General features: G+C 41.9%; 3 protein-coding genes and 1 long non-coding RNA gene across 5 annotated transcripts; 2 read left to right on the top strand and 2 right to left on the bottom strand.

Moving 5' to 3' along the window:
* Positions 1 to 7,099: 7,099 nt before the first annotated feature.
* LOC109462790 (kelch-like protein diablo) lies at positions 7,100 to 11,833 on the bottom strand. Its single transcript, XM_019759398.1, has 7 exons — positions 11,647 to 11,833; positions 11,096 to 11,240; positions 10,568 to 10,756; positions 9,917 to 10,126; positions 9,380 to 9,532; positions 8,449 to 9,084; positions 7,100 to 7,995 (listed from the first exon to the last, which is right to left on the bottom strand). Exons 1-7 carry the CDS (start codon positions 11,796 to 11,798, stop codon positions 7,618 to 7,620), a joined length of 1,863 nt encoding a protein of 620 aa, XP_019614957.1. The 5' UTR covers positions 11,799 to 11,833; the 3' UTR covers positions 7,100 to 7,617.
* Positions 11,834 to 13,489: 1,656 nt separating this feature from the next.
* Positions 13,490 to 34,162, top strand: LOC109462895 (alpha-L-fucosidase). 2 transcript variants are annotated; one of them, XM_019759527.1, is made up of 11 exons: positions 13,490 to 13,652; positions 14,801 to 14,973; positions 15,646 to 15,790; positions 16,767 to 16,908; positions 17,308 to 17,414; positions 17,985 to 18,115; positions 29,195 to 29,328; positions 30,120 to 30,217; positions 30,824 to 30,956; positions 31,454 to 31,624; positions 32,978 to 34,162. In XM_019759527.1, the coding sequence occupies exons 2-11, from the start codon at positions 14,824 to 14,826 to the stop codon at positions 33,216 to 33,218; spliced, it is 1,452 nt and encodes a 483-aa protein (XP_019615086.1). In that variant the 5' UTR covers positions 13,490 to 13,652; positions 14,801 to 14,823; the 3' UTR covers positions 33,219 to 34,162. The 2 variants fall into 2 exon arrangements, with proteins under 2 accessions (XP_019615086.1, XP_019615085.1); XM_019759526.1 differs by having other exon boundaries at positions 15,643 to 15,790.
* On the bottom strand, positions 21,475 to 26,710 carry LOC109462896. Its single transcript, XR_002139786.1, has 4 exons — positions 26,529 to 26,710; positions 24,569 to 24,715; positions 22,891 to 22,957; positions 21,475 to 21,518 (listed from the first exon to the last, which is right to left on the bottom strand). It is a non-coding gene; the product is annotated as an uncharacterized LOC109462896 (long non-coding RNA).
* Positions 34,163 to 34,580: 418 nt separating the features above from the next.
* On the top strand, positions 34,581 to 43,469 carry LOC109462731 (protein ADP-ribosylarginine hydrolase-like). Its single transcript, XM_019759289.1, has 11 exons — positions 34,581 to 34,729; positions 37,259 to 37,423; positions 37,963 to 38,016; positions 38,235 to 38,333; positions 38,877 to 39,009; positions 39,547 to 39,677; positions 40,322 to 40,418; positions 41,302 to 41,475; positions 41,968 to 42,018; positions 42,557 to 42,659; positions 43,286 to 43,469. The coding sequence occupies exons 1-11, from the start codon at positions 34,636 to 34,638 to the stop codon at positions 43,352 to 43,354; spliced, it is 1,170 nt and encodes a 389-aa protein (XP_019614848.1). The 5' UTR covers positions 34,581 to 34,635; the 3' UTR covers positions 43,355 to 43,469.
* The last annotated feature ends 9,144 nt before the right edge of the window (positions 43,470 to 52,613 follow it).

Genomic DNA, 52,613 nt, shown 5'->3' with positions numbered 1-52,613 from the left:
AAACATACCTTTCAAGTGAGTCAGAATAGCTTCAGTTGGCACTTTGTTGGCAAGAACTCGGGCGCAGTTGGTAACAGTTGTTCTTGTAGGGTGTGTTCTCCTTCGGTAGCTGATCCGTTATGCCGCGTAACAAACAACCCTAGATTGGTCCTACGTATATGGTGGAGTTGATTGTCTGAAGCTGGCTATTTGAATAACATTAACAATTATTATTATTATTATTTTTTCTATATCTTTATTCAGTAAATCACATACACAATACATTTTAACACTGCAAATTTAAAACGCGAATTTACATCAATACCTGGTTATATACACTTTACGACTATACAGCAGTAGGTGATCATAAGACATACAGGAGATATTACATAACCTAAACTACATAATTACAGAACAGATGTGGGCGAGTCAAAAGGAAATGTCGATAGTCTGTGTTTTACGGCATGGAACGTGGGGTTGATATTGCTAATGGCGGTGCAGAAAAGGTAAAAAGGTAAAACATTAACAATTATGACCATGATAAAAATCCTAATGATGATGCAGGTCTCGAGATGCATGATTATTGTTTACTTTTTTTTAAATTTTCATACTAAGAAAATAAAAACTAGCAACAGATTTCTAAGATTTGATTGAGAAAGACAAGCATGTTTATAAAATTCTGACATAAAATTAAATGCAACGTAGATTTTAAATAGTTATACATTATGTAATAACATGCGTGTGATTTTTATTATTGTATAAACAACAGAGCGTGGGAGAGTGCCTGGTGTAAGAGGGACCCTGTCAGAATGTGTGTGGGCTGATCTAGGAGATCGCTCGACGAATTTGTTATGAAAATGAAATAATAAAGAAATGTTTTACAAAATCTATCGCATTTTTTTCGTGCTTTCTACAATGTTCATGTAGTGCATTTGTTTCTGCTTTAGACCTGCCAATACTTTGTTTTGGAATTCGTTATGAAGATAAAATAATTAAAAAAAAATATTTTACCAAATCTCTCGGCTTTTTTTCGTGCTTTCTGTAATGCTCATGTAGTGCATTTGTTTCTGCTTTCTGCCAATACTTTGTTTTGAAATAATCCCGACTTAAGTCCTTCTTTAACTACGTTGTTTTGCAGGTGACATGGATGCCATGAAGACTTTTGCTGACTTCACAGACAACGCAGGGTAGGTGGACACGACTCTCTCCTTCTAATGAATAAATCACTGAATGATCTGTATATTCTGTGTTTTTTGTATCAAATCATGGTGTCTCAGGAAAGGGTCTCATGAAGAATTTTTTTTTATTATCAATGTCTTTATCTACACCTCCATAATCACACCCTAGTGTCGCAAACGGTATAACTGTGGTTCAAAATACCAGGTTACCATTATGCTGATTTGTAAAATTAAATTTGATTTTTTAAAATCTTAATTTTGCTAAATTCATTTACGAAATCACCGTGGAAAATGTGGAAAAACACAATACATTTTGTATATAGATAACTTCACCTTTAAAGTGCAAGGTTACAGCCTTAAGATGAAGGTGAAGTGTTTTCTCAATGTTTTTACTTCCTCTTTTAAGGCGCATTCAGAACTTCAACGTTGCTAATTGCTGTTACAGGAATAGATGTTAGCAATTATATAGACGCTACGCAAGGGCTGCGACAACAACTTAACAACAATAGACGTTACATACTGTAAGACTTAATAGATGAAAATAGCAAAAACATTCTATACGTCTAGAATGTATGGATATGACAGCTCAGACACGGAGACAATCGAAGTCTCGTGTCTCGCGAGAGAATGCAACTTTTCAGACGACGAGCGTTGCCTGGCAACGTGACGTCACATCCCTTCCCGTGATCGTGAGGGACGTTTAGAAAGTCGACCGTCTGGTCGCGTGTTTGAACCCCGTGGTCGGATGTAATGTGTACGTAGACGCGCGCGCCTTTATGTCTCTAAATGCATCGCACGTGCGCTGGCTCGAGAGGAAATTAATGACGGGGAAAATCATCGTCCACCGGATGGATTGATGGAGACACAACTATCCGTCTCGACATTGCGACATGGATATTAATGTAGCACCTGTATATTAACGCTAATAGCTGTATTGAGAAGCGAGAAGTTGCATTGGCACGTGGCACTTGACCCTGTGATTGACTCACGGCCCCCGGTCTTACCTTGACATTACGATATGGAAATTATAGCTAATACTTGTAGTACAAAGAATCGAGAAGAAGTCATTATACACTGACACGTGCAACTAAATCTGCTGCTTAAAATATGACCACAAGTCTTGCCTTGACATTAAGATATGACGCTAACACTCGAAGCTTGAAGTTATCATATACTAACACGTGCTACTGAATCTACTGCTTTTAAGATAAAAGATACGACCACAAGTCTTGCCTTGACATTAAGAGATGGGTATTGATGTCGATACTTGTAGTACAAAGAATCCAGAAGAAGTTGTTGACTCTCACACGTGCATCTGAATCTACTTCTTAAGATACGACCAGCAGTCTTGCATTGACATTAATAGTTGGATATTGACGGCAACACTCGTATAAAGAAGCTTGAAGTTACCATATACACTGCCACGTGCAAATGAATCTGGTGCTTAAGATATAACTTGTTGGAAATTGACGCTAATACTTGTAGTACAAAGAAGCTTGAAGTTACCATATACACTGCCACGTGCAAATGAATCTGGTGCTTAAGATATAACTTGTTGGAAATTGACGCTAATACTTGTAGTACAAAGAAGCTTGAAGTTACCGTATACACTGCCACGTGCAACTTAATCTGGTGCTTATAAGATATGAGTTGTTGGAAATTGACGCTAATACTTGTAGTACAAAGAAGCTTGAAGTTACCGTATACACTGCCACGTGCAACTGAATCTGGTGCTTATAAGATATGAGTTGTTGGAAATTGACGCTAATACTTGTAGTACAAAGAAGCTTGAAGTTACCGTATACACTGCCACGCGCAACTGAATCTGGTGCTTAAGATATCAACTGTACGTTATTTTTGCTTTACCTTAACATTACGAGATGGGTATGGACGAAGATACGTGTACAAAAGAAGCGCGAGAAAAATTCCACTCGACTCGGTTGGCTTCGTGCACAACTTTTGTCTACTATGTATTTTTAACTCGTGCGTGTTTTTTGTATATTGCTTTTCCAAAGAACGTTGTTTACGAGTCGTGCTGCCAAGTACCGGTTCTGAACCGGTTGCCATGCTCACTGTGCCGACATTGGCAACGTTTAATTGGATTTATAACTGGCGGCAGAAATCAAGAACTGGAAGAATGATTAGTAAGATTTCATGTTCCCTGACCTCACGTCTGACTATTCGTAGGAACAGTTGCATATCAGTGTAGCTTGTTGTCATATGGGCTTTAAAACAACAATGCTACAAGGCTAAAATATGGTATATTGAAAACCATAAAACATTATCGAAAACAGATGATTGTGATTCCGTGCTGTATAAACACTCTTGTCGGGTAGATTCAGGTGGGTTGAACCCATGTACCCTCTCTGTACCCATCACGTTGGACTATTTTAGGAACTGTTGTATTTCAGGTGTTATCTGGTCTTAAGCTGCAGTAATCTGTCCGAGGTCGAAGGATTTAACCCCTCTCATATTTCACCCCTCAGTCCGTCTAACGTTACGCTTTTTGTACCCAATTTTCCGCTGTCCTTGAGCGGATCAAGAAATGATAACAAACTGCGGTGATGAGAAAATTGCGGATGAAAATGGTTGATCCGCGTTTGAGGCTAAACGCGTCGAAAATTGGTCAATTTCCTGTTCCCTATCCCTATGATAGAAGTGACAAAAATGAGGGATATCATCTACTAGATCTTCCTCAGTTGTGAAGAGATTCGTCTAGTGTGGGGGTGAAATATCCAAGCAGCCCTAAGATGAAGTGTTTTCTCCATAGTTTTTATTCCCTCTTTAAAGGGACATCCAGCACTGAAATGTTACCGATTGCTGTTACAGGAATAGATGTTGGCAATTATATAGACGCTTCAAAAGGGCTACGACAACAGCAATAGACGTTACATACTGTAAGACTTAATTAGTAGATGGAAATAGCAAAAAAATCGATATCTGATGAGAAAATTGCCGGATGAAAATGTTTCATCCACGTTTGAAGCTAAACGCGTCGAAGGTTTCACGAAAATTGCCCAATTTCCTGTCTCCTACCCCAATGATACGCCAGAATAACGAAAATGAAGGATATCATCTACTAGATTTTCCTCAGTTGTGAAGAGATGCGTATAGTGCGTGGGCGAAACATCCTTCCCTCTTGCTAACAGAGTCCGGTGGTTTTAATGATAGTACTGGGGGCATCAACGAATCCACCAGTCATACATAATAACTAATCGAAATAAATAAAAATCCGTAACTGATCCAGTAGTAGAGTTTGAATTTTCTTACGAGTATCGTTTACCTGGATGTCTAACCTTCATCAACGTGTCATACATAACTGGAAATAACAAAATGAGGGATATCAGTGACATCTAGATTTTACTCAGTTGTAAAGAGATGCGTCTAGTGTGTGGGCGAAACATCCTTCGTGGGGCTTCCCACGTGGTTTTAATAATAGGACTGGGGACATCAAAGAAGCCACCAGCGGCACTTAAGAGGTAGCGACCAGCCATTAGCTCCGAACGCAGCTCATTATGACAAAAATAACTGGAAATGGGGAAGTTCAAAATTTGTTTTGAATCAATCTAATTGGCACAATCAAAGGGATGGTTTGACGTACATCTTACAACAGCACGGACCTAATGTGTTGTGTTTGTGAAGATTAAGGTTATAGATGAATACAATTTTGTCTCTAACTTTACCACTGGCTATAACAATTTATTATCAGACGTTTCAAGTGTCTGTCCAAAACTCATCAGCAGCGATGGATATATAAACAATTTTCTTTTCTGATGAACACAATTTTATTTATCTAACGTGTTCTAACACGCCGGAAATGGTACCTTGGTGTGGTTGGACCTTCCTATCAATATGCGTTAACAAAAAGCCCCCATCCTTCTTACTAGTATCACTGTACTGCATTCAAACATCTACGGACACACAGGAAAACACACACAGACACACACATCATGAATGGCTCCATAATTGTAAATGGAATTACAAGCTAGGGGGCGTTGGCGCACGGTGAAAATGTTTCTTTGCTGCTGTAGACGGATGTAAACCATCTTCTCTGTGATCTCTTTTCTTGCCTCATTTCTTACGCAAATTCATTTCAGGAGGCCACAATATCAAAGTATAAACTAAGTAAACGTTTCAATGTCTTCTCATTTTTTTTATTATCTGTCATGTCTGAGAAGCAACATTCACACCGAAGGGACACTGTAAGTATCAAAATTGTGCTACATTTTAAATAAATTTTGTACCACACATGGTACGGTTGCTGAACCTGTGAAATAATTTGACCATTTTAATCTGCTAAAGAATGTTTTTATGCTCCGTCAATTTTATCCTGTTCGTAAATGTTTTTAAATTTGTTTGAGATAATGGTTAAGATATTGTTTTAATGAATCTCATGGAAACAGCTCCCATGCAATTCAGCCTCTGGCTGCTAGGTGGGACTGTCCGTATGTATTGTATATATGTTAATAATTGAATAAACCACTATTATTATTATTATTACTCGTAATGCATAAGCATTGATAGCCACATGCTTTTGATAATTACTTCAAATGAATACCACAAAACACACATGCTCTATATCTAGATAAAAACAACATTTTCACAGCCATACCCACCCACACACAAACCATTTAAATCTTCAACATCGATCTTTTAGCAGTGTAAAATTTCATCAATAATTTTACATTCCTTAATGAATATATATATATATACCCAAACAGCTGCTATATAATACTGTGAAAACACAGGAAGATAAGTAATTTTGTGCTTCTAATCTCTCCTACTACGTCTTTGATAACAGTTGCTTACCAGATTCAAATTCATCAGTAATACTAAATTCTTTCATAAATACATACATCATAATTTCAGTCAGTTGTTGCAAATGACAACAGTGCAGTAACAACCGTGCAGTTTGACTGTAAGCGCTATCAACAAATTCATACTGGCCTTTTGGAAGTTTAAAACTTATATCGAAAATTATATTAGATTCCTTCCACACTATACACATGCCATTCTATTCAACTTCACATTAATTACACTCATATGAATTACACCACCTTGGTTGTCCATCGTTCTGTAACATACAATACTGTGCATTATACAACACACCATAACACAAAAGTATACCAACTACTTGCATAAGAACTTGCAGTTAGTTCTTGCTAACCGAAACGTCTGACCATTTCCAAAATCATATCCAGTTGCTTGAGTAACAGTTGTTTTTTTGCATATCAACTACTAGTACGTGGTTTGGCAGACATTCTAGCAACCACCGCGTTAAGCCTTGCAGCTGATATTGACGCCCGAGGTTGATTCCTCTCCGGTCCTTCCGCTATACACTCCAGCCCCTCGAGATGCAGCCTTCCGGTCGTGCAGGCAAAGTTGTCAAACCTCACAATGTTCCTCTCATTCCCCACTGATGTCCACGTTCAAGATTCAAGGTTCATATCAAATTCCTTCCACAATACTGTATATACATGCCATTCTAATCACATTAATTACATTAACATGTGCAATCATACTTTGATTTACACTTTGATTTTGTGTTAAGTAGTGTTCTACCTGTATGTCCAAACTCCATCGATGTATCAGCTACTGGACGAAGTACTACTTGGTTTGGCAGACATCCTAGCAACTACCGCATTAAGCCGTGCAGCAGATATAGATGCCCTAGGTTGGTTCCTCTGCTATACACTCCAGCCCCTCCAGATGCAGCCTTCCGGTCGTGCAAGCAAAGTTGTCAAAACGGACAATGTTCCTCTCGTTCCCCGTGATGACATTGCTGATGTCCAAGTTCAAGGTTCATATCAAATTCCTTCCACACTATATGCATGCCATTCTAATAACATTAAAATTACATTAACGTGTGCAATCATACTTTGATGTACACTTTGATTTTGTGTTAAGTAGTGTTCAAACTGGATGTCCAAACTCCATCGATGTATCAACTACTAGTACTTGGTTTGGCAGACATTCTAGCGACCACCGCGTTAAGCCGCGCAGCCGATATTGAAGCCCGAGGTTGATTCCTCTCCGGCCCCTCTGCGATACACTCCAGCCCCTCCAGATGCAGCCTTCCGGTCGTGCAGGCAAAGTTGTCAAACCTCACAATGTTCCTCTCATTCCCCACTGATGTCCACGTTCAAGATTCAAGGTTCATATCAAATTCCTTCCACAATACTGTATATACATGCCATTCTAATCACATTAATTACATTAACATGTGCAATCATACTTTGATTTACACTTTGATTTTGCGTTAAGTAGTGTTCAACCTGGCTGTCCAAACTCCATCGATGTATCAACTACTAGTACTTGGTTTGGCAGACATTCTAGCGACGACCGCGTTAAGCCGTGCAGCCGATATGGATGCCCGAGGTTGATTCCTCTCCGGACCCTCCACTATACACTCCAGCCATGTACTTATGTTTTACCTGGATGTCCAAACTCCATAGATGTATCAACTACTAGTACTTGGTTTGGCAGACATTCTAGCGACCACCGCATTAAGCCGCGCAGCCGATATTGAAGCCCGAGGTTGATTCCTCTCCGGCCCCTCTGCGATACACTCCAGCCCCTCCAAATGCAGGCGTCCTGTCGTGCAGGCAAAGTTGTCGAACCTCACAATGTTCCTCTCATTCAGGCACCACTGTCCGAACGGCCAGGGGAGGTCGGTGGGAGAGAAGAAGTAGATGTCTCTCGTGGTGCCCTCCCCCGCCCCGCAAAGGTACAGTCGGTCGTCGAGGGCAACCAGTCCCACCCCGGAGACCACGTTGTACGGGAGGACGACGCCCGGCTCCCATCGCTCCTTCTCCGTGTCAAACATCTCCATGGTAACCTGTTTATAATCATTTGTTTATGTTAATTATAGGATAAACATATGTTAACTTTATTGCACAACATACAGTTGTACAGGGTACAAAGTATGGCGTCTACTAAGTACATCTTAACTACACAAGGCTTAAACTAACTAAATTGAATACTACTGGGTGGTCAATATGGGATAGGTATGAACATATTGTTTTTGCTCTGTTTCCTCTTCTTCTCCAAATCAATAAGGTCAATGACCTGGATCACGTCTGTCACCATGATAACAAATTTTATAGAAGAAGCAGCGAGATTTTTTTGCAATCTATGACACATATTTGTTCCTTTTGCTGCTTTGTAAGATTTACAGTATGGTTGAAAACTTCTTTTTGGAAACGGACGAAAAGTCATGCGCACACAGATGTCATCCATACAATCAAATCAGTATGGCCTTATATATGTGCAAAAGAATAAACAAACTAACCTGTCCCTGCCACGCCCCGACCGTGTAGATTTTCCCGTCGAGCACCGCGACACCAGCCTTCATCCGTGCGATCGACATCGGCGCGAGCTCGGTCCACGTGTCCGTCGCAGGATTGTAGCGAACCGTTGACGTCGTGACCATCCGCCGGGCGTATCCGCCCAGGACGTAGATGAACTCGCCGACCGTCACGGCGGTGTGCCCGCTGAGGGCGCAGGGCAAGGGTCGTTGCGCGTGCCAAACGTTCGCGTCCGGGTCGTATCGCTCCACCGCCGCGATGTGCCCCACGAGGAAGTTCTTCCCGCCCATTGCGTACACGCTCTTCCCGACGGCCGCCATGGCGAAATTCGTGCGAATGTCTCGCATGGACGCCTTCTCTAACCAAACGTTGTGAACCGCGTCATACACGAAAAACAACCGACAGGGCTTACAGTGTCCAATAGCGTTGACGTCTTCAATGTTGCCTCCACCCACGTAAAGCTTCTGATCCTCTGTGACCACAGCGCAGGCGTTGGAGGAACTGTAGGGTAGAGGCAGACGGAACTGCGACTTTGTTTGTGGGTTGTACGCCATGCAGACGCTCCGGTCGGGGAAGTCCTTGTGCGGATCCCCGCCCAGGAACAGGATGGTGTTGCAGCCCTTTAATAATTATAACGGTATATTAACCGTTAATTTAAAATACAGTACAATGGCACATTGTTGGTATAAAACCTAAATTCGAAAGATATTCAAATAAAATTGAAACTCTGCTCCCTATAGGATTAATTACGAAGATACCTTTCAGACATTTTGAGCAATATCACTCTTCTTCAGCATCACAAATGAACTCCAAGCACAAGTTGACATCAATCACATGTGAAGGAACTGGAAAAAACATTTGAACCTGACAAAAACTAAATGTAACTTATGTAATGTTATTCCGTAATTCACACACCTTCATGCCGAAGCGCAGGTCCGTGGTGAGCCCGAGCGACTCGGCATACGCCTCGGTCCCCTCTGCGCTGTCCTCCCAACCCCGTACCTGCACGGCCGCTTCGCACAGCTTCAGCGTTTCTGGGCAGTCCTTCACCAAGCTGTAGGCTCGCACCTGGAATGAATAATTGAATGGATAATGGAATGAACAAACATATTTATCGGTAGGTATTCTTTGCTCTCGTAGAACCATGAAGATTACAACTACACCATGTACATTGTTTGTCTTTTTTTACAAGAAATTTTAACCTTATCCTGAAGGTAGTCCGGGTTAATGAGGTATACGTACTGGTGGTACGCTTCTCCATTGTTTATTTGTGTGGGGAGGCATGTCTTTTGGTTGTCCCTTTCATACTGTGATAAAGTCAAAGAAACAAATAAACTCAAACCTTGTCCTGGGCTAGGGTCGGCAGTTTTTTGTAGGGTCAGTTAGGAAACAAGAAACACAACTTTTTTTCCTAGGCCTTATGGGCTGATCAGGATTACAAGAAACTCAAACCTTGTTCTGTAGATAATCCGGGTCCATGAGGTAGTAGCGGACATGTCTCAGCAGCCTGTCAGCTGGCTCCCCAGCGGTCCCAGTGTGCTCCAGCCACCTCACCGCTGCCTCAAACACGTCAGATTCCACTCTGACCTCCAGCGAGTCGTCAGCCACAAGCTCCACAATCTGGGCCAGCTCCAGACTCAGGAACTCCTCTCCAAAACTCACCTGGGAATAACACAAGTTAACGTGTGTTACACAATTTGTAAATTTATAACTAGTGCACTCTTTTCAACAGCAAACCTTTGGGTTGATACCCTTGATGCCAGGCGGCATAAGATGGCCTACTATTTTGTGACATGCCTCTTTGCGTCTGAAAATTACATAATCCCTCTGCTATGCCACTCCGAGGTTTTCTTGTTAAGCCGGCACTGGTCTCACTACTGTTGGGTAGTTCTTCTGCCAGCACACTTTTATGCTTCATAAACTTATTGTTGTATGTGTGTAGATGGTCTTGTTTTTGACATGGGCCCTGGGCCCTTATCAAAAAGAGTAGGGGTCCTTCCTGGTGTGAGTGGCTCAAACCTTACAATCCAGTCTTACACAGCTTGTACATGTACAAAACTGGTGTGTTACGCCTTAAGAAGGCGGTTTACCAAACAAACAAACCTCAGTGAAGTTTCCGCCCAGCATCCACTTGGCGGCCTGCGTGAGGCGTCGGCAGTTGTGCGCGGAGGCCAGGAAGTAGAGTGAGGTGCAGTTTGTGGGCGTGAGGAACTTGAGTAGCCACTCTTCACAGGCCTGCAGCAGCACTGTGGTCTGGAACAGGTCGGCTGTCTGGAGGAGGGCCTTCACTTCCTGAGGAGGAAAAATCGGATGAAACAGGCAATCAGAGATCTGTATTCTGTATTGCCAGTATATAACCTGCGGCCTTTGGCGTAACACACCAGCTTCTGTATCTGTATAGCTGGTATAACTGCCCTTCCTTGTAACACACCAACACACACACTCACACACACACTCACACACACACACACACAAACACACACTCACACTCACACACACACATACACAAGCACACACACACACACACACACAGACACTCACAGACACCCACACACAAGCACACACACACACACACACACAGGCACACACACACGCACACACACAAACACACACACACACACACAGCTGTACCTGGACCATATCCGGTGTGAGAGAGACCGTTCCTGTATAGATGAAGTCCAGTAGAAGACCCATGACCTCTCCGTCAACCTCGTGGATCCTGATCTCCTTCTGTCCTGCCTCATGCAGACCACCGGTGAACATCGCATAGAAGTACCTGCAACAGACGGTAGGTTTTAATCTTCTTTCTGCTTCCTTACACAGTTAACAAATAGAGAATGCAGGGCTCAAAATACTGGGTGCTTGTGCACCTTAAAGTGCCCAAGTTTCAGGGCCTGTGGACACAATTTTTTTCTATGGGTGCACCTGAGTTCACCCAAAAATTTTCCTAGGTTTATGCATGTAAAGATGTCATTGTCAAATGTTGTGTAGTATACAACATACTCTTAACATCAAGGTGTCTGAAAATTATCCTTGTTATAGTACTTTTTATTAAAATTAAACAAAATACGTTTCCTACGTATTTTATCATATATGGTGGAACAAAAAAATCTTTAATTTTTTTAGGCTGGGTGCACCAGTGAATTTCAAACCCTGAGTTGAAAGTAAGAAGTTAAACTTACGGGCTTGCTGAGGCCAAGACGTTCCTGTGAGCAGAAAAGCGCTGCTCGTCCACGAGGAGTGTCACATCCGTGAGAACATCGGCGGTGCGCATGTCACTCAGGCCCCGCGCAAGGGCTGGCACGTGCACCGAGGACTTGTCAATGTCCGACATCTTTTGTCCGTCTCCTGATGAATGCAACAAGATGTTAGAGTTAGTTCTCACTAGGCTGTAAGACCTATGGTGTGATTTGAACCACCTATGCTGTGATCTAGAACCAGCATAGGGGTGTTTCTTTAGGGTCAGAACTTTTTGACCCTTCATAAATCTGAAGATTAAATGAAGTTATAAGAGAAAACATAAATAAATCCATCAATAAGCAGGAAATAGTGTCTCAGGGCCTGGGGTCTGTCATGTTTTTGGGGACTTGAAGCGTGACGTCCGTCAGAACGTCAGCAGTGCGCATGTCGCTCAGGCCCCGCGCCAGGGCTGGCACGTGTACTGATGACTTGTCTATGTCCGCCATCTTTTGTCTGTCTCCTGTTCAATGCAACAAGTTTATATGTTATTGCATAGATAGTAACAGTGTATATGCGCACGCCCAGACAACTTGTGCAGAGAAATTTTCTGTACATGTAAAAAGACAGTCATCTGTGATGCTTCTCATATTCGGAGCTCAACAGTGTTAAAGTTCTATATGTATAAAAATGTACAAACACATCCTAGGACTTGTCAATGTCCGGCGCCATCTTTTGTCTGTCTCCTGATCAATGTAACAAGATGTTACAGAATGTGAGAATTCCCTACCATTACGCTACATGTACAGGACACCACACTATTGTACATTTACATTGTAGGACTTTACGACCTTAATATGGGTATCAGTGATGAAGTTCTATGTACAAAAACTAAGGACATGTTGATGTCAGTGATCTTTTGTTTGAAGTCTGCAACAACTTGAACCTGACAAGTAGAATCTTTTTTATTTGCAATACACAAAGGATGTGACAATATGACGTACACTCAAGTTGTAAATACTTTGCTACCCCACATACACATGCACAAAAGAAACAATAAACAGTGGTTTGTACAGTACGTGCAGAGTAGAATTTTAAAATCTATTTTGTAGTTGTGTACGTTGTTGACCTTTTTGTTGCATCAAATTATGATATATTCATCATTGTTCATCATCATAGTTTAGTGAGTCCTGAAATACATAACTTTACTGTACATAAACTAGGAAATAAAATAACCTGGGCCTCAACAGTCACGCAAAAGTTACAGTCTAGTTCACAACAAGGAAACATGTTGTTGTGTAACTGTTAAGTTAAACGTTGTCTTAACATTTCCGGACAGAAATTTACCGAAATAAAGGGGGAGGGGGGCATCCATAGAAACCACGTTCTGCACTATTTTCCGCTACTTTATGTTCGCCCAAAAGTCGTGTTTTTCGGCAGACTCACCTTCAAAAGCTTGTACGAACGTTGAGTTACATTAGCTCCGTACCTATCCCTTTTTTAGGCGGTTACAAACGATCTCTAGTCGCCTTCCTCAGCAAACAAAACGTTCGGTAAGTCCCCAAACTGCAAATTGCGTTAGATTACTTCCGGGTTTGGCATAAGTAAGCCCGATTACCCAATTTTCCGGTCAGTCACAATACGTGCGCTGAACCGTTTGCGGATACTAGCAGTTTCTTCCCTCCAGTCTCTTTGAAAGCGAAGCTTGTATAGTTCAGAGCTGTCTATCACACTCGAAGAACGGCAAAAAGCATATTCTACGTTTCAAGAATGAACTTAACGCAACAAACTTTTAGTTCTATAACTCGGGTCGTTGTCCTTATGTAACCTTTGACCCGTCACCTGACTGGGGGCGTAAAGGAAGGAAACAAGAACATTGCTCTGCGGATCAGCTCAAAACAACGACCATTTTAGGCAATTTTAACATTCTAAATCTTCTGGGTTGAAAGCATAGTTTCCTTCAGAGATCTCCAGGACCAAAAGCAGCCTGTTGTCGTGTGACAAACACTTCCGAATCGGTATTGTTGTTTGTTTGTTTTATATTATTCGTATTCACGTGAATCCTGGTCAATAGTTACTATGTGGGGTATATGTTTATACTCTATACCATACCCCCATATAAACATATACATAATGGTCACAACCTCAAGTTGAAAGTTCCTCTAGCAAGATCCAGGGTTAGGGCGCAGGGGTTCAGTGTCAGAACAATCAAAAACTGGAATTCTCTGCCTCAAGAAGTAGTAGCAGCAGAAACTGTTAATCAGTTCAAAAGCAGACATGACAGTCACTGGGAGAAGCGAAGGTATGCAACCGAGTGAGCAGAGATCAGGACATAACAGGCCACGGCCTTCTTTCCTGGAAGACGTATCAAGGTATCAAGGTATAATAAAACATTTGCATTTTTGTACCTCGGCAACCATGAATATACCAGGACTCTATAACTGTATTTTTAAAATGCATGATATTATTGCACCACTGTACATAATTTGCATATTTCACTAAGCATGTATTTTGTAAATTTTAATTAAGGGTTAATGACCCGCCCCGAGGTGAATATGGTGTGATAAAGCCTTGTCAGTTGCTATAACCACAGAATAAAGCCACCAAGTGAGCGCAGCTAGGTACAGATCAAGACTTAACAGACAGACACATAACAGACGTATGTAGAAAAGTGGAGACAAAAGGTACACTACTTGACTAATACTGAGTAGTATACCTCCATGGTAATACGACATAACGTTACATACATAAGGAACATACTGTTACAAGGGTACTATACTAGGCTAATGAGACTGTCCATGTAGTTCAGACAGTATTGGCAGTTCAGTATATAAGAAGTTGTAGAAGTAACAATTATTATATTGTTACTTTTTTTCATACTGTCATTAGCCTAGATTATGGATTGTAAGTATAAGAGATTTCTGTGATTTGTGACTTTATTGTGCTATGATGTGTATATGTTTATGCATGGAGGTAGAAAAAGAGATTTCTACCTCCATGGTTTATGTATGTAATATGTATTTTATACTGTGGGGCCCGACATCAGCTCAGCTGCCAGGGCTTCCACTGTATTGCAGTGTTTGCAATTTAAATAGATAAATAAATAAAATAAATAAATAAGTAACGATCCGTGTGTTGTTTTTTTCCATTCTGCACTCAGCCTGCCAGTTGATATTCAGTTTATGCTTGGAGCTCGAGTGAAACCCCGACTGCTCGCGATGCTGCTGTGTATGACTGCTGTGGTGGGGTTTGTGCTGACGCTGTACGCGCCCTCCCCACTCCTGGCCGCCGACGTGCAGAAAGTACGGCAATGGAGACAGGGAAAGAACCAGGTTTGTTAATTTGTTTGTTTGTTTGTTTAAGGAACCTCCAATTAGTGACAATACAACTACTACTGTTGCTGCAGTCCTCTTACATTGCAAGTAATTAGAAAGGTAATTACATTTGCAAAGAAAAGTAATTACAAAGGTAACATTTGCAAAGAAATGTGTTAACCTTCACATGGTCTAGCCTGAACTGCTTTGTTCATTGCTACTCTAACATGTATGTAATATGTGGTGAGCAGTCCCTGTAGCTCTGTCCTGCTACATAATGCAACCCAACACCACAGGTGCTGTGTCTGCAACAGCACCAGTTACCATGGTGACCGACGTCTGGTCCGGGTCATTGACCCTATTTGTTTGGAGAAGAAGAGGAAGAAACTGAGCAAAAACAATGATATGTTTTCCTTCTGCGAAGATGTGTGAGACATCGTGGATGTACTAATAACCAGTTACTTTGATTAGTTAATGTGTTAGCTAACTAACTTGTCAACCATAACCTATTGATCGACGGCCGCCCCGCTACACTCCGATGTTGGACTCCTTTGGCCACCAGTGACAATGAAGTATGGCATCTTCAGTTAGTTAATGTGTTAGTTAACTAACGGATTGTTGGTTAATAGGATTAGTTAATGTGTTAGTTAACTTATCAACTACAATGTATAACCTATTGATAAACAGCAGCCCCGTTATTCCCCGACGTGGGACTCCCTGGACAAGCGACCGCTACCAGCCTGGTACGACGAAGCAAAGTTCGGAATCTTCATGCACTGGGGAGTGTTCTCTGTCCCCAGCTTTGGCAGCGAATGGTTTTGGTGGGACTGGAAAGGTACAGCTTACTCCAGGATAAGGACACACCGATTTCATTTCTTGGTTTTCACATTTCTAACAACAACAACAAAACTTGACCCATGAAGAGGTTGATATCTCCTGCCAAAATGTGACATTGGCTTATGAAAGTGCACCAATGCTTTCAAAGAAAAAATTGGATTTCAACACAAACTGTACAAAGTTATGACATTAACCCCAAATATTTTCGTTGTCTTCAAAATCTTCAAAAGAAAGATTGCCGCAATTGGTAGTGTTTAAAAAACTTGACTTGAGATTCAAGAACTGTTCTTATTAATAATCATTATAGAAGATCATGATATTGGAATCTTTTTTCAGAGATTGAAGCTTAGTTGAACTGGAAACCAAGGAATGAAACTGGTGTGGTTAGAACTTCCATTTTCACTTATATTATGAAACACTTTTTGTACGTACTCAGGTGCCCTACAAGCCCACATGGGAGTCGATTGACAGCCGTCCTCTCCCAAGTTGGTTTGATGAAGCCAAGTTTGGCATCTTTATAGTGTGGGGCGTGTACTCTGTACCAAGCTACGGCTCAGAGTGGTTCTGGTATGACTGGGAAGGTACATGGTCACCCTTGAAAACTCGCCTCTTGCTTCAATTGCCAAATTTGTACAATTTGTAAAAATTTGCAATCATGAAAAATTGCCATGAAAGCTTGCTTCAAGAACTGGTACAAATTTGCAATGAAAATTTTTCAACGGACAGAATACGCCCTAAACTATCCCTTTATTTCGGCCAATTTCTACTATTTTTCCAGCGATCTGTGGTGCCTGGTAGAGGCTAACTTAAAATTCTAATTTTATCATTATGATTTTGAATTTTTATGCAGTTATGTTACCATAGAATATATCCACTCATTCTCTTTCATTTCCTTCCTTCATTATTCATTCATTCATTCATTTTCATTCCTACATGTATTCTTTCATTTATATTTATTCATTTCTTCATTTCAGGGGCCAAGAATCCAGACTTCATTGACTTCATGAAAAGGAATTATCGACCTGGTTTCAGCTATGCCGACTTCGCCCCCATGTTTACAGCAGAGTGGTATAACCCGCTGCAGTGGGCAGAGATCCTGCAAGCTTCAGGGGCAAAGTATGTGGGCTGTTCCATTTACTGTATAGGGGGTAACTGGGAAGCGTTGGGAAAATTATGATAAACAAAGTTACTTAGTTAAGTTAAAAAGTAGTTAAAGTCCTTCCCACGCCATGTGGTGCATAGGGCAGTGCCTATCTCCAGTTCAGTAGCCCTTGGGCCACACAGTTGTGCAGTCACTACAGCAGGGGGGTAGTAGTGTGTGTTTAACTCCCATACTCTTTCCCAGGTGCTGAGTGCTAAGCAGAGAAAGCAGTATGTACCAGGTACAACAACAATATAATTGAGTGAATTGAATTGAAAACAATAAGTACATATTTTTCAAAACTAGAAGCTTATTGTTTGTAAATTTTGGCAATTACAATGTACATGTACATATTACGTTTGCACTTTTCACAGATACGTGGTATTGACCTCCAAACACCACGAGGGTTTCACCAACTGGCCTTCCAAATACAGCTGGAACTGGAACTCTATGGATACAGGACCTCACAGGGACTTGGTTGGTATGTACCTTGTATAGTCCACTGTGGTTATAGTGATCTTGATGTCTTCTAGTGGACCAAGAGGTTGGGAGTTCAAGTCCTTATCCCAGCTGTTGTGACTCAATGTGTTTGTGTGTGTGTGTGTGTTTGTGTGTGTGTGTGTGTTTGCATGCATGTGTTTTTGTGTGTGTGTATTTATGTGTGTATTTGTTTGTGTGTGTGTGTGCGCGCGCGCACGTAATGTGTATTTTCAAATGTGTGACTGTTTATTTTCATGTGTGACTGTGTATTTGCATGTGTGTGTCTGTGCAGTGTTTGAGAGTTATAGGAGGAGGCAAGAGAGTGGTCAAAACTGAAAAGTTAACAATAGATCAATCGCAAATTTCATTTGACCCCAGGTGAGCTACGTGATGCCATACGGAACCAGACGGACCTGCACTTTGGCCTGTACTACTCCCTGTTTGAGTGGTTTTGTGTGTGTGTGTGTGTGTGTGTGTGTATACAAAAGACTTAAGTTAAGGGAGGAGGTAAATGTCGAGTGATCGAGACTGAAAACAATAGAATCACAAAATAAATTTCTTTTGACCCCAGGTGAGCTCCGTGATGCCATACGGAACCAGACGGACCTGCACTTTGGCCTGTACTACTCCCTGTTCGAGTGGTTTCACCCGCTGTACCTCAAGGACAAACAGAACAAGTGGACCACGCAGGAGTACTCCAAGGTCAGGGGCGGTATCACACCAAAGTTTTGCTAGATCATTGCCTCAGTGTTGATGCCATGCTGATTTTAAAGCTAAAGTTGTGACTTATACCCCCAGGCACAGTCCAGGTTCGATTGCTGGCATGGGAAAAAGAGTTACTTTTTGTTTTTCCACTTAGGCCACACCAATTTAATTTCTTGGTTAATTTTTCTAGAAAAATAATGGAGCGGGCGGGCAAAAAAAATAAAAATAAAAACAGGCCTAGGCATCCTATTATGGCCCAAAATGGTACAATAGGAGCCATGAAGTCAACACACCAGGCTGGTTCAAAATTTAAACAATGAATTTAGAACTTTTAATGATACCAGTTGCATTGAAAGATGGAATAACTGTTATATAGTAACAGCTAGGAAGAAAAAACTGTTTTCAACTGTTCAGGGCAAAATAGGAGCATTTTGCAGTTGATTCTGAATTTTTATTTTTATTTGCAAATCAGAAAAAAATGAAGCGGGTGGATCCGTTAACCAAGAAATTAAACTGGTGTGGCCTTAGATTGCTTTGCTCATGTCTGTTTCTACATTCTCAGATACCACCTGGCGAGTTTAACTTAATGTGCACTTTTCCCGTAAAAGAAGGGCAGTCTCAAACTCCTCAAACCCCTTAATTTTTCTGAATCATGGCATTTATTAGACCGGTGCAATAGCTCAATTGGTAGAGTGCTTGCTTTGTAATCGGGAGGTCGTGAGTTCAAATCCTGGCCGGGTCATACCAAAGACTTTAAAAAAATGGTACACACTTCTTTCTCTGCTTAGCACTCAGCACATATGAGAAAAAGTGTGGGAAGGTCAAGCACACAGCACTACCAGCGGACTAGCCCCCTGCTGTAGTGCATTGCACAACTGTGTGTCGCTCAAGGGCTACAGAAATGGATATGGGCACCACCCTACGCTCTGCATAAGAGCACGGGAGACCTTTCCTTTCTTACCATTTATTGAACTACAGAATGATGCATTGCTTATACTCTTCTTGTTACAACTCCAACGGTTGCGCCGTAATGACAGATCCATGGTCAGATGGATCTGTGGTGTTAAACCTCAGGACATGACACCTTCTGCAACCTTGCTTGCTAAGCTTGGCCTGGAAGACATCAAGTCTGTCGTGCAGTCACGCCGCCTCCGATGGTACGGGCACGTTAAGTGTGCCAGTGGCTGCATCAACACCATCGTGGACTTGCAGCTGCCAGGCAACAGAGGCCGTGGCAGGCCTAGAAAAACTTGGGTGGAGTGTCTCCAGAGGGATATTAAGGAGTGTGGTCTGTCTAGCACAGACCCACAGGACAGAGCCAGCTGGAGGCGAGGTGTCCAGAACAGCCGACTGCTGCCCACCCCTGGGACAGGGAAACCGGCAGCAGAATAATCAAAACCAGGATAGTGAGTGTGAGTGAGTGTTACATCAATGCTGAGACTCAACACACAAGAATAAATGACAAGGATAGGTTTCGTATCATGCATTTTCTTTTAATGTCAGAAATCTTGGTCGCATTATAAGAGCTGCAAAGCTGATCTATGGGTTCCATGGAGTCGCACAATTTGACTGGTGTAAAACATCTCTGTACTAGGTAGAATTTGACGAAGTTGTGAAGACTAGATGAAAAGGAACTGTGTTATGCCAAAGGATGGCATACTGGCTATATATAGATACAGATACAGAACTACAATATTATGATCAGGTGAAAGTCTCTTCCTATAAAGACATGAACGTTTAGGGATGGTTGAAGGAGGAACCCTATTATCTATGTTACAGGCTGTGAGCAGGATATCAGAGAACAATAGAAAAGATGCGATGGTGTTGCTTGTAATTTTTTCAGGAACAGAACCCATTGTCAGATCAAAAATGTATATTTTGGCTCCCTGTGCTCTGGTAGTAGACCTAAATAGGTATGGGGGTACCTTGGACATATGTTCACAGGACTCCATTTAAATTTGGGCATGGAATCCTTCGCAAGATGGTGATGATCTTTGTAATTTTGAACCCTGATATCCACTCACGAACCTTGTCATGGTTAAATGAGGCAAAAGCAGCTAAAATCTATGCGGCTGATCTGCAGTCACGGCTGGAAGGCCAGGATGGTGCTCGGCACACGCAGGATGCGGTGGGACCATCTCCATTCCGGGGGCCTGTTGGAAAAGGAAAACAGTATATGATATTATAAATACCAGTAAAATGATATACAATAAGAAGATTGTTTTTTCTTTCTTTATGTTACTGGAACAACCGATTGATTAATCGACTAATGGATGGATCAATATTGATTTTTTAGCTTGGGGAGAGAAGACCCTAACCCAGCTGACTTTCCCTGTCACCAGCTTGGTGAATAGTACTGTATTGGGTGGGCCGGCTACTCTCTCTTCACAGCCAAGGGCTGAATTGTGAGCAGCTTTACAATTATATATTGGGGCTTAATCGCAAGGGTCTGGAGCAGCTGCCATTTCGCGCTAACTCAGGTAACCTCAAGTCGACCCCAGGTGCGGCCATATGACTGTAAGGTTTGAACAACTCACACCGGGAAGGTCCCCTACTCTTTTTGATAAGTGCGGTGGGTTCTTTAACTTTGCGTGTCCATTGAATGTCCTATCTGAGCTATGGACTTCCCTAACTAAACTTCAGTGAAGTGAGGAAAGTCGTGTAAAGTGCCTTTCCCAAGGGCACAAGATCGGTGACGAAGTGACATTCAAGCCCGGGACATCTTGACATCAAGACGCTACTGCTACACCACACGACCCCACGCTAGAGTGAAGGGTCTACTGTCTTGTCTTACCCAAGAACTTTCTACCAGCTGAGGAAGTACACTGTATGCTGCAGATCATGTCAGATGTTTCTTACCTTCGAAGACTACTTCAAGTCTTTGGCCATGTCCTCGTCATACTCTTCAGGGTCGATGTACCCGTCGTTGTTCTTGTCCATGGACTCGAACCAATCATCGGGCCGTTCACTGATGTCCAACCCCAGCTCCTTCAGCATCTCCAGAGCCTCCTCCTTGGACAGCTTCATGTCCTCATCCGCGTCGTGTTCTCCAAACTTGCGGAGGGCTTTGGCGTTCTCCTCCCGGTAGATATTCTCTTGTTCTCCGCGCAGCAGCTCAAGGAGGCCGCGGGCTTCCTTGGCCACCCTTGTGAACAATAATTGTTTTATTGCAAATTCATGCCTGGGGACTTCTTTTTTGAAGACAGAAGAAGACAAAAGATCCAACTTTTTCTGTAATTTGTGGGGTTTTGGATGTAATTAATATAAGAGGAAAGTAGCTTACTGCTCAAGGTCTGCATCGTGGTATCCACGGCCGGGCATGGCCTTCTCTCCCTCCAGCATCTCCAGAAGGCCGCGAGCTTCCTCAGCATCTGCCTCCGACCATGACCGTTTTGAGGCTCTTTTTTGTGAACATTATTCATTTTATATACTATTAGACATGTAAGAAAATGATTTGGATCAGAAACAGTCATGCCTTCAAATATCAGAGTTATCGAGCAAGAATTGAGGTGTTCAAAACTGGTACTTCCCAAGAACTATGGTCGCAGAGTGGAACTTGTTGCCACCAAGCACAGTTTAGGCATCATCACTAAAAAGCTTTAAACAACTCCTACAATTAAAGATGCAAAGATTGAGTGTAACAAGTCATTCGGTGTGATATAGTTAGCCGCCGCCATGCCGCGTGCTTGCAAAGCTGGTGTGTTACTCCGAAGGTCAGCCATACTGATACAGATGATATATACGGTAGACATGTAAGAAAATTATTTGGATCAGAATCACTGCAATTGAGCCCAGCAAAGACCCGGAGAGCTGTGCAGAATATAGAGTTTAGTAATTTAGAAAGTTTATTGCAAATTCCTGCCCGAGGGCTAATTGCAAATCACAAAGATAAAAGGACATTGAAACAGAGTACAGAATCTACATAATAAATGGTAATAGTCTAAAACTATTAATAGCTATTTCTAAAACTATGTCTAAATGGTAACTCTTTTGGAAACCACGGAAGACATAATGTCCCACCTTTTCCAAAATTTGTGGGTTTTGGGTAGTGAATAATTTTTCCTTTGTAAGTTTAGAGAAATTGGGATAAATTGTGGACGTTTGAATTATAGATAACTCATTTTGAATGTTGTTATCATGAAACAAACAGTTTGAGATAAAGTGTATTTCGTCTTCCACAGCTTTTGGACTACAATACTAAAAAACTAATGGCCTTGTCCCAAGCAGCTACCCGTACGTATATAATAGAGCAACTTACAGGTTACAAGTCGTTTTGCGAACTGATTTAGGAAGGAGGCAAATGTAGAACTAATAATTATGGATAATCTGGGACTGCCCATGCAGTGTTCGAAATACCTGTCTGCAGTCTGCAATCTGCAGATAGATTTTCAAGATTGCAGAAGAAAAATTTATACAATCTGCAATTTTGCAACAGGAAAAATTGGCACTTGGGATTTGACGCTTTTGGCCCCAAGGACAGACAACACTAAGCTCCTGTTTTGAAACAACAGGAGCTTCTTCACTAATTTGCATCAACCTTGTCTTGACTTGTTTATCTTTTGTTTCCTTTTGGACTTCTAAAAATTTGTCTTCACTAATTTGCATATGAATCAATAGTTCATGCTTATAAACCTGCAAGATTGTAGTATGGAGGCTTGTGTATTAATTTTGCAGAAAGTATTTCCAAATTGCAGAACAAAATTTTTACTCTTCTGCAATATTGCAGAGCGCTGAAAAAAAGTATTTCGACCACTGCCCATGGGATGACTTACTTTCTGCAGCCCCCAACGCAGTTCAATAGCCAGCGTTGCACCCACCGACTCCGCAGCCGCCCTTTGTCTGAGTGTGGGGTTGAGATGCATTAGATTCAGATTTCAGATTCAGATTTTTATTGAATATAGACTAGCATGTCACATCAGTGCATGAAATATGTCGAATAATCACATCAGTGCATGAAATATGTCGAATATTTACAACTTGAAATGTACTCAATTGTTACAATCATCATCATCATCATCATTCATCCTCCGTAGAGGTGGAGCATACAAAGTTAGTTCGCCACAACTGTCTGTCATACATCACTGAGAAAAGTTCATGTCCCTCCAAGCCAGTTTCTTAGATAGATAGCATAAAATGTCACATACATCAGCATAATTAGCGATAAAATACATCTTAACAGCTTTTGTTTGTTTCGCGCAACCAGTAAACCACCTTTAGGCCTAACACACCGTTTTGTACATGTCAGTACAAGCTGTGTATATATATGGGACCTTCCCAGTGTGAGTGGTTTAAACCTTACAGTCCTGTCTTACACAGCTTGTACTGACATGTACAAAACGGTGTGTTAGGCCTAAAGGTGGTTTACTGGTTACGCGAAACAAACAAAAGCTGTTAAGAGACATGGGGATGAGTGCCCATGCTAGTCTTTATCCATTGATGAGATAGGTAGAAAATGTTGTTTTTGTGATACATGAGGACAGGTCAAAACTAAACCTGTCACTGTCTCAACATCTAGTAAAACGAAAAGACATGAACAGTCTTTTGTACCCCGTTTGTTGAAGCTGCTGTCTAAAACCTGATCTTTGTATACATTTATAGCAGTTTTATGATGTTATTTTTCTTAGTAATACTGATTTTAGAATGTTTAACTGTACTCATTGTACTCATATATATATATAAATTATATACTCTTTTTGATGTGCATGCATTGGTTTCTTTAATGTGCGTGGGGTGTGGCTCTCCCCAAACACGGGACCTCCATTTAACGTCCTATCCGAGGGACATCACTAACAGAAGCTAGGTACTCATTTACACCTAGTAGTAAGTGAAGTGAGGAAGGCCGTGAAAAGTGCCTTTCCCAAGGGCTAAGATTGGTGACATTGGTAGGATTCGAACCGGGGACCTCTTGGTCCTGAGCCGAACACACTACCTCTATGCCACACGACCCCACTAAACACTAAACGCAGCAAGAAAATTCCTTGCAATGTTCAGCTCCACATACTGCAACCCTTAAAGGCACCCAATGCGATTTAAGAGCAGCAAAACTAGAAATAGTCTGAATGAGGCAATCTTTGTGATATTGACACATACTGTCCCACATTAGCACATTTCAATCAGTATTTCATACTTTGGGTACTTAAAACTGCACAAACAAGCCCGAAGATGAGTCCTTTATTTTCTGGGTGGCGCCCTAAAAATCAGCCAAGAGCCCTTCCAGTAACCATTTTCCGTTAGAAATTTGGGGATTTTTGCTCCATGAGGGTCAATATACATGTACATTGGGACAGTGTGGTTTCAACTCAGTATGTAGATAAATGGCAGGAATATTGACTTTGAAAAATTGGGTTTCCAAGGCCTAAAAACTGCACTGGATGCCTTTAAATCATGTTCAATGAAGGGAGGTTTGTCATGTTGGAACAAAGTCTTGCAACAGCAGGCAGAGATATTTACCTTAAAGCCATCGGCACATTCGCAATGGGAAAAGAACCATCCGCACTTAGGCCAGCAACAGAGCGAGTCTGTCTGGTCCACCATCAGCACCATCAGGAGGCTGGTCAGACCCAGGAGCATTGCCAGCTTGTAGGCCATGGTTACCTACTAATATAAAATTAAGAAACATCATGAAATATTATCATAATACACAGCCCATGTTTTATTGGGATAATGCAATTTTCCTTCGACCTTTACATAAAAAGTGGACCAAAAAGTGGACATTTGAGCCTTGTGGGGGGGGGGGGTTCTTCCGCAAGGGTACATGTGTATATCACACTAATTGCCCGTGAAATTTGGAGACGACCTTTGCTCCTGTAGCCATAAATTTCTCCTTTGAGAGTTGTACTTCGGCAGGAGTTGAGAAACCGGTTAGGTAACCAACGGCTGCTGAAGCCCTGCCTCTATGTCCCGAGGCTCATTCTCTGAGCTGACATCAAAAATATGTCATTGAGTAATCACAGGCAGTGTGTCGGCATTTTGTTTGTTGGCGGTTAGCCTTAGGGTACCAAACCTTTGGTCGGATTGGGCTTGATTTTCGTGCCCCAGTCTTTACTAAGCACAGGCGGGCTATACCACGGACCTATCTCCAACTGGTTTCCCTTTATCCGCTGATCATGACTTTCTGTATTACGCTTGATTTTCTGTTGCGCCTTGTGTGAAAGAAATCTCAACCGTCTGCAAAACGCTGTACTATAGGGCCTGGTTTGGTGGCCCAAAATGCTACCAGCACCGAAGAGATAGTGCTGAGCTCACGAGGAACTGGTTACCAGGCTAGTTGGCGGTGGGGTGAGCTCATTGTTTCATTTTTAGAGGATTAACTGGCTAGCCCCCACCACTGGCTTCAGAGGCGGCTAGAAATAGTAGAAATTGGGCAAATAGACAGTCAGATAACATGCTGGGAGAGTCGGACTTTACAAGTAGGCTGTAACAACCAGACTGATTGTTGGTTTTGTCCGATTGTTGTTCTCTTTACCACTTTGTCTAATAGATATATACGCCAGTGGTTCTACGTTCAGTACATTCATTCACGTTCAATGACAATGTCCATGTTGCCTAGCCTGGTAGCCAGACTATCATACATAACTTAAAGCTCCCCCGTACATTTGTACATACCGTCATATAGATCTGGGTACGCCCAGGGCCATTAGCGCCCAGCCCGTTGGCTACCATCCCAAGTGCGTGTGTCTATACGGTGCCATAGTGCATCTGTTTGCTATGATTGTGCATGTGCGTTTGTGACGGTGCACACATTGAAAGCGTTAGCCAAGTTACCGCACACCACGGGGGCATTTCGGCGAGTCAAACGATATCAATTATCAAAACGGAAACATTTTTTTCCTCATGGAAGCTACAACGGGATCATAATTATACGCCAAAAAGCAGTTACTCAAGCAACTGGATATGATTTTGAAAACGTCAGACATTTCAGCTAGTATCCACTAGCTTTCGTCAGTGACTGAGAGACCAGAGGGGAAAACAGGTTTATAAGCACAACCTATTGATTGATATGCAAATAAAGTGAAGACAAATTTTTGGGAAGTCGAAAAAGGAACAAAGTCAGACAAGTCAAGACAAGATGATGCAAATTAGTCTGAAAGCTCCTGTTATACAGAACAGGAGCTTACATGTAAGTGTTGTCTGTTCTCGGGGCTGGGAGTGCCAAATCCCAAGTGCCGGAAAGATCGACCCGTAGCCCCCCTTCCCTGTTGAGGGTGGGGTTGTACATTCTTTCATATATTGCCTCTTTAACACCCCGTTCCCACCAACGTGTTTCGCGGTCTAAGATATCCGTGGACTCGAGTTTGAAAGAGTGACCCTGGTTGCGTTGTAGGTGGTGGAAAATAGCTGAGGAGTTAAGCCGTTGGCACTAGGTCGGCAATGTTCTTTGTATCATAATTATATACTAGTAGAGTCTTACCTGCCTTTTCTCTTGTGAGCGTGGAAACAAAGATGTCACACTGTGAATTCGAAGTGTAGGTGGTGTAACTCTCAAAGTCTCGGTGGTTCTGGCGTGGACCCCTACTGCAGCTGTGCCGCGCAAAGAAGTGCGGGGCTTCGGCCCGAACTAGACTTTTACAACTTTTGTAGATGCCTCAATTATCTGGGTAAACCTGAAGCTGATTGGTGGATGAAAGACACACCTACTACCGACGTCCATAGTTTCCAAGCAACAATTCTATAAAATCAGCTTCATGAATATTAATTAGTACTAATAGTGCCTGAAGATGTGACGATCCCAAGAGGTGCAGCATGGAACACCCGAATATTTGGAATGGTTCTGACGAATCAAAGCATGTAAATTGTTGCAGTACATTTGGCAGCAATAACAAATATGTTGAAGCTTTCACCCCGTTTTTTCTATCAAATACTATAAAGTTGCACTGTTGGTGTTTCCCTGTATATGTCTGCTTTGGGAATTTGGTGAATTGCACATGTTTTGGTCTCATTTGTTCAACAATATTTGTGATGGCCTAATTAAAAGGTGCGGCCTTAACTTTAACATGCCACCCCATCTGTTCTCGTAGATACTGTAATTCCTGATTTTTTCACAGTACTTTTATGTTCACTGTTTTCACTGTCACTTCTGTAGCATGAACTTATCATTACTGTTAACAAATAATTCCTGGACTTTGTTTTTCTTCACCTGTCGCCACTGTGAATGCATAGTTCCATGAACATGTCCACTTTTCTCAGACCGTGAAATTTTCATACCTTCAAGGCTTAAACATAAAGTGAATTACAGTATTGACCTGTGACTGTGCTCCTTAGTCCTTTCCCAGGGTAATTACCCCTTTGATCTACGCCAGATTAACACACCCAGGCAGAACAAGCCCATTAACATTGTCCAACAATGCCAAGGCCAGCAGCTACGACAGTGACTGTAATTCACTTAATGTTCACGGTAGCAAAAGTTCATGGTCATAGACATGTTCACGGAACTATAATATATTCACGGTGGAAACAGGTGCAGGAAAGAGAGAGTTCAGGAATTATCTATTAACCGTAATGATAAGTCAATGGTACAGAAGTGACAGTGAAAAAGGTGAACATTACAGTACTGTGAAAAATCAGGAATTACAGTATATTAGCCCAGGTATGTCCCCTCCAGGCGCGGCTGGCATCAAGCGTTAATGGTAAACCAACCATCCTTTTTTTTTTTACTGTAATTCACTTTATGTTCACAGTAGCAAAAGTTCACTGTCTGAAAAAAATGGAAAAGTTCACAGAACTACATATTCACAGTGGCGACAGGTGCAGGAAAAAGAAAGTCCAGGAATTATTAATTTTTTATTAACCGTAATGATAAGTTAATGGTACAGAAGTGACAGTGAAAAAGGTGAACATAACAGTACCGTGAAAAATCAGGAATTACAGTACATTAGTTCAGGTATGTCCCCTCCAGGCACTGCTGGCATGAAGCATAAATGGTAAACCAACCATCCTTTTTTTTACTGTAATTCACTTTATGAACTTCACAGTAGCAAAAGTTCACTGTCTGAAAAAAATTGAAAAGTTCACAGAACTACATATTCATGTTCAGATGGTCACTACCATCTGAAGGAATTGAATAGGCAATCTCGCGAGACTGATGAACTGACACGACCACGTGACCTGCACAGGAGGCTGCTGGGACATCGCTTCAGTTCGTGGGGCATTCGCTTGTAACAGCGCTAAAACCAACCATCCTTTTTTTTCTTCTGTAATTCACTTTATGTTCACAGTAGCAAAAGTTCACTGTCTGAAAAAAATTGCAAAGTTCACGGAACTAATATATTCACAGTGGCAACAGGTGCAGGAAAGAGAATTCCAGGAATTATTTGTTAACCGTAATGATAAGTTTATGGTACAGATCTGAAGTGACAGTGAAAAAGGTGAACATTACTGTAAACAGTACCGTGAAAAATCAGGAATTACAGTACATTAGTTCAGGTATGTCCCCTCCAGGCACTGCTGGCATGAAGCGTAAATGGTAAACCAACCAACCAACCATCCTTTTTTTACTAGTTTATTCCAACATGTAATCACAAGACATGGTGATGGCACAGTCACGTTTTTTCCAGCGTATATTAATGCGACCACCAACACGAGGGACAATACATGTACAATTATACTCATTTTCACTTGTGAGTCCTGAGTAAAGTGGGGAAAGTCATGTTAAGTGCCCGGGCCATGATAACGTTCGATAACGGGTTCCGGACCGGGCCGTACTTTACGGTACGGCCCGGTCCGGAACCCGTTATCGAACACTTCCATGGCTTCCATAGAACGATTTGAACGCGTTTCGCCCTAACCGCGTGTGCCCCTTTCGAAAATTCGAATACAGAATGCGGACGTTGGAACTGACGTTGTTGCATTTTAGGGTTTAGGGGCACCAACTTTTGGCTCATCTTGCATTAAAAGGCTATTTTCTTGGGTGGGTATGACATAAATAAAATACAACACGGTGTATTCCGCATCGCCCTCGGTCCCGGCCATCCCGCGAGTCGGGCAGATACCTCGGGCGATACGGAATACCCCGTGTTGTATTCTATATGTATATTGAAATAAAGATGATTTTAACCCGTATGATATATATGTTTACAGGAGGTTGGACTTGCGGAGCTGTATGAACTTGTGAACACCTACCACCCAGAGGTGGTCTGGTCTGACGGTGACTGGGAGGCTCCATACACCTACTGGAACAGCACAGACTTCCTCGCATGGCTCTACAACGACAGGTGTCAATCATTCTGTCACTCTCCATCAATCTTTCTGCCCATCTCTGTAATGACAGGTGTCAATCATTTTAATTTATAGCATTCTGTCAATGTCTTTATAATGACAGGTTTCAATCATTCTGTCACTCATTCTGTCACTCATTCTGTTACTATGACAGGCGTCATTTTGTCACTCATTCTGTCAATCTTTCTGTTACTCATTCTGTCAATCTCTGTAATTACAGGTGTCAATCTTTCTGTCCTATAGCGACAGGTGTAAATCATTCTATCAATCACTTTAACGACAGGTGTCAATCATTCTGTATATAAATTATTATAATTCTGTTAATGGCTAAAATGACAAGTGTCAATGTTTTTGGCAGTCCTCTAATAAGGAACTGTAGAAGTTTTTTTTTAAATATTGTAACAGATTTTATGCATCTATGTATGACAATGATTGAACGGACTATAAATATTTCATATTTTATCATGTGTTAACATATTTTAAGCTGTGATTTTATCCATTTAATTGATGTACTGTAAAGTCTGACTCTAATTCAGTCAGCTGACTGCTATATGTCAGATTGTTTCTTTCAATAAACCAATCATCATCATTCTGTCCATCACTATAAGGACTATTAATGACTGGCACACTTCCCAATGTAAATTTTTTAAACCTTATAGTCAGGGTTGACATCTTGAAAAGGTGACAGTCCCCTATCTATTTTCTACAAATGTGGTAAATCTCAATAAACAATTAACTAAACTGATTTATAGACTTACTAGTACAAATTATTATTTTTTCCCTTCAGCCCTGTTAAGGACACAGTGGTGACCAACGACAGGTGGGGGAGCGGCATGGCCTGTCACCACGGGGGGTACTACACCTGTGCAGACAGGTACAACCCAGGTGAGCAGGTGCAAGAATAATGAATCCATGATTGTTTGTTTCGGTAAACCGCTTTCAGGCAAAACACACCAGTTTTGTACATGTACAATGTAAGTAATCTCCAAGCAGATCTTTCTGTGGCAAGACAGTATCCATTGGCCAGAGGAGTGTCCATTAGCCACCGGTTGGCTAATGGATACAGGACGGCCAATGGATACAGGATGGCCAATGGATACTGTCTTTTGCCACCCAACCGAAAGATCTGCTTGGAGATTACAATGTAAGTACAAGCTAAGATTTGAACCACTCATACCGGGAAGGACTCTTTTTGATAAGTGCGGTGGGTTTTTTAACGTGCATGGGGTGTGGCTTTCCCAAATATGGGACCTCCATTTAAGTCCTATCCGAGGGACGTCCCTAACCGAAGCTAGGTACTCATTTTTACCTGAGTGAAGTGAGGAAAGTTGTGTGAAGTGCCTTTCCCCAGGGCACACGATCGGTGACAAGGAAGGACTCGAACATGCTACCGATTACACCACACGACTCCACTAGTCCTTTATTTTGTGGGTGGTCCCCTAAAAAATCAACAAAATACTGTGCCTACAAACTGTTTCCAACCTGGTCCAGGTGTCCTACAGAAACACAAGTGGGAGAACTGCATGACGATCGACAAGAAGTCTTGGGGGTTCCGTCGGGAGGCGACCTTGGCTGACTACCTGGACATGGACGACCTTGTGAAGATCTTGGCGGAGACTGTCAGGTCAGACGATGCAATAGAATACCTGCATACAATTTGCACATATCTCTATATGAGGGCCTGCAAGGGGGGTCCCCACAACGCTCTACGCTGAATTTGGAAACCCCTAGATTATGCTTAACGATAAATTCCAAATGTTATGTTGGAAAGAATATACTCTGCAACAGGTAAACATAATGACTGTATGCAGCACGTCGGCAGAACGTACTGCACCTGCGCAAAACCCGGAATGTATTGTACATAGCATTTCGGCAGAATGTCTCATATAAGGTTGTATTTGCTCATATAAGGTTAGCATTTCGACAGTAGTTTCCAAATGTTATGTCGGAAAGAATATCCTCTGGTAACAGGTAAAATTCTGATGCAACGTTGACCAAAAACCCAACGAAAAACGCGAAAATACGGGGTTCTGCGCAGGCTCAGTACGTTCTGCCGACGTGCTACTGTATGCTATATTGGTTTTACTAATTAAAAGTTTTATTTGAATGTCCTTGTGCTAGTTGTGGAGGAAATCTGCTGATGAACATCGGACCAACCCACGACGGGCGCATCGTGCCGATCTTTGAGGAGCGTCTGCGGAACATGGGCCAGTGGCTCAAGGTCAACGGGGACGCTATCTACGCCACCAAGCCATGGAGGGCGCAGAACGACACCATGACACCTGACGTTTGGTGAGATAAACAGGGCTGGCCATATAGTTTTGGGAACAGGTGCACAACCTAAAAATTGGGTGCACAAAAAAATTTTGGGTGCACCATATAAGTAGAAGATATTTCACCAGTGCACCCACAGAAAAAAAAAATGAGTAAACAGCTCCAAATTTGCGTGCACTAAGGTGCACATGAATTATTACCTCCAACGAACAATACCATGCACGTAAAAGAACCCACGACACACAGACTCCAGACATCTGGTGAGATACTCTCACTCACTCAGTCCCCTCCGAGCCTTAGTGGTGCTTGGATACTTGGATACTACAGCATGTCGGCAGAACGTACTGCACCTGCGCAAAACCCTTAATGCATTGTACATAGCACTTCGGCAGAATGTCTCATATAAGGTTGTATTCGCTCATATAAGGTTAGCATTTCGACAGTAGTTTCCAAATGTTGTGTCGGAAAGAATATCCTCTGCAACAAGCAAAATTCTGATGCAACGTTGACCAAAAACCCAACGAAAAACGCGAAAAAACGGGGTTCTGCACAGGCCCAGTACGTTCTGCCGACGTGCTGGATACTACTGCTTGGGGCTCCAGGTACTGTAGCTTTCTCCATCTGGGACGATCGGCCGCCACCCTCAGCAGAATTTGAGGATCCATCCCAACCACTTTGTGAGATACACGGCTGGAAATTCAACCAACAATATCACGCACGTAAAAGAACCCACCACTCGTTTTGAAAGAATAGGGGCATGATCCATGTGCACAATGGTCCAGGTAGCCTGGTTACCAAACCTATTATAGCTCCCGAGTCCTACATCCTCTCCGCAAATATTAATTTTGTGGAGAGGATGCAGGACTCTGGAGCTACATGTATAATAGGTTTGGTAACCAGGCTATGGTCCAGGTACTACTATCTGAAAGTTGGTGATTCGCAACCTAGATGGCAAACCCCGTCTCTTATTAGCCAATGAAAGAGTATGTCACCCGTAAGGGGCGGTATAACCCAATCTGAGCAGTACAATCCCGTTAATCGACCACCTACGTACCTACTAAGCAGTAGATTCCATGCGTTGTACCTTGTACCATTGCTGCACAATAAAGTTTCATTTCATTTAATGGTGATGCCACATGCATTACAAGTGGGAGCCAGGTAGCCTAAAGGCTGGTGGCGGCTGCCACTGGTACATACAACACAACACAGGACAAGTCAATACAATATACAGGACCTAACAACAAGTTACGAATATCCAAATAGCAAAACATAACAGTGCATTATACAATATCGAGGACACATCATCATCAAATTAATAAATAATAGTAATCATAAAAATATCTATAAAGTTTATCGTATTTGTTACCCCAGGTACACTTCCAAGGGTGACAACGTCTACGCAATTGTGTTGGACTGGCCAACAACTGGTCAGCTGACCCTCGGGGCCCCAAGGTCGTCGTCTACGACCAAGGTCACGATGCTGGGATGGCCAACGCCGCTGAAGTGGGCTGCGGGATCGGGCGGGGGAATTCAGATACAAATGCCGGCGGCGGCGCCCAGCCAGCTGCCATGCCAGTGGGCGTGGGTTTTACAGATGCAGGGAGTCATGTAGGGCTTTTTTTATTGAAACATACAATGACAAGACATGGTGGCGACACTCTTAAGTTACACTTATATTCATGTCGCCACCAGACAATACGTAATACAAGCAAGCAAAGCCCAAATTTTCATACAGAAGTTGAATACAACAATCAATCAATAAACTAGTGAAACACAATACATAAACACTGACAGGATTGATCAAGACACTACAAAAAAGATTTGATTTCAAAAAAAAAGTCTGCACATGCAGCAGTATTTGAGTATTGTACATTGTTGACAGAAAAGAAGAACCTCTTAAAAGTAAATGTACCAGAATATCGTCTGATCATCCAAGTCAATCAGTGTTTTCAAGTTGCCAAAAAGGGTATTTCGTTGTTACATTTCATGTAGGGCTTTTCCTCCAAGAATGATTTCATCCCATTGGTAAGAGATCATACAATATATAAATGAATGCGTATCTTATTACCTGGATGTCTAACCTTCATCAACGTATAAATGAACAAATAATGGAATGAATGCCAACCTTTATTGCACATTTTGCCACAATGGGCTATAAGTACAGATCAGGACAAAACATGATGAACAGATACTATGAACTGATGCAAAATGAAACTAGCTATTGTTGCATAAATTCTACCTTTTTGCAACCCAATTACTGTAAATTAAAAGAACTGTTGTTTTTTTAATGGAAGATTTGTGGGAAGATAGAATTAAGTTGGAATGACCTGTTCAACAATAAGTAGAATATCCATAATGGTTGTTGATAATAGAAGTTGATTTTCAAAAATCTGTGTTCTGTCATTTCCAGCTGTAATTTCAAAGTACATTTACTGCTGTGCAGTTGATGATGTTTGTTTATTTCATCTTTAATAAATTCTTGTGCTTGAGCCATTTCTTAAGGCTGGAACCCTGAATCAAAATGTTCAGCTTACGAGTCATTCATCTTCCTTGTTCAAATAAAAAGATCTTTATGGAGAAGTAACTAAAATCTTTTGTAAAGAAGAATATATGAGAAAATTAAAGTCAAGTACCAACATCATCTTACTAGCTATCATGTCATTTATTTAAGTTGTATAATATACAGTCAGTCAAGCAATATACAATGTAGTGAGTAAAGAGACTCTTTATACACAAGCAAGTCTTTTATTCAGCCAAGGTTTCGGTAATTAAGGACGTAATCTTGTGAACCTCATGGTAATACACTTGCGCCATCTGCATATCCGATACGGGCCGCAAGGCGGCGCACCCGCACCGGTTTCACTTCCGCATTCTCAGCAATGAGGAAGTAACCAAACAGATTGTTGTGTCGCACGTCAGACCAACTATAGTATAGGTTGAAAATTATACAGGTTGATTTTTAACCTCCTTGCTCAGACGCAACATCCGGCTTCTTCGATCAGAATAACGCCATATAAAAACGCCCCCGAATGCGGTTCCAGTGGCTGCTATTTAAAAGACTCACCTCTACTACAGTTTTTCCCAAGTTCAGCGCAAGAAGTCTTTGTGTTTTTGCTGTACAAGGTACGTATACGTACGTACAAGATGTAAACGCTAAACCGGCTCGACTTCACTTTTACCAAAACGCCGGGTATGTATAACGTTACACACTCTGGCATATGATACACATTAAGTGGATTTTACGGAAATACCTGCCATAGCAGCTTCGAAGATTTTTATACTCTTGTACAGTAACGATTGAAGTACTACTGGGAGTAGGGGGACTGGTTAAGTGGGGGAAAACACCTCCAAGATCGCATTATGTGTAATCTTAACCACAAGGACAGGCTTGACACTTTTCTTCCTAGCCATGGAGCCAGTGACAGTGGACCACTACCGCAGTGCGATGGTGCTGGGTGGGGTTGGTGACGCCCTGGGGTATAACAATGAAGACTGGGAATTCTGAATGTAGGAGGGCCTGCAAGCCCTTTTTCGTAAGGCGTAATCAGGCCGTTTTAGACTTCGTAATTTGTAGGCAGCCTCCGCAAAAATCAACGTAATTCGTAATTGGACATTAGCCGCAAATCGTAAAGTCGTAATCAGCTCTGAGACTTAAACGTAATTCGTAATCACTACCCCCCTTGTAGGCCCTCCTTAAGGTAGGACATTTTCGTAGTCACACATACAGAGAATGAAAAAGTTAAAGAATATTTACTAGTAATTGGCCGTGCTGAGAACATACAGAGACGTGATATTAAAAGGTCTAGTCTCGATAGTTATATCCAATGCGTCACACGTACGGCACAGTTAAAATGTCTTTGAAAATTGCGCACAGAAAGTTTAACCAATGGTAAAACCAAATGAGAATGGCCCTTAGGCGATCTTTAGACAGGTTTTCCCGATTGATGCAATGAACCTTAAAGTCTCAACAACAGCCACACAAGTGTCTGGGGGCATAGTTCAGGGGTGCCAATCCATCCATGCAGTTTTCTTCAAAATGGCATAAAAGACACTTTTTGTGGTATTCTGCTTGTTTTATGTGTCAGACTGGATGTAAAAAAAAAACAAAAAAAACAAAGACAAAAAAAAGTGTGTCTACAGAGCGTCTGAAACCGCCAACCTTTTGTTATATGACTTTTACCTGGAGAGGTCAATGATCTGACAGAAGTTGTTTGGTAACTTTTTGGGGGGCGTATCTTTGTCAAGCATTCTTCACCTGACTACACCGTACGTGAGCTTGTCTTCTTTTTGTCAAGGTAGGACATTTCTGTAGTCATTTTTATACAGGAGAAAGTTTTAGAAATTGTTAACTACGTAGTGTTGAATGTTGCTGAAAAGATACAGAGAGGTGGTAAGGGCCTATTTGATGCATTGCTGCAAAGATATATAGGCGCATAACGTTGAAGTTGGGTGCGTGACTTTTTCACCGTACAATTCAGAGCCAGCCATGATTTTTTATTCCCTTTTCTTTCGTACATCAAACCTTCTCCCTAAACCCTAGCTGAAAAAGCTATACATGTGGGGAGAGGGGTGGTGTTAATACTTGATGTTGTTCTGTTCTTGTTCTTGTTTGGGTACTGCACAACACCCCTAAATTGGGGTAAAGCGTGCAGGGGAGCTGTGCGATGCGTTATTGCTGCGTCCTCAGGTGATGTAGTACTGCAGCGTTGAACTTCGTGGGTTCGGCAGTATCTGTTATTTCTTGAGGCAAAGTGTTCCAGTCTCTGACAGTTTGTGGAAAGTATGAATATTTGTAACAGTCTTTATGAAATGTTAGTGGCTTGTATGAGTTGGAGTTGAAGTGTCGCGATTGGCGCGGGATAGGCGTCAACAAGGTTTAGCGGGCTGTATTAAATCGTAAATTGGCCGGACGGTTGATGAGAGGGAGCCGGTTAGCGCAGAATGACGGAAAGAAACACGGAGTGCCGCTGGTGTCTTGGGGACCTGGGGGTGGGGGGCTTACTAAATGCCACTAATGTGTTAGTAACAGTAATGCCCTGTCGTGTGTTTCTGTACTCGACCCCAAGCTAGCGAGTCTGATTATGTTAATCTCCAAGCAGATCTTTGGGTGGGGGTAAGACAGTATAAAATTGGCCAGCCATGGAGGCAGTAACAGTGGACCACTACCGTAGTGCGATGGTGCTGAGTGGGGTTGGAGATGCTCTCGGCTATAACAGTGGAGACTGGGAGTTCTGCCATCTACTGAATGTATACTGAAAATCTATATCATAAAGGTTTGACATATTTCCCTTCTAAACTACTAAAGCCAATTGGAGCCAGTGACAGTGGACCATTACCGCAGTGCGATGGTTCTGAGTGGGGTTGGAGATGCCCTCGGCTATTACAATGGGGACTGGGAATTCTGCCATCTACTGAATGTAGCACAGTTAACTCTTATATCATTAAAGTTTGGCACTTTTCCTTCTAATCTACTTAAGCCATGGAGCCAGTGACAGTGGACCACTACCGCAGTGCGATGGTTCTGAGTGGGGTTGGAGACGCCCTCGGCTATAACAATGGGGACTGGGAGTTCTGCCATCTACTGAACAGTACAACCCTAATATATATATACTAAAAGTTTAACACCGAATTTCCTTCTAATCTACTTCTAAGCCATGGATCCAGTGACAGTGGACCACTACCGCAGTGCAATGGTGCTGAGTGGGGTTGGAGACGCCCTGGGGTATTACAATGGAAGCTGGGAGTTCTGCCATTCTGGACCGGAAATCCTGGAAGAACTGCAGGAGATGGGAGGGCTGGACAAGGTCAAGGTTGAGTGTAAGTAATTGTTACCTCCATGAAAAATGGAGGTCTTGTTTTTAGTGACTCTGTCTGAGTGTCTGTGTGTGTGTGTTTCCGCACATTTGTAGTCAGCATAACTTCACAACGCCTTTATGGATTGTGATGATATTTGGTATGCTGGTAAGTCTTAGGAAGAAAAAGGTCAAGGTCAAATATGGGCCTCCTGGTGGGTGACCTTGGTACTGCAGCAGAACTTCCAGTTTTTGAAATTTTTGTCCTGAACATTCTATGGTCTTGTTAGTAATGTTACATCAAGGATGGAAGTATATAATTGTTTTGGGCAATGCTAATCTAGCGTGGGTTTGTATGTTTGGAGTCTACATTTGGAAGGATGGTTTAATAGTTCAGTTGTAGTTTATTAGTATATAAGAAATGACACATTAGAAGGCATTATATATTAAACAAAAAATTGGATATGGACAGGAAAACTACATTTACTTATTAAATCCTTTTTTTTCTATTGGAAAAAACTTCTACATTGTATTACAACGTTTCTATCTGCCCTTCTTAACCAGTACCAGATTGGATGGTGAGTGATGACACTGTGATGCATCTGGCCACAGCTGAGGGTAAGCAAACAAACAAACAAACAAACAAACAAACATACATTCGCCAAATGATGTTAACCTTTAAGGATGACATTTTTAAAGGTTTCTCTGTTGTAAAAAAAATAATATCCAAATTTTCAATCAATTGACTTACTTGAAATATCACAAGTTGTCTAATGTCGAAATTTTTAACATCAAGAAGACTGAACTTATTAATACATGTTTGTGTGTTTCTTCAGCTCTGATGGAGGCCAGTGCGAAGGACCGTCCCATCCTGTTCCTGACTCTGGCCAAACATTACAAGGAGAGCATGAACGACATGCATGGCCGAGCAGAAGGTGGGCTCATCAAAAAGGTCTCCCGTGCTCTACAATGTATGCAGAGCATAGGGGTGGTGCCCCCATGTCCATTTCTATAGCCCTTGGGCCACACACAGTTGTGCAGGGCACTACATCAGGGGGCTAGTCTGCTGGTAGTGCTGTGTGTTTGACCTTCCCACACTCTTTCTCATATGTGCTGAGTGCTAAGCAGAGAAAGAAGTGTGTACCATTTTTAAAGTCTTTGGTATGACCCACCTGGGGTTTGAACTCACGACCTCCCGGTTACAAAGCGAGCACTCTGACAATTGAGCTATTGTACTGATAGATTCATCAGCAGGGCTCAAAATACAGGGTTCATGCTATGGGCCATGTGCTGCCTTTGAGCCTTGAGACTTTATTAGAATTTTATTAGAATTTCCATTTAAGTCTTCCTGGAATTCACATACATGACAAAAAGTAAATTATACAGCATGATATAATTTAGCCAATGAGTACAAGTTCTTGTTTTTATAAAAAAAAAACATTTGAAAAGACATTGATTGCTTGAACTTCCTTTGGCAGGATTGACCTCTTCAGAGGGCTGCGCCAAGCTCAAACCGAACCAATCGGATGGTTATATCATTCCCTTCAACACAAGAGGCGTAGGCTGTGGTGCTGCTATGAGAGCCATGTGTATCGGCCTGAGGTACCAACGGTAGGTATCCACAACAAGTCTACTGGATCGCAAATATTAAGGACTGTTACTGAGTAAAGTAGACTCCTTTTACACAACCAAGTCTTAAAATTATTCAGCCGACGTTTTAGGGGACCGTCTGTCACCTTCCTCAGGGCGTTTCTGACTGGTTCACATTGCCAAAACGTCAGCTGAATAGTGGATTCTAGCTAAACTGTCAGACCATTTCCAAAATCATATCCAGTTGCTTGAGTACCTGTCTTTTGGCATATCTTATTACCTAGATGTCTAACTTTAATCGACACATTAAAAGTTTACACTATCAGACTCTATAACAGTCAAATGCAGAACCAGTTTTATGTGTTGTACATATTGTAATTGTCGTGAATCTGTATGTTTTGTTTGTACCTAGTACGTATACGTTGTATTTTTATGTACTATGTAAGGCCAGCACAATTCAGCGGTCCATAATTCTTTATGTACTGCTGCTAAGCTGATCACTGTCTTGAATAAAGAATTATACAACATCTTCTTCCCTCCTTTCTATACTTGGTCCAGACCCGAGGAGGTTGACTCTCTGATCGCAGTCTCAGTGGAGAGCGGCCGGATGACTCACCACCACCCGACAGGTTACCTGGGGTCACTGGCATCGGCTCTGTTTACTGCCTACGCCATACAGCGCAAGCCTGGTGAGCTCAGCACGTCGGCAGAACGTACTGCACCTGCGCAGAACCCTGTATTTTCACGTTTTTCGGTGAATTTTTGGTCAACGTTACGTTGCATGAGAATTTTGCCAGTTGCAGAAGATCTCTTTTCCGACATAACATTTGGAAACTACAGACGGAGTGTTAACCTTATATGTGCGATTACGACTTTACATGAGACATTCTACCGAGGTGCTATGTACAATACATTACGGGTTTCGCGCAGGTGCAGTACGTTCTGCCGACGTGCTGGTAAGCTGTATGAATCATAGGATGCAGGAGTTTTCTTTTACACAACCAACTTGAAGATACTAGTAGTTTACCTTGCTTACATTTCAATGTCTATCAGACACCTTCCTCATCAGAGCTTCTGACTGGAGCTCTGTTTTTGACCTGACCAATGACGTGATTTGTTGACGTTGGTCTTGTTGGTTTTGGGTTACATAATGTTGCAAGTTCATGGTCTGCTCTGCTCCAGTCACCATATACTAGTTAGTAGTACATTGTATATGACTGTGTTTGAGTAAGAATTAACAGAGCAGGCCATGTCTGAACTTCAAGGTAAACATTATGCATTTGCTTTGCAAATGTTACTTCTCTAATTATTATAAATTTTGTTGTTTGTGCAGTGCGTGAGTGGGGAGCAGGGCTGATGTCTCTCCTGCCTCGAGCCCAGCAGTACATAAAGGACACCGGCAGGCATGTACAGGAGAACCTGGACGCATGGTACGCCTTAAATGCAATTGTATTCTTCTGTTTTTTCGTTTCTCACGCCGCAAACGAAAATGTATTGGCTTTCCTACATGCTCCCTGGTCCGACCGACCGACTGACCGTCGTTCGTTCGTCCTACATCCGGGCTACTAACGTTGCCCGAGTCTCGTCATTGTGTCTGCGCTTCGTGGTCTCTTATGCAATGAAGCACTAAAAACTGGGCTACTATGTGATAAAATGTCAATATAGCTCTACATTTGACACAGATATACATGCTTTTTAACATTTATGTATGGGAATAATATTTTGTTGCCTTTGATTCGGCATGCCGCGATGTCAACATGTTTTATACATACTCCTTTTAAAGACTAGCTTTTAATTTTCTTTTCTCGGCTAGGGTGGTCCCTTGAATAGGACGTTAAATGGAGGTCCCGTGTTTGGGAGAGCCACACCCCATGCACGTTAAAGAACCCACTGCACTTGTCAAAAAGAGTAGGGGACCTTCCCGGTGTGAGTGGTTCAAACCTTACAGTCTTGTCTCAGGTTTGACATCTTTGAAGATGCGATAGACAAGTCACCTGTTATGTCAATCCTTCCGAAACGTGGTAAATCTTCATAAATAAATCCATCCATCCATCCATCCAACGGCATACATGCATCCATCCATCCATTTATTCCTCCATTCATTCCTCCATCCATCCATCCATCCATTTCTCCATTCTCCATAAGGTCACATGTTTGTAACCGTAACTCTCACGAGATCACGTTGTGAAGTGATTGGTCATTGATTATCCTGATGAAGGCAACAGTGGTCGCTGAAAATTTGATCTCTCTGTAAATTGTGTGTTGGAATAAAGCTCAACGTTTTACTACATTTCTCCATCCATATTCCCTCAGGCCCTACTTCACAGAGAAGTGGCAGGCGTACCTGGAACAGCGAGGGATCTCGGATGGAACATCGGATCCAACCTTCCCCCAGGAGTACGGACCCAAGGAGAGAGACGACTTCTACAGGACTCTGAGTTTCTCTGGTTGGGCGGGGGCGAGCGGGCACGATGCACCCATGATCGCGTGAGTTTGTTTCTGTTGTTTTTGTTTGTGTATTGGTTTATTTGTATCAACAAGGTGTTAGGTGTAACAAGTTGTTTGGTGTAGTATAGCTAGCCTGCCGCCACGCTACATGCCTGCGAAGCTGGTGTGCTATGCCGAAAGGCGGTTATACCGGCTATACAGATACAGAAGCTGGTGTGTTAGGCTGAAGGGTGATTATACCGATTATTCAGATACAGACAGATACAGTACACAATGACTGGCAGTAGTGACGTACAAGGCTGAATTTGGATGCTTGTTTGCATCATAATATATTCATAGCAGGGTCATTGATAAGTTAGAATCATGTCGCAGGGACCTTTTTGCAGAACAGGTCTTTCAGCACCAAGGAGAGATCCAGTGGTAGAAATGTTGGATTGGGTAACTTTCTTCCATGTTTCTAGACAAAATGTGTTCAGTGACCTGCAAAATTTAAGCCCAGTTAAACTCTTTTTTTTTGCCACTTTCCTTCAGGTACGATGCTCTCTTGGCTTCTGGGGATTCTTGGGAAGAACTCTGTAAAAGGTACAACTTTAAGGAGTTCCTCTGAAAAAAAGAGGCCACACCGACTAATCTTATGGATGACATCAGCGCACGCATTGATTTTTTGCCTGTTCTCAAGAAAAAAATGTCCACCAAGGCTCTGGCCTGGCTCTAGGCCTAGGTAGTCCGTGGTAGTTAGCTCTGGAGGATGGCACCCAGGCTACCGAAGCTCCACGACTCAAGAACTCAGTACATACCTACAGTGCCGATGTACAAATTCTGTGCAAATCCAGCATTTGCAGGCTTGTCATATACGTCGCTATGTACTGCCACAAATTGACAATACCAGCTTTGCATTCCTGTGGTTTAGTAGCATTTTTATTTTTGGCTGGAATTTTTTTTTATTCGCCCGTGCACTCTAGTTTGGGGGTCTTCAGAGAATGTCATCCATAAAATTAAATCGGTGTGGCCTTACACAGAAAATGTTACAGTAGCATTCCATACTTTTAAGTTATGGATTCTGTTTATTTGTCCCTTCATTTTGAAATGAGCTTTGAATGATTTGTCTGCCATCTGATAGGTCCATGTTCCATGGGGGTGACAGTGACTCCACTGGCGTTATTGCTGGGTGCTGCTGGGGCGCCATGTATGGTTACAAGGGAGTGCACGAAAACAACTACAAGGTGAGGAGATTTAGACCTTCTGTAGCTGGGTAGTAGTTATAAGCTGCTGGGGTACCATGTATGGTTATTAGAGAGTACTCAAAAGCATCTATAAGATAAGATGATTTAGACCATTTGTAGCTGGGTAGTAGTTTTGAGCTGGGGGGGCCATGTACATGTACATGTATGGTTACAAGGGAGTATCCAAAAACATCAATATGAAAAAAAGATGATTTAGACCATTTGTAGCTGGATTGTAGTTGCAAATTCACCATATGATATCACTCTCACTCACTCACTCACTCGCTCACTCACTCACTCACTCACTCACTCACTCACTCACTCTCTCACTCACTCTTTGCACAAAATTGCGAGTTTCTTATCACTCACTCACTCACACACTCACACACTCACTCACTCACTCACTCACTCACTCACTCACTCACTCACTCACTCACTCACTCACTCACTCACTCACTCACTCACTCACTCACTCACTCACTCTTGTTATATACGTTATAGAAAAAAGTATTGTTCATCCCCTAAGGAATATGAAGCAACAAGTCAAAGTTGTCTTAAATGTAGATGGTCAGTTTTTGTAAGAAAACTTCACCACGAAGTTTAATTATTCTATGTATTTGTTGTAGAATGTGGAGTACCGCTCGCGATTGGAGAAGGCAGCAGAAGAGCTCTACAACCTCAGCCACACCACATAGCCAGCATTACCACTGGATGCTGAAGAATATTGAAATACCTTTATTGTACATTCATGCCACGACGGGCTAGGTACAGGTCAAGACTTAACAGACACATAACAAACGTATGTAGAAAAGTGGGGACAAAAGATACACTACTTGAACTTAGACATACATACATATAACGTTATACATAAGGAACATACAAGGGTGCTATACTAGGCTAATACAAAGTGTTCGTAGACTAGTTACTGAGCTAATACAGAGTGGTCAACTTCTTCTGGCTTTTTTGTGCAATGGAAAATGTGGGAATAGATCATGTTTGCGATACAGGGTTTGTCTAGATGCATCAAAAATATAAATTTATCGTTTGCATTTTGCATTGTTCAAAGTGTGGGAACTTCTCTTTGATATGATTAAACAGGACAGGTCTTTCATTAGAATATAAAGTACAGTCTAAAATAAAGTGTTGGTCATCATCTATTCTATTCAGGTTACAGTATTGACAGAGACTATTCTGGAGAGGAAGGCGGTTGTGCCTTACCGTTTCAATGAGTAATTACATGTATATAGTTGTACACATTTTGTACTGATGAATTGACAAGGAATAATTGGTGTTTCTAATTAGCTGTTCAAGTGTGAATCTGTATATTCTGCACTAATGGGGGCCGCAAGCCCTTTTCCATAGAGCGTAATCGGCCATTTTAAATCTACGTAGAGCGTAGACGGACCGCTCAAATATTTTTGGTATTTATCGTAAAGCGTGATCGAGAGGTTTCCGAATTCAGCATAGAGCGTTGTCGGGATCCCCCCTTGCAGGCCCTCACTAATGGATGTTTGATCTTTTGTTGCTTTGTTTCCTTTATGCATGAATAGAGTGAAGAGTGTAGAAAGGATGTAGCGCCCTTGTATTGTACTTCTTGGTGCACACTTTTAGTTCATGGAATAAATAAAAAAGCTTTGAGCCTGTAAAAGTTGTCTGAGGTTTGATATTCTTTTACCTTTGAGAAAAATGTTCAAATTCATTATTTTAACTATTAAATGTTATCAAAAAAGCATGCAGACAGTGCTGATACTTGAAATATTACCTTACTAACAATTTTGGCAGGCAAATTTATTTTTTTCACGCCTAATTTACGCAAACCGTGGCTTTTTATTTCATGGCGATTTTCTGCAATAATACGTTTCGCCGCTGTCGGCGCTGTGATACCGTCCTGCAGACGACAAACTGCCTACAGCGTTCAACGTTGGTGGCGGAACTATAGAGTGCAAAGATTTCTTTCAAATTGTTTTCCAACAACGTCTAGCAGCTACAAAATGGATTTCCTGAGAAAGCACAGTATACACATCATTTCTGGTAAGTGTCTTCGTGCATACTGTTTCCCTGGTCAGCAAAAAGTGGTTAGAGTTCGAACTGCGAAGTATCTTTGCCTGGAACAAAATGGCGTCACCCTCAAATTTTGTTGCGATTTTGAAACTTTCTGGGCATGAACGTAAAGTAACAACGCCAAATTGACAACTCTAAACCTTTGTAAAGATGTATCTAAACGAGAAAATACACCTAAAGCTATCGAAACTGACATTAATAAGATAATTTTTAAGCTTTTCGACACGTTGTTTACGGATGGTGAGGCCCCGCCCACAATGTGCGATTTGCATATCAGCATGTTGCTATTTCGGTGAAATTTGTAGGAATTTCCGGCAATAAACAGTATCATTTAAAAAGATTATGGTATGAAATTGTGGCGGACAGTTACACACTTCTAATTTTGATCGCTGAGTTAGGCAGAACGTGACGAACGCACCAGGATTCTTAGAGACGATGAAGGAAAGTTAGGCACAGCCGGTAACGTTATATGTCGGTACGGACGGTTTTCAGCACCAAGGAGAGGACCAGTTGGTAGAAATGTTGTAACGTGTTTCTCCCATGTTTCTCGCCAAAACCTGGCATATTTTCAGTCCAACGACATGAGGCTCTAAATACTCTATCATTTCTATTTATTATCATTATACTGTTATTACAATACAGAAAGTTGTGACTGAAATTTCACTTGAAATCAGGAGCAAACTTCTGTAGAAATTGTTGCTGCCCAGCTGCAATGTGAGCTTCAGTACAGTGTTGGATTCAACTGTGACTCGTACAAAATAGTAAAAGTAAACTGCATTTTAACCAACAATCTGGCATCTGTACATTGCAGATTTCAGGTTATTTTGAGCCCCACAGTACTTCAGGCAATAACATCTAGTTATTTTTACCCTGTCAATGTTTTGGTGGATCACATGCCACCTTCCTCAGGGCAATACAAATTGATTTTACTTTGCCATTCAGCTGCCACTTTGTAAACCTGGATTTTACCGTCCCGACACTATCCAGTTACCGGGAAAAAACAAGTGAAAAAGTTGCTCAAAACACTTAAGCTCCTGAAACTAGTACTTGACTTTTAGAAGTCCTTCATGCCCTTCTGCTCTGGCGAGGCTGCCAGTTATCATGCAATATCAACTGGTACTTCAGCTAGGTGTCACTTTGTTAACCATGGTGATACCATTCATCTAGTTTCGAAGCTAAAACAAGCATTTCTAAAAAAAAGTTGCTTAGAACACTTGAGCCGGTGAAACTTGACTTTTAGAAGTCCTTCATGCCCTTCTGCTCTGGCGAGGCTGTGAGGTTATCACGCAGCCTAGCGGGTCAAACCCGGCGGAAATTGCCTCCAGTTCTAAACGCGGCTCAAGGAAACTTTCGTGACGTGGTCTAGTGGTTAGTGATCCCCCTCCAGGGCCACAAAGTTGCTGGTGAAAACCTCTGCACAACTGCCAGTGTTCTTAACATCTTTTATGTCTGTGATGTTACAAATAACTGTTGAAATTGTAATTTTTTTTCTCATTTCATCATCATCTTCACTACTGCTGATCCCTCAATGAAGAGGATTATTAGCAGCTGCTATGCCAAGTTAGTAACTGTGTGCAAACAAATGGTAGGATAGGGGTGAACCTAGACAAATGCAAGACAGGACAAGTGACGATTAGTGATTTTATTCTTACACATATTTACATTATGTACAAGGACAGGGAGGCAGCTCAATGCAGCGAAGCCCGTCCCAGCTCTGCTCTGAACTGGGAGATGGACTTCGCCTCTGCCCCACTGGGCTCAAGTGTCATTTGTAAGTGAATTTAATGTTTGTTATGGATGATGAGTAGGTTTTAAAGTTCTGCTGTTACAGGAGTAATTTTTGTAATGAAGACTCATTTTGGGGGCTATTCAGACCCACAACGTCCTTTCTTATCTGTGTTGGAAGTAATCATAGTACAATTATGCTAAAGTTTATTCTAACACAAATGGTATAATACAAATATCAAATTTTCAGGGACCACTGTTGCCTTCATCAGGATAATTAATGACCAGTCACTTCTGAACATAAACATAAATCCCAGAGAGTCACGGTTTTAGACACATGACCCTTATTCCATTCTTAATAAATGTCATTTCTTTGGCAACAGAATTTACATAACAGACTCTAAACCAGCCACTGTCAAGGGTGTATGTGGATTTTTATGTGCTGTATTGACTGTCACCACTTCAGAAGTATTGGTAGCAGTTTCTGAACAGTTTTTAGTATGATCCATAGTTGTCAAATTCGGAGTGGTGCAGGTAACGTTTGTCTGGTGCAGGTAATTTTCAATGTTACCTACACCAGTGCAGGTATGCAGAAAAAGGTATTTCTAGCCCTGATTTACATCACAAATTCTAAACCAGCCACTGCACCGGACTTCACAAGTTTCCCTTATCCCAGCTGTGATCGCGGCTCTAGGCAGTCCACACAGATCATCTGGTGTTTAGGAGCTCAGCGATAACACACGGAGGCTAATTACTTTTCCTTAACGAGTTGTTTATTCGTCAAAGTTTCTTCTATCTAAAATGGTATAATACAAATATCAAATTTTCAGGGACCACTGTTGCCTTCATCAAGATAATTAATGACAAATCACTTCCAAACACAAACATAAACTTAAACATAAGAGTTACGATTTCACGTGACCGTATTCCTTTCTTAATAAACGTCGTTCATTCGGCAACAGATTTTACAAGACAGACTCTAAACCAGCCACTGTCAAGGGTGTATGTGGATTTTTATGTGCTGTATTGACTGTCACCACTTCAGAAGTATTGGTAGCAGTTTCTGAACAGTTTTTAGTATGATTAATAGTTGTCAAATTCTGAGTGGTGCAGGTAACGTTTGTCTGGTGCAGGTAATTTTCAATGTTACCTACACCAGTGCAGGTATGCAGAAAAAGGTATTTCTAGCCCTGATTTACATCACAAACTCTAAAACAGCCGCTGCACTGGACTTCGTGAGTTTTCCTTATCCCGGCTACAATCACAGCTCTAGGCAGTCCACACAGATCATCTGGTGTTTAGGAGCTCAGCGATAACACACGGAGGCTAATTACTTTTCCTTAACGAGTTGTTTATTCGTCGAAAGACGGACTCCGATCCGATCGGAGACTCGACGTAATCCAATCTGGTGGCGTCCTTTAAATCAGTTTATCAGGCAAGATCTGAAGATACCGGCGTTAAGGTGGAGAAGGAACTGCTGAGTTAACGACTTTAACGAGATTAATCAGTGAGAAACTGTCAGCCGCGGAGTCGATTTAGGATGACTCATTTCCTGAGTAATCACAAATTCTGAGGAACCTGCCCCGAGGGAAGTGTACTGATGTAATTATCATAAATTTGGCTGCTCGCGAGACCTTGTAAATTTTGTGTCGCGCAAGCAGCGAAGTACAAATTGTCCGTTTTATTTATTACTGGGATGATTATGAGAGAAAAGATTTAGTTGCAAAAGTCTGTAAAATATATCAGATTGCGACAAATCACTGATTGCTGTAACATACAAAGAACAAACTATCCTTTGTATTTACTTCAGTTCACTCAAAGTCATTACAGAAAGTGTCTATTATGTAATACTGACTGCTTCCACTATTAGCAGTTAGTCTAAGAGTAACCAGTTCCTAAAACAGTTATCATATATTGTAGTAGCTATCTTTCTTTGCATTGCCTAGTATCAGTGACCAGGTAAGAATTTCTACTAAAAGTTTGATTTCATTGTCAGCTTCTATTCATTTCACATGCAGCAGTTACATTGTACATGTAATGTTATATCATATGCAGCAGCAACAGTACGCAGCCCAGAGAAAATCCACAGCAGTTATGTTACAGTACATCCAGCAGCCTTACACAGTACATCCAGCTCACAGTAAGTCCACAGTAGTTACAGTATGTTATATCCAGTAGCCCTTGTACCATAGTACAGTACCCAGCCCATAGTAACGTTACATGTAATTCCAAAGCTGTTATGTTATATCCAGTAGCCCTTATATAGTAGTACAGTACCCTGCCCATACTAAGGGATGATCTGTTCACTTCTAATTACCTAAATGTGAAATCAATCGCGAGTTAACGTGGGCCACACAAATCCATCGGAGTTCGCCGGCACGTTTGCGCCCCAGGGTCAGCCGGGAATCACTTCCCCCGGATTGCCTAATTTAATCGAAGCCAGGGAGCGACCCTTGCCAGCTCGCCTGTGAAAGTCGTTTGCTCCGACGGCGGCCTGCTTAACGCGGCGTGAGGCGGGATAACCGGGCTTCGGCCCGCACAAATATTTGTTCCTGGGCTTTGAAACATAGGGCGAGCTGGAGCTCAGATCTTATATAATATGTTTTCTGTAAGAGTTGAAGAACCTTTTCTTTGGCAGAAAGTTCAGCTGGAAACATATTAAGTAGGTGGTTGGGTGGAACTTAAAATCATTAGAATATTAGAACATTAGAATGTTGGAGTGTTAGAACATTAGAATGCTATGAAAATTTAGAATGCCTGAACATTAGAATGTGAGAATGTTAGAACATTAGAATCTTAGAACATTAGCCTAACAGAATTTTAGAACATTTAGAATGTTAGAACATTAGGATGTCAGAACACTTAGAATATTAGAACATTAGAATTTTAGAACATATAGAACTGAACATGAAAGGGTGGCAGATAACCCAATGTTTGAGTCTTTATCTTTGAAGCACCTTTTTTCTGTTAATTACAGCTGAGGAGCAAAGTGAGTTGAGAGAACTGCAAATCTGTCCCAACCTCATCAATTCTGAGACTTACATGTACTTCAAAAATTGACAAACCTGACATCACGGTGCACAGATCATCACATGTAATCCCACAGTCCGGTATACTGGATACAGGGCCATGGGTGAGTATGGGCCACTTCCTGGCCTTGGTCATGGCCCATGTAGCCCGGCCCAGTTGTATTGTTCGCATGGCCCAATTCTTACACTGCCAGACTTGTGGGTCATTAGATGTGATAGTTGTGTCAAGGGTCATCTTGGCTAGGGTCATGGGTCACCTTGCTGGGGTCATGGGTCATGTTTTTTGGGTGATAGGTCGCACACAGTCAGTGACCAACTGTGTCAGGTCCAAAAGTGTGCACAGTTTGGTCACAGCTGTATATTGGCCACATTGTCAACAGCTATAATAAATGAGGGCCTACATGCTCTGCATGTAAGGCGTAGTCAGATCTGTTTAGGCTAATCGTAATCCAAAATCATAACTACATTTGGCCATAACGCGTAGTTGTTCTCAGTTATCAGCTCTGAGACTTTAACGTAATTCGTAATCAGCGTCGAAAGTTTTGCGTAATTCGTAATCTCTACCCCCCCATGCAGGCCCTCATAAATTAGAGGTTTTAAAGGGTAATTTCTTAAATTATACCTTACTATGGTAAGGTTTGGTATATTTTGTAAGATTGCATCTTTGACATTGAATACCATTCTAAGAACCAGATTTCGTTCAGAGACAAAACTTGCATTTCCGGACCATCCCCCCATGACAACCCCGAACCTTCCCAGCAACCATGAAGAGGGATGCAGTGACCTCTGACCTCCCATTACCGCCTGATTCTATTACCGCCATCGACGGAGGCATCATACAACAGACCAGGGTGCCGGGACTGGGCAGCGATGACATACGTAATGACATGGTTCACATCATGGAAGCATCAGGTAGGGCTCGCTTTCTGATAGAAACTTTATTGTATGGTAGCAGGTACAATCATTACATGCATAGCAACTTGTACATTATGTGGAAGGCAGTTGTACTATTTGTAATATCTTAAACAATTCTAAGAGCCTACTTTTTATAATTAAAACTGTAGTGAAGACGTAGTCTATAATATATTAAATATAAGACTAATAAATCTTAAGCAATATGTTAATAGCTTTCTATAAATGTGCCAAGTACATTGAATTTTATATTTCAATTGAATGTTTATGATAAATTTGCAGACATTCATTGGTCAACTATCGGTGACTCAGTTTTTGACTGCAGTTTGTGTGTACCCCACTAGGAGTCTCTCGTAGATATTTAATAAAGATTTTGAAATACCCATTTTAATACAAGTCTACAGTTTGGGGGATTAAATGTTTTTAAATGTTGCTATCTATCCTATTTAGATTGTTGCCTGACTTGAAATTCAGTTAAGTTAAAGACATGAAACAGTTTGCCACAATGATGAAGAAAATGTACGAGTCCTTTTGTCCTCAGGCTGGTACCTTTTATTCTGAACTCCTTTAATCTTGCTAATGACATTCACACGCTACTGACGCTAACAGGATTTCTAAGCGAGCGACGACTGGAAATTTGTCAGGAAGCAATTTATAAGCAGACCAGAAAGCTGTTTGGTGTAAGAGAATCTCCGTTCTGTGGTCATTAATTTTGAAGTCATCTTATGGATGAGTGAAAGTTAAGAAGAGTTCGATGTCTAATGTAGCAGGCAGAAGTATAGTAAGTGTAATTGGCTTTGAGGCCAGAGGCGGCGGCACGAAATTTTGACTGGGGGGGCGAGATTTTTTCCCATGTACACTATCTTTGCGAGCGCCGAAGGCGCGAGGCGTCGCGCCGAAGGCGCGACGTTATCTAGGGGGGTCCGGGGCCATGCTCCCCGGGGAAAATTTTGAAATCTAGACCCTCTGAAACGTTATTTCCTGCATTTTGAGGGGCAAATTTTGCTAGCACTTAGCTCAGTTTTATTACCCCTACCAAGAGGGCAGTGACCTCCCTATAAACTTCGCCGGGGGTAGCGTAAAAAAAATTTTCCTAGGCCCCTCCCCCCAGATCAAAAAATTTTTTCCTAGGCCCTCCCCCCGGCTCAAAAAATTTTTCCTATGCCCTCCCCCCGGCGTGAATCATAGAGAGTGAAATTTCGTATTGGGAGGACGAGATTTTGATTGAAAATTTTCCCCGCATGAAGCGCCGAAGGCGCGAGCCATCGCGCCACAGGCGCCACTAGAGCCCGAGTAGGCCCGGCTTTTTTTGGGGGGGGGGCATGTTCCCCCCGCAAAAATTTTGAATTTCAACCCTTGTTTTGCATGTTGAGGGGCAAATTTGGCAGCACAAATTTCGCTGGTACATCGAGATATAAATTTAAAGTCAGTAACGTTAAGGTCAGTCAGTGTAAATCGAAATAATCCTCTATCTAGCCTACCTTTCGTCCACGAACTTCTTCCGCGTCAATTTTATTACAAACAGGGAAACAATATTGCCAAGATACGTGTTGTTTTCAATTAACTTCGGAGGGACATAGATATAAATGTTAAAATAGTCCTTGGTTTAAGAAAAATACCAAATTAATCCGTCAACATCCGACATATCCACGCCGAAAAGTTCGAGCGAGTTGCGAGGCGGGACCAGCGGGACATTTGCCGACGCACGCATGTACACCACTGGGAAGGGTGCGTTGAACGGCGAAAATTAATTTTCAAAATCTTCAGACAAGCCTTCCCTACATTTTTGATCGGTATCATTTCGATTGCCGCGATTGACGCAATTTTAATCCATGGCTGTGTAGTCCAGTTTCGCCGATTCTGGCGAAACTGCAAGATTTTGAAGGGGACTGTGGGAGATTTGGGCGAATACATTATAATAATAGGGATTGATATTATTGGAACGTAAAATTCTGCCGATTCCAATCGACTGGCAAATCGCTACAATATGTATGGGACAGACGTTTAATCATGTTTTGAAAGTGTATAAAAACGTTGTAGAGTTAAAGGGATCTTGGAAAAATTTTTTACCTAGGCCCTCCCCCAAATTAAAATATTTTTCCTAGGCCCTCCCCCCGGCTCAATTTTTTTCCTAGGCCCTTTCCCCTCAGACGACCGGCCCTCCCTCCCCGGTAAATATCGTACAGTCCCCGTGACTCTTCCGCTAAAGACTAGTAGCGGACAAACA

The sequence above is a fragment of the Branchiostoma belcheri genome, unplaced genomic scaffold (assembly GCF_001625305.1).
Source record: "Branchiostoma belcheri isolate BF01 breed outbred unplaced genomic scaffold, Haploidv18h27 scaffold12, whole genome shotgun sequence".
Classification (NCBI taxonomy): domain Eukaryota; kingdom Metazoa; phylum Chordata; class Leptocardii; order Amphioxiformes; family Branchiostomatidae; genus Branchiostoma; species Branchiostoma belcheri.
The sequence above is the reverse complement of the archived record's forward strand: the minus strand, read 5'-3'. Positions and strand labels throughout refer to the sequence as shown.

Coding starts and splice junctions, on each gene's coding strand:
- LOC109462895 (XM_019759526.1), top strand. CDS start 14,824: ATGCTTGGAGCTCGAGTGAAACCCCGACTGCTCGCGATGCTGCTGTGT. Junction 30,957..31,453: donor ATCTTGGCGGAGACTGTCAG/GTCAGACGATGC, acceptor TCCTTGTGCTAG/TTGTGGAGGAAATCTGCTGA. Junction 31,625..32,977: donor ACCATGACACCTGACGTTTG/GTGAGATAAACA, acceptor TTGTTACCCCAG/GTACACTTCCAAGGGTGACA.
- LOC109462790 (XM_019759398.1), bottom strand. CDS start 11,798: ATGTCGGACATTGACAAGTCCTCGGTGCACGTGCCAGCCCTTGCGCGG. Junction 11,241..11,646: donor GTCTTGGCCTCAGCAAGCCC/GTAAGTTTAACT, acceptor CGTCTGTTGCAG/GTACTTCTATGCGATGTTCA. Junction 10,127..10,567: donor TGGGCGGAAACTTCACTGAG/GTTTGTTTGTTT, acceptor TGTTATTCCCAG/GTGAGTTTTGGAGAGGAGTT.
- LOC109462731 (XM_019759289.1), top strand. CDS start 34,636: ATGCGGTTCCAGTGGCTGCTATTTAAAAGACTCACCTCTACTACAGTT. Junction 34,730..37,258: donor TTGTGTTTTTGCTGTACAAG/GTACGTATACGT, acceptor TCTACTTCTAAG/CCATGGATCCAGTGACAGTG. Junction 40,419..41,301: donor CAGGAGAACCTGGACGCATG/GTACGCCTTAAA, acceptor ATATTCCCTCAG/GCCCTACTTCACAGAGAAGT.